Here is a 72089-nt window from a genome sequence, read left to right on the forward strand (position 1 = left end):
TTATTATAATTGATAGAATTATACACTTACACACAAGATGTAACTTGTAGGAACGCTGAATGTGGCGTTCTGATAAAAAAAAAGCAGTCGCTGCTTCGTTTACATATCTTAAGCGAGGTACTAGTGTGGCTGTTCTGCCAGTTTTCATCACTCATGAGGCGTGCTGTGTGCAGTCACCCAGGGGCCCATGCTGAGTCGCCATGTTGGGAGCCTGTTCAGGCCGGGATGGGGGTGGCCTCGAAGGCGAGACTCTCGATGCCGCACTCGTTGGTCCCCCTCAGGATCTTGAAGTAGCCGGCGTCTCCCCATTCGCCGCCCCAGCTGTTTTTGATGGTCCAGTACTTCTCACCCGAAGCCTCGTCCACTCCGTATCCCACCAGCAGCACCGCGTGGCTCACAGGCTGTGCGACAAAGTAAGCGTCCTCTCAAACACTGGCAAAAATCTGGTACGTGTCATCATAAGAAAATTCGCCTAATTACAAACGAAAGAGGAGCACTGATCTACAGGCCATAAACCGAATATCGTTCTGATGAAACAACGAGCTCTCACGTACATTTGCAGCCACAAACACAAATACTACAGCCAAGATCAACAGATAGAGGAAAACAGCAGACGCTGCAATATTTATTACAAACACTTGTCCTGAATTTGACAACGAAATCCTAGTGGCGACATCTTCAGAACAATTCTTCTCGATTTACTCGCCACGTTGAAATTGGATAAATCTCAACCTTTACACAGATCCTTCAAATGCCGTTCTGAGAAACAAGCGCAGCTCTCTGTGAGGATGATGCACCTATCTTCCAAGACACATCTGTCCGTTGTCAGACATGGCTAAATATTTTCGTTTCCCTATCGTTCAAATGGTTCAAATGGCTCTGAGCAATATGGGACTTAACTGCTGTGGTCATCAGTCCCCTAGAAATTAGAACTACTTAAACCTAACTAACCTAAGGACATCACACACATCCATGCCCGAGGCAGGATTCGAACCTGCGACCGTAGCGGTCACGCGGTTCCAGACTGTAGCGCCTAGAACCGCACGGCCACTCCGGCCGGCTTCCCTATCGTGCTCAGACGCTCACTAGCTACTAAAACCAGCGAAAACAGTACGGTGCCACACATGAATCTCCAACAGCTTTTGCTTGGTTTTCATTCCATTGTTTCTAGACCGCCCTAGCTGTACCACATAATACGTACTACTTAAATATTTCGATTGCAGACATGCCGTCGCAGAGAGACTCAGACAGTAACTATTAAGATGATTTAAGAGTGTAAGCTTCCACAACCAGTGTCGAGTTGAATGGAATCCTTTTGAGTGTGAGGCCGACCTATTATGAAATACTAAAAATATTACGTTGGTCCGTAAGTTCGTAGCGGTTTTGTTTACATATTGTATTTCGGTTGTTGTGGGTTTATTTATTGATTACCATTTTTAATTGCAGTTCACTGCTGCTATTTTCTTATTTTGTCATTAGAGATAGGGACTGGAGCTCTAGTACCAATAGGAGAAATAGGAATACATCTGACACGTCCTTCTGTTTGAGTTCAATGGTTGGGTGACAGCAGCGGAGGAGGCTAGAACATTTGCGCCATGTATGGGAACAATGCCTCTGGGCAGAGCACGTCTAGTAAACGCTTTTTCTCTTTTTAAGGGGGGTCGTTTCGACGTTAGTAACTCTCTACTTTCAGGAAGACCTTTGGGGTCTGATGAAGATGGTTTAAACGCATTAATTCTCAATTATCAACGTCAGTGTTCTCGAGAACTGGGAAATGTGATGAATTGTGGTCATTCCGCCATCGTGCGGCATTTGAATGCAATGGGGAAGGTTAAAAAACCCGCTGTATGGGTAATGCATCCTCAAAGTCAAAATCACAGAAATCAGCGGGTGTCCATACGTGCATCTCTGCTTGCTTGTCATCAGTTGACTCGTGGACAACACCAACCGTTCCTATCCTGTATAGTTCCTTGTGACGAAAAATGCTGTCTCTGTGCCGCGCGGATTTAGCCGAGCGGTTCTCTCGCGCTGCAGTCGTGGACTGTGAGGCTGGTCCCGGTGGAGGTTCGAGTGCTCCCTCGGGCATGGGTGTGCGTGTTTGTCCTTAGGATAATTTAGGTTAAGTAGTGTGTAAGCTTAGGGACTGATGACCTTAGCAGTTAAGTCCCATGAGATTTCTCACACTTCTTTTATTTTGTGTCTCTGTGCTAACACAAGGAAAAGAAAGGAATGGCTGAATCCAAACGAAGGAGCAATTCCCTGTACAAGGACCTGTGAGCATCCACAAAAGATAATGTTATGCATTTTGTGGAACATCGACGACGTGGTGTACGACGAATTGCTTCCCCGAAGTGAAACCATTACTGCTGACATTTATTATCAACAACAGAGAAGTCTTGCAGACGTAATCCAAGAACAATGACCAGGAAGACTGCTTGAAGTGATGCTACTCCACGATAATGCCCGCCTGCATTCTGCTAGATAGACAAAAAACGCTGTGCTGCACAGGAGTTGGTATAGGAAGTCATTCCGCACCCACCTCATTTACCTGATCCTGCGCCCTCTGTTTTCACCTTGTCCATCGAACAACTTTCAAGGACCTTCCGGATGGAAATGCGGTCCGACCATGGCTCGACGAGTTCTTCGCCTCAAAACCATGTAATTTCTACAGTGGCGGAATGCAAAAGTTATCGGAGTGTTGACAGACTGGTTGCACATAGTGAAAGAGAATATATTATTGATGACTAAAGTCTCGGTTATGTGTATCTGTTGTGTTTTTTAAACTTACGGAAAAACGCTACCAACTTATGCACCATCCTGATACTATAAAGACGTCGTTTCGACCGCCTTTGCAATGGTTTTCTTCAAAGCGACTGAACTTTTAATAGACCTGAAGAGGACCGCTGCTGACGACAGAGACGTTGACTTCATAGTTGATTTAACGTTTCATAATTACGTTGATTCCAATCGCAGTTGCGCGATAATTCTCGTGAATATCATTGATTCCTGTAGCGGCTATCTTTATACCTGCACGAATCGGTCGCAGATAAGTAAGTCATAAGCAGGTTTCGCTACCTTTCTTTTCCCTGGCCTTTATGTTGTGTCTTCAACGGCTCAGGCTGTTAATCTGGAGTTGATGATAGTGGTAGAGGATGGCCAAAAGCCCTTCCTGTCGCCAACCCGTATATCATTCCACTGATGAGAGCAAAAATCATGTAACTTATATTACTTGTTTCATTTGAAACCAACTTGTACCAGTCTACAGACGGTCTCTAGAAGGGTAGTTTTCGTCACAGTTACCTGTAATCAATTATTTACTGTAATTTTAAAGAAAATTATTGTTTTTAGTAAAAGTCATGTAATCTAGGCAGTCTATGGTCACTAATTTCGTGCAGCAGCCAACCACAAACTAAGCAGGTTTGCGCCGCAGCGTGCGGAAAAGAGGGACGCTACGTCGTTGGGCGAAACGCAATATACAGCGACAGCTACGGCTGCAACTAACGAGAGCTCAAATCGGTACCGCTGAACACAGCCACAGTTATCGTGAATAGTAATATAAACAACGGAACGGCGCTCCAAATCAAGACCTAAGTCCATAAGAAAGGTTACAGCTGTAATTGTATATTAACGTAACGAAGGTTTTAATGGCATGGTATCCTCTGGGTTGGGTACTTATTTATTGCATCAGACCAACAGCCATCCATAAGTGGCGTGTTTGCTGCGATCCTTGGAGCAGCAGCAGCCGAAAGCAGAACTACGCGCCACACAAATAACATTATTGCCATCCTCCGAGCCTGTGACTATATCGCCGAAATGGCGGGATAAATAGATGCAGCGTTGCGTTAACATCACAGCAGAAGCCCAAACAATGGAAAACTAACTGCAGCAATTATATTGACACTTACATGGGTAACACCTGGTTCAAAAGGTATAATACATTCATCACCGGTAGCAATGCACGATTTACATCTGTTTATTGTACGAAAGACGTTTTTATATCAACAAAATCAGCTTATTTAATAACACTTTATTCTTGTGAGCCTAAGTTCGACGCAGCATTAACATGTGCCAAACTCTATAGTTCAAAGTAGTATGAACCATCTACGAGGGGTGTGCAATAAATAATGTAACACATTTTTATTGGTTTTATTCAGGATTTCAATACACCATATTATCTCCCACACTTTTGGGCACAAAACCCTATTTTCCAACATAATATCCGTTCAATACGACGGCCTTACGCCACCTTACTGGAGAGCCTGTGTGCTCGCATGGTACTACTCTACTGGTCGACGTCGGAGTTAACGTCATGTTGCAGTCAATAACCTCCTCATCATACACGCACTACTTCCCGCCGAGTAGAGCCTTCATTGGGCCAAATGAGTGGAAGTCGGAAGTTCCGAGATCCGGGCTGTAGGATGGATGAAGAACAACGGTCTAATTAAATTTAGTGAGCTCCTCTCTGGTGCGTAGACTTTTGTGAGGTGTTGATTTGTCATGGAGAAGCTCGTCTGCTTTTTTTGTGGCGACGAACACTTTGCAGGAATCACGCGTGAGATCGACAAGTTTACGCGACCTTGTTGCTATAGGGACAGACACCTTTCCCAAAGACTCACCGCGCTTTTGTTCATTCCCAGGTCTCCCTAGACGTTTTGGGAGCACTATGAATATCTGCAGTGCTCCGGTTTTCCTCCAAAAGAAACTCAGTGACAGCTCTCTGTTTGGAAATCACCTCCGTTACAGACGCCATTTTGAAGGCTATTTATGGCGCCGCCACCTGCCGAAACTTCATGAAACTAAAGGGCCTGAAGTAGGAATTCTTTTTTTCAACTGAAATTGGCCGAAAAAAATTTGTTGCATTATATATTGTATGACACTCGTATTTTGTTTACATTGCAAAGGCTCGGTTATCTATCAGAGTTAGTGTAATTACACTGCCTTATAAAAAGAATGAAGCGCCCAGGAGTGGAGAAGGAAACGAAATGAAACTTTGTGTTGAGAGGGTATGTGGTATTATTTCAGTGATTACAAAATCGAGTCATATTTACAAATATCTTGTCAGTATAATCCCACTTATCGGTATAACGTTGCACCATCTCTGGCCTACATGCATTCACTAATTCAGTTGGGAAGGAAGTCATAAAGCCGTTGCATCCTTTCCTGAGGCAAGTTGGGCCACAGCTGTTGTAACTGGTCCCTGATATTCTGGATACTGGCACTGGGACGGAGATGACATTTGAGCTGGTCATACACATGCTCTGTCAAGGACAGATCTGGGGATCTTGCTGGCCATTGGGAGTACCTCAACATCATGCAGTCTGTTGAAAAATGACACCTCGATACTGTCGTATGGGAAGTAACGCATGAGGACGCAGGGAGTCCATGGCATACCGTTGTACCGTAAAAGTTTTCTCAGTCACTACTGGCTGTGACCTGAAGTCATTGCCATTAGCTCCCTATGTGCTAGTAGTAATACTGCTGTGTCTCTCTAAAACACTGTAAGAATGGGCTCTCTTCCCAGTCGCCGCCATACCCGCCGACGAAGGTTATCTTGGATGGTGAAATGGAAATGCCGTCTGGCTAGTGCCTCTTGGCGGGTAGACCGATCGCCTGGTGAAAGTCTTTGGAGTTGACGCCAGTTGCGAATTGCGTGCCGTTGGGGATGAAATGATGATGATAAGGACAAGACAACACCCAGTCCCAGAGCGGATAAAATGCCCGACCCGAGGGAATCGAACCCAGGCCGTTAGGTATGACATTCCGCTGCGCTGACCATTCAGTTACCAGGGGCGGAGATGTTGGGTGGTAAAAAAAAAAAACCTTGATTCATCGCTGAATACAATTCAACGCCATTCATCAGCAGCCCATGCTTCCGGGCCACGGCACAACTCCTTTGGCAGTCATTTGCCTTATGATGTTACCGGCAGCCTACACGTGTGGTAGTAATTCCCCAGTCTGTCAGCTGCTGGTTGTCGGCCAGTGGAGTGGGATAACACAGTATATTGCAGGGAGTCCACTACTTGTTCTCGGATGTCAGGCGCAGGTGTGAAGGTGTTATGATACACTTGCTGCACTATAGGACTACTCCCCTTCGTGGTGGTCAGATGTGGTCGACCACAGCGTGGACGACGAGTGCGTCTGCCCTCATGTTCCATTGTAGTCCCGTGTAAGGCCCCTGTCACATCTGAATGCTCTGGATACTGCACGATTCAGTCAGCCGGCCAAATAGAAGAGGCGTAGTGAGACCCCTTCTATATTTTGTCCACTACTCTCCACTAATCTGGATACTGTATTATTCAATCAGCTGGCCAAATGGAAGACCCACAGTGAGACCCCTTCTATATTTTGTCCACTATCCTCCACTAATCTGGATATTGTATTATTCAATCAGCTGGCCAAATGGAGGACCCACCGTGAGACCCCTTCTATATTTTGCCCACTATCCTCCACTAACCTGGATACTGTATTATTCAATCAGCTGGCCAAATGGAAGACCCACCGTGAGACCCCTTCTACATTTTGTCCACTACTCTCCACTAAACTGGATATTGTATTATTCAATCAGGTGGCCATATGGAAGACCCACAGTGAGACCCCTTCTATATTTTGTCCTCTACTCTCAATGCCTACTGCTTAACTGAGTAGTAACGCGCCTGCCTACCAAGCGGTGGGCCTGGGTCCGATTCACGGCCGGGTTATAGATTTTTCTCCACTAGTGGACTGGGTATTGTCATTCATAGTCACCGACACGCAAGTCACCCAATGTTGTGTCCCGTGAAATAAGACTTGCAACTCGGCGGCCGAAATTCCCCGGATGGGGCCTCCTGGCCAATAATGCCACACGATCATTTCATTTCACTTTCTCCACTAATCTAGCTATTGCATGATTCAGCGAGCAAGCCAAATGGAAGACCCACAGTGAGACCCGTTTTACGTTTTCTCAGGTGATGATAACGTTGTTTCACTGGAGTATACAGCATCTTCGGGATCCTTCACAGGCATTTCTCAACGTCTCACGCTGCCCGTACCCCTTATACTAGTATACTGTACTAAGCCCGGTAACAACACTAAACATTAACAGCATCACTGCATCCTCATGACTGTGCTTCCTATCATAGAGAACTTGAACTCTATTTACATGTCGTCGATCATGTGTACTTGTAGGAAGTCACATTGACATCCGAGCATGTCTTTCAGGTACTTAATATTTTTTGGCAACGCAGTGTATCTTGCACTTTATGAACGACCTTTGGCACCCTGGAAAAAAGATTCTCGAGTCTTTATTAATATTGTACTCTGTGATAATGTAGTCAGAATCTACTGTTCTAAAAATCGAACATACACCACCCCGATATTGTAAGCCAGTGGCTAACTTTGTTGAGCAGAGATGCAATGGTGCCACTGTGCTAATCACGAGACGTCCTGATGAAAAAATCTCGCACACTGTAACTGACTTGTCGAAATATGTTCGGAATGTGTGAAAGCGTTCCTCACTCTCACACCAGCTCATAACACTAAACGGAAAGTCCTCTGAGATAGCACATGAAAGATTCCTGGCAAATGAAATGAGTTGCTTGGACTTACGACCGCGCTGTTCAGTAAAGAAATGGTTCCGGTAGAAACTGGGTACCTGAAGCACTGACAACTTATGGAACAATATGTGCAAAAATAGAGCCCTCCATCTTGTTACCAGTTGGACAGTGGGCATCGATACACCAAGTCACGCAGCTTCATTCATGGCGTGGTCAAAGGCACGGTCAAACATGATGGCTCCTGTGTGCCATTCTGTCACATCTCCGTCGACTCATTTTACTGGGCTGACTCCATACCATTTCCCTGTCATTACTTACACAAGTATCCGGATACATATTAGTGTCCACCCTTCGTCTTTATGACGGCTTGAACTCTATTGGGAACACTTCCAATGATGTGTAGGAATCTCAGCCCATGCTTCCTCAGAAAGTGCAACCGTGTTGAACGCTGGGGTCTTGAGCGAAGTCGAAATTCTAGCTGTGTTCAGGTTGGTATTCTGAGCATTTAAGTCCGTTTCAGCTGTGTTACCTACCGCCAACACATTGTCTCAAAGCTGCTGCTTTACGACAGGATGCATTTTCATGATGATGCAGTCATCGACTCTGATTTGCGGGCCGGAGTGGCCGAGCGGTTCTAGGCGCTACAGCCCCTGGAACTGAGCGACCGCTACGATCGCAGGTTCGAATCCTGCCTCGGGCATGGATGTGTGTGGTGTCCTTAGGTTAGTTAGGTTTAAGTAGTTCTGAGTTCTAGGGGACTGATGACATCAGATGTTAAGTCCCACAGTGCTCAGAGCCCTTTTGACTCTGAACTGTTCCTCTACTGTACGCACTACACAGTGCTGTAAAAAGGGGTTCATATCCTCCCGCATTTAGCGGTTTGTTAAGCGCAGTAAGGACAGCACAACAACATCATCATACCGTGAAACCAGCTCCTCCGTACTTCACTGTTGGCGCTATACATGATGGCAGATAACTTTCTCCAGACATTTGCCAAACCAAAACCCTTCCTTCGGATTGCCACAGGGTAAAGCGTGAATGAGGAGTCTCCGCATAATCGGCGAGGAAAGGAATATGTGGAAAACACTGAAAAGATGAAGGGACAGGACGGTAGGACGTCTGTTAAGACAGCATCGAGCAGCATTCATGGTACTAGAGGAAGCTGTAGGGGGTAAAAACTCTAAAGGAAGATAAAGGTTAGAATACATGCAGCAAATAGTTGAGGATGTAGACTGCAACTGCTACTCTGAGATGAAGAGGTTAGCACAGGATGGGCATTCGTGGCGGGCCGTATAAAACCAATAACAAGACTGGCGACTCAGTTTCAAAAAAATATCCTGAATCATAGCACCAAATCACAGTCATAAACTGTCTCGTTGTGTTACTTTTTACAACACATCAAGCTTCGCTTACAGTTAACTACAGAAATGTGTGGCTTATGAGCAGCTGCTCGACCATTGTATCCCTTTTGTTTTTTACTCCCTACGCACAGTCATTGTGCTGTCTGGAGTGCTGGTAGCAATCTGGAACACAGGAATGATTCCTGCCACCCATGCCATACGATTTTTACAAGTGCCCTTCGCAATGTTCGACGGTCCCCGTTCGTTAGCACAACAGATCATCCTGGTCTCCGTTCAGCCGTGGTTGTTCCTTCGCGTTTCCATCTCACAATCAAACCACCGACAATCAATTTGGGTAGCTTTAGAAGGATTGAAGTGTCTATGATGTATTTATTTCTCAGGTGAGATCCTATGGCTAGTCCTGACCAACCAACCCATTCTGCTCTTGCAACTTCTCTACTGACAAATACTTCTCGCCTCCCTTTAAGCTGGTAGGCCAGCCTCTCGTGGCATGTAATGGTCAATTCCGCATTGCACTGGGGTGTCTGGATAATTTTGATCGGGTAATTTATGTTAGCAGTGAGGCGACAGGAAGGGCATCCGGCCACCCCTTAAAATTAACTCGCCACATCCGGTTCACCATCACAGCAGACCCCTCAAGTAGGGATTCATGCTTGGAAAGAGAGAGAATATATGTTAGCAGTGGAAGGTCACGTGACTGTCTGGTACCAGTACTACACCTACTACAAAACTCCAAAGTAACCAGTGTGCTCTTTTAATGGAGTTGACTAATATTTTGCTTGTGAGCTTCGTTTTCAGCCAGCGTCAGTACCACTAAATGTACTCGTAGTCCTTTATTTCTAGAGAAATACCCAGAAAATTGGAGGCACACATTAAAAATGGGAGGTACTCACCACAAGAGGGTTGAAGCTCGAGCGGGTGGTGGATTCGACGTGCTTATAGACGCCACTCTCGTAGGCGCGGAAGTCGTCGTACACCATGAAGCCGACAGCGAGTGGGCCGTTCTGCACCAGAGCCTCCTGCATCAGCACTTCGTTGCTGCCGCCGTAGTAGCCTGCAAGCGATCTCTCACTATGTTGTGTCGTGTCTCAAGTCGAGCAAAAGCTCCGCTTAGTAAATAAAACCATGTAAATCTATGTCGCTCTCAGTGTTAATTGTGATGGAAATGTGGGAACCTCGCACTTCTGCTGTTGATGCGATCGCTGTTCGTTTTATTGTGATTCAACAGTGTAACTGTTGGAATGAAAGTAACTAAAGTTGAGGGAGGAGAAATAAAAGCAATGAGGTTTGTTGATGGCGCTCTAATTCTGTCAGAGACAGCAAAGGACTTGGATGAGCAGCTGAACGGAATAGCTAGTATCTTGAAAATAGGTTGTAAGATGAGTATCAGCAAAACTAAAAACAACACAAGGAAATGTTGTCAGACAAAATCAGCCGATGCTGACAGAATTTTGATTAGGAAGCGACACACTGAAAGTAGTAGGTGAGTTCTGCTAGCTGGGTAGCAAACCACGCGATCGCAGAACCATAGAGGTTGCAAAATGTAGGGTGGCAGTTGCAAGAAAAGCGTTTCCGAAAAATAAATGTTTGCTAACATGGACTAAAAATTTAAATTGTTCGGAAGTCTTTTTTCAGAAGTGTTTACTGGAATGTAGCCTTGTACGGAAGTGAAACATGTACGACAGAAGGTACAGACGAGAAAAAAATAACTTTTTGAAATGTTATGTTACAGATAAGTACTGAAGATAAAATAGGTAGATCGGCTATCTGCATCGCATTTGCGAGGGAAGCAATAGATGTCGCAACTTCACTAAACGCAGAGATCAGTTGATAGGACACATCCTGGCAATAACACAAGTATTCCAATAAATAGTATGTCGAGTGTAGTTCTAGAAAGATCTGCTAATTATATTTTCATGGACATTAATAAATGGTTTAAAGCCAACTCACTGACATTAAACTTCGAAAAGACTCACTATATGCAATTCAGAACCTGTAAGAAGTTTCCACCCAGCATATGCATAAAATATGAAGAAGAGCAGATAGAAGAGGTTGACAGTCTTAAATTCCTGGGATTACAACTTGATAACAAATTCAGTTGGGAGGAGCACACCACAGAACTGCAGAAACGTCTAAACAAACCTCTATCTGCAATTCGAGTGTTAACAGACATAGGCGACATAAAAATGAAAAAGGTTGCATACTTTGCCTACTTTCATTCCATAATGCCATATGGAATAATGTTTTGGAGTAACTTCAAGTCAAACAAAAGTTTTCAGAGTCCAAAAGCGTGTAATACGTATTATTTATGGAGTAAATTCACGGACGTCCTGTAGAAACCTCTTCAAAGAACTGGGTATACTAACTACTGCCTCTCATTATATTTACTCCTTAGTGAAATTTGTCCTAAATAATATATCACTTTTTCCATCAAACAGCTCAGTTCATACATACAATATCAGGAACAAAAATGATCTGCACATGGACTTAAAAGCACTTACTTTAGTTCAAAAAGGGGCCCACTACTCAGGAAAACTCATCTTCAATAATTTGCCAGCAAACATAAAAAATTTAGTTACAAATAAAGATCAGTTTATAAGAAGCCTGAAAGACTTACTAGTGGCTAACTTCTTCTACTCCATTGACGAATTTCTTAATAGAAACAAATTATGTATTGTATATACTCATGCAATTAGTATTGTTATTTCAGCTTAAAAAATGATGTATTGTATATACTCATACTATTAGTATTGTTACTTCAGCTTAAAAAAGAAAGTGACATGTTCCACATCCACGAGGATATCTCTTCAGTACGAATCTATGGAACGAAAAACTAATCTAATCTAATGTAATCAATGAACAGATAATTTGGTGACAGGGGTAAGTGTGTGGGAAGGTGGAGGGGTAAAATTGTAGAGGGAGACAAAGATCTGACAGTAGTAAACAGGTTCAGATGGATGTAGGTTGCAAAAATTATGCAGAGAAATTCTAGCATCGAAAGCTGCGCCATACCAGTCTTCAGACTGAAAATCACAGCATCAACTATTGTATGACCAGCCTGCTGCAGTGGTTTAGTTTTTAACAGTGTTTAGTGTTTAATAGAGAAAAGAAGACTGTCGAAGTGTGCGCTACAGATTAATGGTAAAAATTATGTGCACTGATAAAAAACGAGTAGATTCTCCGTAGAATAAACGAGAAAAGAAATACGTAGAAAACAAGTGGGATAAGGGGCAAGGTCAGGACATCAGTGAACAGCATACTAGAGGATCTGTACGGGGCAAAGATTGTAGTCGAATACAGAGATAAAAACAGTCTTTTTTTTCAGTCATCGGCCTTCTGACTGGTTTGATGCGGCCCGCCACAGATTCCTCTCCTGTACCAACCTCTTCATCTCAGAGTTGCATTTGCTAGCAACATCCTCAATTATTTGATCGATGTATTCCAATCTGCATCTTCCTCTATAGTTTTTGCTCTCTACAACTCCCTCTAGCACAATAGAAGTCATTCCCTGATATCTTAAGAGATGTCCAATCATCCTGTCCCTTCTCCTTGTAAGCGTTTTCCACTTATTCCTGTCCTCTCCGATTCTGTGCAGAACCTCCTGATTCCTTTTCTTATCAATCCACCTAATTTTCAACATTCGTCTGTAGCACCACATCTCAAATGTTTCTATTCTCTTCTGTTCCGGTTTTCCCACAGTCCATGTTTCACTACTATACAATGTTGTACTCCAAACATACGTTCTCGGAAATTTCTTCCTCATGTTAAGGCCTGTGTTTTATACTAGTAGACTCCTCTTGCCCAAGAATGCCCTTTTTGCCAGTGCTACTCTGCTTTTGATGTCCTCCTTGCTCCATCCGCCATTGATTATTCTGTTGCCTAGGTAGCAGAATTCCTTAACATCGTCTACTTCGTGACTATCAACCCTGATATTGAGTTTCTCGCTGTTCTCATTTCTGCTAATTCTCATTACTTTCGCCTTTCTTCGATTTACTCTCAATCCACATTCTGCGCTCATTAGACTGTTCATTCCGTTCAGTAGATCATGCAATTCTTCTTGTACATATTGTATGTTACCCATCTCTCCATACAGCTTACCCATATTTATCTCAGAATTTCGAACATCTTCCACCATTTTACAATGTCGAACGCTTTGTTCAGATAGACAACTCCTATGAAGGTGTCTTGATTTTTCTTTAGTATTGCAACGTCAGAATTGCCTCTGCCAAATTGATTGTCATCCAAACACATCCTAGCCCGCATCTCGTGGTCGTGCGGTAGCGTTCTCGCTTCCCACCCCCGGGTTCCCGGGTTCGATTCCCAGCGGGGTCAGGGATTTTCCCTGTCTCGTGATGGCTGGGTGTTGTGTGCTGTCCTTAGGTTAGTTAGGTTTAAGTAGTTCTAAGTTCTAGGGGACTGATGACCATCGATGTTAAGTCCCATAGTGCTCAGAGCCATCTGAACCAAACACATCCTCAATTTTCTTTTCCATTCTTCTGTATATTCTTCTTGTCAACAAATTGAATACATGAGCTCCTACGCTGATTCTGCAATAATTTCTGCACTTGTCAGCACTTGCAGTCTCCGGAATTGTGTGGATGATATATTTCCGAAAGTCAGATGTTCTGTCAGCAGACTCATACATTCTACACACCAACGTCAATAGTCGTTTTGTTGCCACTTCCCCCAATGATTTTAGGAATTCTGATGGAATATCATCTATCCCTTGTGTCTTATTTGATCTTAAGTCTTCTAAAGCCCTCTTAAACTGTGATTCGGATACTGGATCCCCTACCTCTTCTAAAGCGACTCCTGTTTCTTCTTCTGTCACATTAGAGAAATCTTCCCCTCATAGAGGCGTTCAATCTGCTCTTTCCACCTGTCCGCCCTCTCGTCTGCATTTAACAATGGAATTCCCGTTCCACTCTTAATGTTACCACCGTTGCCTTTAACTTCACTGAAAGTTATTTTGACTTTCCTATATGTTGAGTCTTTCCTACATGCTGAATCAATAAATACAACATATAACTGAGAATGCTAGGTGTATGAAATGAAGAGAGAAGTACAGGAGTGCAAATCGTAGCGAGTTGCATCAGACCAGTCAGTAGACTGACAACTGATGACAAAAAATTCCACCGACGCCTTTTCACAGATTCATGTGAAATGTGGAATGAAATTTCAAGCGTCTGGGTGAAACTTTCTCTAAATGGACAAAGTCATCCAATGAACGGGAGTCACCATCAATAAAAAGTCCGCCTTAAGGTACATAAAAATGATTTAAATGCAAATAAAAATCTTTCACTGTTTCATACTTTACACGAAAACGACTTTGCGCAGTAATTAATTGTTTGTACTAGTTGCTAGTTTCCTGTTGTCATTTCCATCGACGATTCTTCACATTTATGGCTATAATGTGAAATGTGTCACTTGGTTGACGATACAACATATTTCTAAATGAAAATATTCCTACACAAAGACCATTTACATTATTCGCTTATACGTTATTTAACACTGAAACCTTTAGTAACATACACACAGGGATATCATATTCTTTTAACTGCAGTGAATTAGGTTTAACTCTCTGATCAAACACAGACTCACATACAGGCAATTATTTTGAGGAGTAACAGGAGGTACGAAGCAGATGTGATTTTATCACTGATTCAGTTCTCTACATGACTAATGGCCGAATACCGTTAAGACTGAAAACTATGGCTGCTACATTTCCCACCCTATTGCAATACATACTGGTTGAGCGATGCATAGAGTAATTTATTTCTTCTCTTAGTACCTAATATGTTTATAAATAGACATACACACACAGAGACAAACTCACACAGTTCTACAATGGTAGATTCAATTTTCCTTGATATCTCAGAATATTTCCTATCAAATCCATCCCTCCCTTTAGTCAAACGGTGCGGTGTGCCTCTCTTCCCTTGATTCGATTAAGTATCTATTTTTTAGTTGTTCTATCTTCACACAAATTCATGACTATTGTTCTGTAGCTCCTGTTTACAAAGTTTTGTCCTCCTCTTGTCGGCCCTGTTTATCGTCCATTCATCATTATCCTGTAAGTCTACACTCCATACAAATATCTTCAGAACAAACTTTCTAAAACTTAAATTTATTTGCAATGTAAAGACACTGGCATTTCCCTTCATTAGAAAATTGTTTGTTGTTACGTCTCTTTATTTCTGCCGTAATTTTATTGCACTAAATAGCAGAATTCATCTACTACTTTCAATGTCTAATTCCCTTAGCATCACATGATTTAATTTGCCTACATTGAATGCTCGTAGTTTTATTTTGTTGGTGTACCTCATATAACCTGAACGAAATAGCTGTATGCTGTTTTGAAACTTGTAGATTAAAGCCGTGGGCCAGACTGCGACTTGAACCCGTAAGCTACTGGACTCGAGTCCCAGTCCGACACATATTTCTTTATCTTTCAAGAATTTTGATCTAATAACCTGCCCTCTAGTCACTACACATTCCGCTCCACTGATGTTACAAGCCCTTTGTCGTCTCCAGCAGAATTACAGTGTTATCAGTAGACCTTCAAATTTTTATTTCTTCCACCGGAACTATAATTCCCTCTCCAAATATCTCTTAGTTGTGGTTTGTATAATACAGCCAACCGGTTTCAAGAAGATTTATCTTGATCTGACTTCGACATCGACTAAGGGGTCTTCATCAGAAAATCCAAAACAATCACATATAGTGACAGATGAACAGATGTTAGTTTAAATTGTTGCTTACTCAGTGCACAGATTAAATATTGGGGTGAGAGGGAGCATAACGATACTTCACTCCCTTTTACTCCATAACCATTTCTCACTCCCCCTATACTGCCTATATCTCATTTTCTTTCACTCTTAGAATTCCTGTCTGGTTTCAGTACAAGTTACAGACATGACAGATGAACCAAGGAGGACATAAAAAATAGACTAGTACAGCAAAGAGAGAATTCCTGGCCCAAATAAGTCCGTTAGTATCAAACATCGGCTTTAATTTGAGGAAGAAACTTCTGAGATTGTACGTTGGAGCCCGACATGGTATACAGGACATGGTATGTACAGTGGGAAAGAAGAGAACTGACACGTTTGAGATGTGTCAGTGCAAAATGGTGTTGAAAAATAAGTTAACAGGTGAGATAAGGAATGAGGAGGTTCTCCACCAATTAGTGGAGAAAGGAACATACCAGTACGGAAAATACTGACAAGAAGAAAGGGAAGGCTGATATGGTATATGTTAAGACATTGGGGCGTAACTAGCATAGTACTAGCAGTAGTCACACGTCAGAAGTCTGATGGCTAAAAAAGTTAAAAACTTTTTAAAAAATTCAAAGAATCTGTTCTCGTAAGCATTGTCAAAAGCTTTGTCTAGATTAATTTTAATTACCAACAGCCTCGGTTGCAATGTTTGCCTAGATTTCAGTCGGGATAACCCAACTTTCTTCAGAATAAAAGTAACTACCGTTTCTCTATAGTGGGCATCGTCAAGCTAAAACTACAAATCCACAAATTATCGTCAGACTGTAAAAACTTATCTGAAACTGCCTCGGCCCCACTTCGCGACCGATGCGCTGGTTATTAAAATTGAAATTAATATTTATACAGTTGCTGACAGGGCCGCGAAATGTTGAAAATGTCTTTGTCTAGATGTTTGAGCTGCCTCACCTCCAAGGTATCCGTACTCGGACGTGTAGTGTCGGTCGCACTCCCTCACCGTGGAGCACTCGGTGTCGTTGCCCACATACGGGTTGCACTCCTCCTCCACCAGTCCGTAGTCCTGCAAAAAATCAGTCACTGTTAACCAAAGCGTTACCTGGTTGTATGGAGCTCAATCTGCGCTTCTAAATTCCCCCCCAAGACAAACGACGGCTTCCCAAAAAGTGTTTTATCGAGCGATGCTTTGCATTGGCTCAGGCACCCGGCAATGCTTCGGATGGAGTGAAGTTCAAATGCCCGTCCCGTCACCCCAGTTTACGTTCCCATAGTATCCCTGCCTCACTTAAGATGAATGCCGAGGTATTTTCTTTGATAAGCCCCCAAATCCAGTTTCTCCTTTTTCCTTCCAATGACGAAATGGATTCACATTTTGCGAATCTGGATTGATGTCAGCTGTACGCAATAAATGCAGTTTTTTGCCGAACCGGGACTCGAACCCAGATTTCCCACATGGCGAGCGCTCTCCTAAGAAAGTAAATACGATCCCGCCTTCATACTCATATGAGTTATTCGCAAGTGTCCTGATCGTATGGAGTGGACTTACAACAGTTTAGCCGTTTCTGCTCTAATGAGACATCATCAGAACGATAAATACAGAAAAGACAAAACGCAAAGTTACTACTAAATACAAAAATTAAAAAGAGCAAAGCAAAGAAACAAAATTAAAACTTAAGTGACGAGCAAAAAGCTTCCATTTGAGGGCGTTTATGCAGAATACATGCAATGTAACCTGACTCCGGTACAGGTATATAAGCACCGACATCTAAGTAAGGGTTTAATTTGGTATTCGTGTCTTTCAGAAGTGCATGCGGTAATTGCGGAAACGTCAACTAAGGTGATGTTATAACCAAACGGAACCAATGTGCTCGTGTTCTTGTGGCGCCTGCCGAAAGACGGACGCCGTTAGACATCCCTCGGAGAGTGAAGAATGTGTATGGGGCAGCATTCCACCGTTGTGGAATAGTGCTCCAAGTTCCATGCTATAAGGGGTGCGGCTTCTTCATGATAAGGCGCGTCCTCACATCGCAGATGTCGTAACACGGATGTAACGCCAATTCAAGTGGAAGACACTCGATCAACCGCTCTATAGTCCTGATTTCTCCTCATGCGACTATGGCGTCTTCGGTCCCTTAACAAAGGCATTGAAGAGTCGGCGATTCCTGTCTGACGAGGACGTGCAGCAGGCAGTTGCTCATTACTTCGCGCAGCAGGACACGGTGTTTTACCAAACGTATCTTCAAGCAGGTGCGGCGGTAGAATTATTGCCTCAATGTTCACAGTGATTTTGCCTGACAGGTGCAGGTATTTTTTGATACGAACCTTTCCGTATCTGCCGGCCACGAGGTAAGCGAACCCTCCGGAGCAGCCCTGGTCGAGCGGGCTGCAGCTGACCACGTCCTGCGTCGAGAAGACGCGCTGCTGCGTGTTGTTGGTCTTGATGCGGATGCGCGCCTCCAGCATGCCGGCCGCGGCGAACGCGAAGCAGCTACCACACTGCAGCTGGTCCCTGCAAACATTAGCGCTCGCGTGATTTTAAGCTCTCGTGACTATTTCATTCTCGTGCATCTCTGCGAAGTTACTCCTCCAGAATCAATTAAGTCAGCGGACAGTCACATCGACAGCAAGTGCGAGGTCTCAAAAAAATGTGTGTGAAATCTTATGAGACTTAACTGCTAAGGTCATCAGTCCCTAAGCTTACACACTACTTAACATAAATTATCCTACGTACAAACACACACACCCATGCCCGAGGGAGGACTCGAACCTCCGCCGGGACCAGCCGCACAGTCCATGACTGCAGCGCCTGAGACCGCTCGGCTAATGCCACGCGGCAAGTGCGAGGTCTGACGACATCCCAGCCACACGACTCGTTGACCTGTCCCAGTCTACAAGGCGACAAGACGTGACTCTAATCCAGTTACTCGACAGTACAAGGAATGAAGCGGTACCGACAAAATTTGGAAAATTGTTCATGGATATTTTCTGACCTTTTTGGTATAAGGTGTCCTGTGGTAGCCGATGTTTCACAAGCGGATATCAGGATGTCATGTAAGGTTATACAGAGAGGTCTTAGAGATTGTAATACACACCATGTGTGTGTGTGTGTGTGTGTGTGTGTGTGTGTGTGTGTGTGTGTGTGTGTGTGTGTGTGATATGAAATGGAAAATCCAGGATGGAATTGAACAATATCATGAAAGGGATAGTTGCTACTCACCGTATATCGGAGATGCTGAGTCGCAGGTGGGGGCAACAAATAGACTGTCGGAAAAAAATTAGATAACATACTCAGGCACACTGACGCAAACGCAACTCACACATAATATGGCCAGAGTCTCTGTCAGCCGAAGCCAGACTGGTTTCAGCTGCCAGAGACTGGGGTCATATTGTGTGTGAGTTGCGTTTGCGTGAATGTGTGTGCGTACGTAGTCTAATTTCGAAGAAGGCCTTGAAGGTTGAAAGCTCACTTTGATTTGCGATTGGGAACAGTTACAATTTCCGTATAAGAGCAAACGTAGATGTTCGTGTCTACAAAATCTGTTAATCTCCTAAAGTTCTTCATGAATTGCTTTGAAATTTTGACACAATGTTACATTCGAATAATCAGGTGTTTTTACTTGGCTACTGCAACTCCTTCTGGTGTATATGTAATATGTATGTGATAAAATTTATACAAATGTAAATGTTAGTTTGTTCAAAGTCGTTAATTCCGAAAGTTCTTGGCCGATTACTTTGAAATTTTGAAGCAACGTGCTATTGGAATACGCGTTTGTTCTCATTTATCTGTTTTTAAAATATATGTAATACATAAATTTATATAAATTTAACAATAGGGAAACGTTGTAAAATATACAATAGTGAAACGTTGTCAGCAAACAGGAAATTTGTACTTATGGCTTATTGGTTTATGATTAGAATATTATTACAGAATCTGAATTTGCAATAGCAATAAACAAGCATAAAGGTCAAGAGAGAGGGGAGGAAGTGGGCATCGGGAACGGGAAGCAGGAGATGGACAGAAAGAGGGGCAAGGAGGAGATGGAGAGAGGGGGAGGAGGAAGATCGGCAGAGAAAGCGTGGACGAAGTGATGGATGAAAGAGGAGAGAGAGGGGGCAGGATGAGATGGAGAGAGAGTGGAGGGGAAAAAGAAGGTGGCCAGAGAGGGGGAAGGGGTGGTTGACAGAGAAAGGGTGGAGGGGAGAAAGATATGGATAAAGAAAGAGAGAGGAGGAGATGCCCAGAGACAGGGGAGAGAAGGAGACTGGGACATGTATCAAACCCTGGTACATATAAGAAACGTGTGCTTTTTCTTTTCCATTTAAGCGGACTGAGCCACAGCAAAGCGTGGCCGGGCACAGCTAGTTGCTGTACAAGCAAGACCCACGGACACTCACCTGACGGGCGACACGTAGTTGACGCCGTCGACGTCCCTCCAGTCCCACTGCTTGGGCAGGTAGGAGGCGCGCTGCCGCTGCTCCGCCGTCACTGGGGCAGGCTCCGGCCACTGGGCCAGCCACGTGCTGCAACCAAACGTCACACATCCTCCTCACTTCCCACTCTCCTTGTATAGCAACTCTGGAGTGTCACTTTCCTGCCCTAACCAAATGACGCCTATCAAGTTATGAGAGTCTGTACAGAAAGCGACGCCGAAAATTAAATTCTGCTTCTTTTGTGTAGTCCGCCTCAGTAACTCAGTGGTCAGCGCGTCTGTGCGAAGGACCTGGGTTCGATTGTCGGTGCTGTCAGGGAGTTTTTCTTGGTGGAAGGATTGGAAAACGAAGCAAAAAATGTTCAAACATGTGTGAGTTCCTAAGGAGCCAAACTGCTGAGGTCATCGGTCCCTACGCACTACTTAAACTAACTCAACCTAATTTACGCTAAGGACAACACATACATCCATGCCTTCGTACCTCCGGCGGGAGGGGCCGCGCAATCCATGACACGGCGCCTCAAACTGCGCGGCCACTCCGCGCGCCCGAAAAGGGTGCACTCAACCTCATCAAGCCAACTGAGGAGCAACTTGATTGAGAAGTAGCGGCTAATGCCATGCCCCTTCATATTGCATCCAAATTACGCCGTTGGAAGAGAATGAAACGGTAACTGATCGTTTCCGATTGGTCCATTTGAGCCAAAATGTGGAGCTTTGCTATTTCCCTTTCTTTTCTGTAATTGATTTACTGCGTGAACCATAAGTAAAGAGAATATGAGCGCCGTAGTCACGATTTGAATGTGCCGTGCTATCTGACGTCTGCTTTTAGTAAAGCAGTCATCAATCTCTTCCCTTATATATTTCCACAAGGCAGCCATCAAATCATCGCCCGCCAAGGTTCCTCAATACCTGCTGAATCTTCTGACGTTCTGGAGCCGAGGATCGTCGCAGACATCAGCTGCGTCCCTTTACCTCTTACAAAATAGTATTTTCTTTAGGCCGGCCAGAGTGGCCGAGCGGTTCTAGGCGCTTCAGTCTAGAACCGCGCGACCGCTACGGTCGCAGGTTTGAACCCTGCCTCGGACATGGAGTGTGTGATGTCCTTGGGTTAGTTAGGTTTACGTAGTTCTAAGTTCTAGGGGACTGATGACCTCAGTTGTTAAGTCCCATAGAGCTCAGAGCCATTTGAACCATTTTCTTTAGTCTTAAGTCTCACTCTTATTTTGTGATCATGATTATCGGTTTCAGTTCCAAGTACCGCCATAAAGCCATCCCTTGACGTGTAGTCGTTGAGTGTCATACACTGTCCTCTTCCATCTTACTTGACGTGTGGTGTGCAATTGAAGACTGGGCCGCTGTTTCAACGGTTATATGTTCCCTGCAGTGATTGCTTACCTGACTAGCACCAGACGCATCCCTCTTCGACACTTAGAGAAAATACATGACATATCCGAACATATGGAAAACGTATCACCTGTCACTCTTTTACAAAAAAGTGAAATGCAATGAACTCTACGGGCAAAATAGAAATGCCAATAAACTGGAAGAATGTAAGAGGTTTTAGCGTGACAGCTTTCATCATTTGCAGAAGAGTGCGTTAATTATCAGTAGCATAGACTGGAGGAGAGCTCGTGTCACAAAAGACATAGAAGAGGGAAACTAATATTCACATATATTGTTCTACTGATACTGCCGGTCACTTCTCTCTTTCTCCACAGCCAATATTACTTCTTAGTCGATGGGTGCAACAGCACGTATTAGAAACGTGCATCTGCTCTTCAGTACTTCAACACATGAAGAAATGAATGCTCCTACTACAGTCCTCTAGCAGCAGACTTGAGGAGAAGCATACTCATAATACGGTCCTTTAGTGGAGGACCTGAAGAGATGCATTCTTCTACTACACTACTCGAGTAGAAGACCTGAGTATAAGCACATTTCTACTACATTTCTCTAGTAGGAGATTTGCATGCTGCTACTACACTCCTCTAGTAGGAGACCTGAGGAAATACACATCCCTACTACAATCATTTAGTCGCCGTGCGGGATTAGCCGATCGGTCTCAGGCGCTGCAGTCATGGATTGTGCGGCTGGTCCCGGCGGAGGTTCGAGTCCTCCCTCGGGCATGGATGTGTGTGTTTGTCCTTAGGATGATTTAGGTTAAGTAGTTTGTAAGCTTAGGGACTGATGACCTTAGAAGTTAAGTCCCATAAGATTTCACACACGTTTGAACGTTTGAATCATTTAGTAGAAGATCTGAGGAGGTGCAAATCGTCTAGTAGGAGCCCTCAGCTATGCACACTCCTACTACAGTACTCTAATAGGAGAACTAAGGAACGCATAGTCACACAATAGTCCTCAAGGAGGAAACCTGATGCACAGCCCTATTATAATCCCCTAGAAGGAGAACTGTGTAGGTGCACTTAAGTCCATTAGTAGGTGACCTGTGGAATTCACCCTGCTGTTATGACTCACTAGTCAGAGAGATGCATAAAGATGCACAATTTTTCTATAATCCTACAGGAGACTTAAGCAGATGCATACGTACTACAGTCCTCTAATAGGAAGCTTGTGGAGATGCATGCTCCTACTACAGTCCACAAATATGACACTTGAGCAGATCCACACTCCTACAACAGTCCGCTGGTAGGCACCTGGGGAGATGCACTCTTCTATTACAGACCTCTATATGAGGTCTGAGAAGATGCACACTCCTGCTACAGTGTACACTCCTACTATAGACCTTAAGTAGGGGACCTGAGAAAATACACAGACCTCTAGTAGGACAACTGGAGATACACACTCCTACCACAGTCCCCTACTAGAGGGCCTGAGGGATGCACACTAGTGCTACTATAGTAGGAGACCTGGGGAGATGCATGCTCCTAGTATAGGGGAAAGCCTGGTGAGATGCACACTTCTATTACAGTCCTCTAGTAGGAGGCATGTGGAGATACACACTCCTACTACAATGTGGAGGAGATGTACACTCCTACTATAGTCCTCTAGTAGGACACCTGAGGATGTGTGTGTTCCTACTACAGCTCTTTAGCAGGAGACCTAATGAGATGCAAGCTGCTGCTAAAATCCTCCTTGTCGATGGCTGAGGAGATTCATGCTCCTACTATGTTCCTTAAGTAGGAGACCAGAGGAGAAGCAAACTCCTACTATCGTCCTCTATTCGGAAATCTGGGAAGATACCTACACATAATGTCCTCTAGTATGAGATGTAACAAGGTGCATGCCCTTGCTACAGTTCTCCAATACCAGGTTCCCGGGTTCGATTCCCGGCGGGGTCAGGGATTTTCTCTGCCTCGTGATGACTGGGTGTTGTGTGATGTCCTTACGTTAGTTAGGTTTAAGTAGTTCTAAGTTCTAGGGGACTGATGACCATAGATGTTAAGTCCCATAGTGCTCAGAGCCATTTGAACCATTTCTGAGTTCTCCAATAGGAAGCCTGAGAAGGTGCGCACTCCTGCTATGGTTCTCTAGTAGGAGAACATAGGATATGCGCACTACCACAATAGTCCTCTAGTAAGAGATCTGAGGGGATCAATGCTCCCACTATACTCCTCTGGTAGGACATTTGGGGAGATTCACACTCATATTACAGTCCTGTAGTAGGAGAACTGACGAGATGCAAGCTCCCACCACAGTCATCTAGCAGCAGAGCTGGGGAGATTTACCAGTACTATCCTTCTAAATTCCTGTAACAGGAAACCTCAGGATATGTTCACTCCTACTACAATCGTCTAGTACAGAACCTGGGCAGCTGCACACTGCCACTGCAGTCCTGAAGCAGGAGATCTGAGGAGATGCACACTCCTATTCTAGTCCTCTTGTAGGAGACCTGGGAGGTATACATTCCTACTACAGTCCCCTAGTAAAAAAACTGAATCGATGCTTGCTCCTACTACAGTTCTATAGTAGAAGATCTGAGGAGATACACAGTCCTGTTTTATGCATATAGGTGGAGACGTGAGGAGATACACACTTCTACTGTAGGCCTCTAATGGGAGGTCTGAGGCAATGCATGTCCTACAACAGTCATGTAGTAGGACACCTGGGGAGATTCGCTGTTTTTCTACAGTCCTCGAGTAGCTCACCTGAGGAGATGTCCACTCCTACTACATACTGACTCATCAACCAGCTATGAAATAATATGGGCTACTTAGGAAGACATTAGTGTGGAGACTGGTTTATCCATAATACAATATATTTGCGCGAGCACTGTCTGTTTACCTCTCTAGCTAATGTAGTTTGCTCAAGAATCCTCTACGGCAAAAACGTGCCAAATGTGACCGTAGAAGAAAGAAAACTAAATAATCAAACAAGAGTTCACGCACAGGAAATCAGTGATCTCTATTTTGTCTGTCGCTGCTGATATTTTGATCATTTTAGGATGTCGACACGCATCTTTATACAGTGACGGTCCTTCGTTGGCTCTTATGGATCTGAGACACCAAGCAGCCAGTTCACAACTGGTTAACGGATGTGCTGATGTCGTCGAGTGGACAACGCAACGTACCACATCCACCATCCACTGTGTATTCATTAGTCGTTCTGGAACAATTATTGTCCAATAAATCTTCACCTTAGGCCAAATATGGTGAGTCATAATGATCAATTGATTCATTTCCTGCTATAACTGTAAACAGAAATTAATAATGCATTTCTTTGATGCACCCTGTTCCCTACTAGACGCTATACCTTCGTGATAGTTGTTCCCAACTCTACAACATTTAACTGCTGGTGGAAGGAAGAAATATTAGCGCTCAGGTCCCGTCGAAGTCACAAGAGACGGAGCACAAGCTGAAAAAGTTTCAAGGTTGTGGAAGGAAATCAATCGTCCCATTGCAATGGAATCTTCCCGGCATTTGCGTGGAGCGATTTAGAGAAATCGCGGAAAACCTAAATCTGTATGGCAAGACGCGCATTTCAACTGTCGTTCTCCCGAATGCGTGTTCAGTGTGCTAACCTCTGCGCTTCACCCTTTGCTTCAGTGGGCAGCAGTTAACAATCTTTAAAATGTCTTATAGCACATGAAGATCACAATAAGCTACAAACACAAGTCATTTTCCCGATGTCCTATAATAAGAACTAAATTTAACAAGATCAAATTACGTGAAGAAATCCTGCAGAAGCCGAGAGAAAGGAGAGGCAGTATTTCACAACCGATGGAATTTAAAACGGACATAAATGTTGCTCGTTGCCATGATCCGTCAATATTCCCTTTAGAATATCAAACTTCATAAATGTTGCACGTTTCCATGATCCGTCAATATTCCCTTTAAAATCTCAAACTTTTGTTGTGAGTGTCCCTATGTGTATTTCTGCAGTTCTTATACGCTCGTAATCAACGATGAGATGTATTTTCGTGCAAATTGTGCTGGTAGCTGCAAATGAGGACAATGATGTGTCGTGCCCAATAAAATGTTAATGAGCATTTGCCCAAGTTGAGTGCAAAAGTATTTGAAGTTGTATACGCTGTGCACATAATACAGGGTGTTTCGAAATGGTTGGTCCGATTTCACATGAGTATTTATTCTTTACGAATTAAAATGGAAGCCTATAGAAAACTTTGAAAGCTGGGTTATAGTCGGGAGCAACAACAATAATACAGGAAGTTTCTTTTAATTCCAGTCTGTGTAAAAAAAATGCTGCCAGATTATCGATTTCAGCCTGTAGTCACCGTCTTCAAATCATTTTATAACATATCCTAATATGCCACTTTGTCTTTGTTACATTAGGAAATATTTTAAACAACTCTGAAGATTGTTACTACAGACCAAAATCGACAGTCCAACGACAACTTTCGTGACCACATACTAGAATTGAAGAAACGAATTCTAAATTTTAATTTACGGATCGAAACGAAAAATGTACTTTGTCGCCAGTTGTAAGTCACCTGTTCAAGGTACAGAAACAGTGTTGGACAAAAATATGGAAACACCGCTGTAGGAGAGCCGTTGACGTTCAAAACAGCTTTCGGTCGCCTTGGAATGAACACATACGGCTCTTGAATGGTTCCTAAGGGGAATTTATGCCATCATTCCTGCAAAATAGTGGCAAGTTCGGGTAACGATGATGGAGGTGGATACCGATCATGCTCCCGTCTCTCCGAAGTAATATTGAGATCTCCACTAAATAATACTGACATCTGGTGACTGTTGTAGCCAGGGGAGATGCGACAATTCATCCTGTATGATGCGAACTGTATGAAGAGGAGGCCTGTCGTCTTGAAACGAGGCATCACCGCTGGGGAAAAATATTTTACCATAAAATGGAGCTCATCAGCTAAAATGGTCACATAGTCCTTGATCACTGATAAGTGGTTTTGGAATTCCAGTTCGCCTTCAAATTCCCTGTTTATGCAGCTTCCTTCTTGTTCTTTTGGTGCTGACATGGTTCGTGAGTGCGACATTCAGTTCAGCAGTGACTTCTACAGCTGTCATCGCCTTATTTTTCGCCACAATACTCTTCAATGACGGCCCATCACGATCATTCAACACACCTTTTCGTCCACGCTGTGACTCAGCAGATGACATTTTTCCGTTTTCCCTGTATGTTGTATAAATCTTCGATAAGGCGCTACCTCAAACACCAAACACTTTGTCTGTTTTCGTTAGGGAAGCACCCACCCACCATAAGAGCACCAACAACTGCCCTCGTTCGAATTCACTTAGCTCGACACAGTGCACTCCCAATCACACAGAACATTGTTCTGAACACGACGGATACTTTGAACGTATTGACGGCATTGCACAGGCACCGTTCGTGGTCAAATAGGACAGTGCAACCTGCAGGCTTAGCTATCACATATATTTACGATCAATAATGCATTTCTCGTTGTGTTTCCGTATTTTTGTCTAACCCCTATGCCTCACTTTTGCTCTCGCTATTTATTAAGCAAAACGCGCCCAGTCGAGATGGCGATCACACAAAAGACGCTTCAACAGGTGCTATTCAGTGGGGCGTCTGATCTCACGGCCTGGGGTTTTCTGACAGACTCCCCTTCCAATAACTGCTTGAAATTTGACGTCGCGTTGGACGGAAGTGAACGCAACAACTCCAGATACGGTCGCAAAACAATGGAACGTGTTTGGATATCCGCTGTGCGTCCGATGGTGGGCATATAGAACGTTTGTGAAAGTGAAACGAAAAATTTTTATCCTAAAAGTAACTGCAAAAAGAACTGAAAACTAGTGTGTCCATACATGTAAACGATGTACCCCTCTGTAAACGGATGGCGCTCTTCACAATAAAAGATATTTTAGTCCCATTCTTAAAGTTAAAATTTACATCAAGTTTGTATCTTTTTTCGTGCAGAACATATAATTATGTGAAATCGGATGAATGTTTTTGGTTGCTGTATGTAGACTAAAAAACTGCTTCTGTATTTAAAATTCTGTGATAACCCAGCTGCACTGAACCAGCTGAAGCTGAGTGAAAGCCTTAAATACATCTTGTCTTAGACGAAATTGAAAAAGTTACTTCTTCTTGTGTTTTTTCAAGTAATTTAATCTAAAACTACAGAGATCAACTATCATTATCTTGGATAAAATAACATTAACATACCTTTGTCAAACTTACCGGGGAGAACGATTTCTGCAATCATTGCTCGTGTTCTCCATGCTTTGTTGCTTAAAAGAGGCATATGACACGTACTAACAATAAACTTAATCATAGAGATAGCTTTCATGACAGCGAGATGAGCTAAAGTTGATCGAATCGACAATTCGGACCGAAGACCGTTGGTCTGGTGCGCAAACCAGTCAGGGTGCGGCTTCTAGAAGAGGCCTCGAAACTGCTCTGGAGAATGTATTACCGCTTTTCCTTCCGTTCTTTACTATATAACGCACAAGCAACGTCCCGACAGATTACGGATGTGTGCTTGACAGGACGCCCAAGCTAGGTCCCTGACTTTCACGTGTCATGTTCTTGCCTGATGAGCTACACACTCACTCACATATATCTTCAAAGCTTCTACACCGCCAACAACTCTTCCAGCTTTCAATACTTCACGGAAACCATTTACACGATTCACAGACAGATAGCGGAGGAGACGGTCTCTCCTCTAGATTAAGATGGCGTTGCACCATTATCATGGACATAAAGCCACATAAATACCGGACCTATGATGAGCAACGAACCAACAGATGTGAAAACCGGAAAACGGGAGTACATGTTGATAGCAACAAATTTCTGGGCCATTCCCACTGTTTTCAAAAATTGTATCAAATGACTGTGTACAATAACGTATATTGAATAATTTACTGTCAGCTTTGATGACAGACACAGTTGAACCTAAAACATTCTAATTGAAACGAAATGTGCTATAATGAAAATTATTTGTAAGTATTTAATTCCTGCAGCAGGACAGAAGCCACGGTTTTTCAGCTGCTGAGGGTGTAATATATCAGGCAATATAATTAAAGATTCCCTCTTTGTCTCATACACTAAATTTGGAAACATGCTAACGACGAGGAATATGTGATGTGATACAAGGACGCGGAGCAAATGATCTTCATTCATCTACATTGTGAAAGTATGAATCTGGTTTAAGAGCAATATGCCTAGTTAGGCAGTAGAAACCTAAAGCGCGGCGTTAATACCGCCATAAAATACGCAAGGCACGCTTAGCAGGCCAGTACTGGAAGTGGTTGGTTCAAATGGCTCTGAGCACTATGCGACTTAACTTCTGAGGTCATCAGTCGCCTAGAACTTAGAACTAAATAAACCTAACTAACCTAAGGACACCACACACATCCATGCCCGAGGCAGGATTCGAACCTGCGACCGTAGCGGTCGCTCGGCTCCAGACTGTAGCGCCTAGAACCGCATAGCCACTCCGGCCGGCAGTACTGGAAGTAACCCAATATTCGCAACACAAGAACTGTGTCTTTTAAACCTTTTGGCCAGTCATTAAACCACCATTTTAATGAATTTCTCATTTTGTACCTTGTGATCATCGATGCTTACGTTATTTTCTTTTATTTCTTCGCGAATTCTACAGTAAAAAAAGGAAGTATTATCTCTTTTTCCTACTCTTCGATTTTTTCTCTGCTGTTGTTTGCTTTCCGGAATTTGTTATTCACTCACCTCTTGCCGCCAGCCATGTTAATGAGCTCCTCATTGGTCAGTCCCAGGTATTCCTCGTAGACTTTCGCTTTCCACAGCTTCTGTGCACTGTTTATCTCATTTACCAGACGCGTCTGCTGTACGAAGCTGACTTCCTGCTCCATCTGCAACAAAATATCACAGTACAAGTGCTCCTTACCGTACCGATAATAAGTTCTTAGAATTGTTGCAGTGAAACTGATATCATCACAATGCTATTCTAGAACTTTCTTGTGGCGATTCGTTGTAATAAAGTTCTTCCATACTCACGTAAATGTACACTCAACATATCACTATTAACTGAGGAGAACAATTTATTACATAGAAGACTTTTTCCGCTGTCTGCTACTACCACCAAATACAAATAATATTTGTAAAATATTTTAAGAGATTGGTGCCACACAGCCCGTATATCATATTTGTAATCGTTAGAAATGCAATTTCTCCCCAGTACCTTGTGCTGCACGATAATCTGACCATAGGTGATGAGTCAGAGAGCCAAGTCCCACATACGGTGTAACCTGCTACCAGCCGATAGTTGTCAATGCATGTGTTATGGGTTGGCCCTCAGAAATGGAAGACCAGCTCCTGCCGTGTCTCCGACGCAAGAATGTCCGCTTTTCCATTTCTCTAAAGCCCCAGCGTCCGCTTCCTCGTCTTCATCCAGATTATCCATAAAATTCTATCTTCCTCTATGCTCCGCACAAAAAGCGTTCAAAAGAATACGAGTACTCCACCAATCAGATGGACACACTAAATATTGGCCAGTGAGATATTTGTTTAAAACAGAGGACTAATGTTCCACTTGGCAAATGTTTTAGAAGTTATATATGACAGTAGTACCTGTTCTCGAAAGAACAATTATTGTTGATGACCATGCAGCTTTGCTATAAATGAAATGATAATTAAATGGACACCCTAGCTGCAAGCAGGTGTTGATGTACTTCATTGGGGACATGTTGAAAATGTGTGCTCCGACCGGGATTCGAACCCGGGATCTCCTGCTTCCATGGCAGACGCTCTAACCATCTGGGCCACCGAGGGCACAGAGAATAGTGCGCCTGCAGGGATTTATCCCTTGCACGCTCCCCGGCTTCGAGTCCCGGTTGGGGCACACATTTTCAACATGTCCCCAATGAAGTACAACGCCTGTTTGCAGCTAGGGTGTCCATTTAATTATCATTTCAGTTTTAGAAGTTGCCCAAAGAATCACCTTCCTGTGCATACAATTCTGAGAAAGCTGAGCTCCAAACTTCCACTTCTTAGATCTTTTTATGTCACCCAATGGGCTGTTTTACCACATCTCAGATATCTAGAAAACGGTGTCCTGATCTACCATTTACAGATTTTCTTTTTACGTCACCTAGTGAGCTACATTTTCGCCCTGCAAGAGAAAAGTTCTCACTCCACGTGTATTGCCGTCTGGCTGTCGCTCTTCTGCCTCCACAGGGGAAGAAGCAAAATCTTTTAACAATAAACAGCCGCCGGGCTTCCCATGAGAAAGCAGAGATGAACATCTCCTGACCAGTCAGGCACCCACGGAAAATGATAACATTCCAGCAACCTGTTCTTTGAGCAGAGAGACCGATTTATAAAAATAATTTATTCGGCACTGGCTGAGTGTCCAACACAGTTCATCATACTTGTTGTTTCTAAGCAGAATCCGGGACTGCACCGTGCCTGCCCACAAACTGTAGTGTTGACCACTCGCACCCTGCCGGCGCCGAACACGGCAGTACAGGGCCCCACGAACGACCACCTAGCTGTCAACGTCTAGGTCACTGTCGCTCTCCAAGCAGCCTAGTCCTCCTTAGAAGCCGGCTGTTGTCCCTAGGGAGACCTGGTCCTAGTAGCTAGTGACCCGCGTTTCCTCCTACCACGTGGCCCATCCAGCACTCCATCAGATTCATACGGCACAACAAGTATAGGACACAGAGTTAACTACAGAAAAGAGGGAAATTAGGACATGCGCTAGCGGCTCGATCTTCACAATCACAGATATACCCTTATTATCACCAACAAATATGCACAAATCGATAGAAACACCATATAGATTACACTAAAGTGAATCATCAGCAATAACATATTAAGCGTATCATACCAACATTTACTGACGCGTTTCAGTACACGTTTTGATATCTAAAAAGATAAATGAATCACAGGATCTATTGCTTCCACAGCACTGGTAATTGGAAACTTCGAGTGTGAAACATTTTATTGCGGGAAACAAAGGCTATTTTACTACCATTTTCTTCAGCTCAGCTGTCATTAGTATTTTAAATTATTTGCATATGATATTGAAGCAACAACAACGCCTGACGATGAAGCTGCAGGTGCTTTTAAATCGACTACAAAAAAAAACAATTAAGTCACTTGAGTGGAAGAAAAGTAGTAAGAGAAGTCTCTGTTCTTTACAACAAAGAGGACCTTAGGAGGTGAAGTGAGTTCTTGGCTGCATCAGACGAGAAAAGACTGGTGATGTGCTCATATGTATCTGATCATTTAGGGTGAGGAGGAGGTTCTGTGTCCAGTGTTGATAGACCTCATGTGGTTTGCTACAGGTCATGGCCTTTCCCTTTGTAACACGTCGGACCTTCCCAGGATCGCCGTGTGGCAGGACACGCATGTCGGCGGCCACAGAAGGCTGCAAACAAGCAACGAGTCAACTAGGGATTAACAAGCAACCAATCAGGTAACACGTTCAGGGCCCTTTGCTAACGAACAACCCACTAGTGCATCTATAATTAAATTGTTAATTTTATTTAAGGGTCCTTGAAAATTCAGTCGCGTCTTAAACCGTTAACGAAATTTCCGAAAGGAAAGAAACAGCATGTTAATAACCCGCAACATACTGAGCAACCTAAATCGGGAAACATATTTCGGCTGACATCATTTCGAGACGAGCTGAAATTTACTCAAAATAGTGCAACAGTTAAAAAGTGCTCAAGTTTTAAAGGTTTTTTTTTTTCGTCGTGGTGGTGTAGAGACACAGTAACAACAACCTTTCCGATGACTGGAACTGAGTCAGACTAGGAAACCTGTCTTGGCAAAACGATGTGTTCAGCCCGTACGTCCCAGCAGGGAGGCGTTGGCCCCTACCCTCCCAGGAGGTTGGCAACAACTCTAGTTTCTGAGTTCAGAACTTTGCAGTGTGCGAGGACAGCGAAGCCATAAAAGGTCTGGTTGTCGCCACGTCCTACCCACTCAGTTTCCGCTTCGAGACGGACCAGCTTCATCACCAGCACGGACGCGTCTTGCTATAATCATTTACCGCCTTGCAGTTAGTGGCCGTATAACTGTTCATCATCTTGAACAGGGAATAGCAATGTTGCGCGAATACGCTACCCGTTTCGTTCGCTCGGCCAGCGCAAGTTTCTAGCGCTAAGAGCACAAATCAACGGTACTCGCCGTGTGGTAAGATTCACCTGAACATCCCCCGTTGTCCTTTGACCTGCTCTCTTCGTTCAGTACTCTATGGCTTGATCATACGTATGCGTATCTATCTATGATTTCAATACATGTGCTGTGTGTCGTTTACCATTGTGCAACGTCAGTGAAGGCTGCTCTGAACTCAATATTGCAGTTTGCTTGATTCTAATTTTAGAATATATTAATATTTTTGCTACTCCTTGTGACTTTCTTATTAGCCTTCTACCTCTACATCTACATACATGCACCGAAAGCCACCGTACGGTGCGTGGCGGAGGGTACCCCGTACTACTACTAGTAATTTCTTTACCTGTTCCAAAAACGAACGAGGGAGAAACGACCATCTGTATGGCTCCGTATGAGGACTAATTTCTCGTATCTTATCTTCGCGAAATGTATGTTGGAGGCAACAGAATGTTTCTCAGCCGCGCGGAGTGGCCGCGCGCTTCGAGGCGTCATGTCACGGATTGCGCGGCCCCTCCCGCTGGAGGTTCGAGTTCTCCCTCGGGCATGGGTGTGTGTGTTGTTCTTAGCATAAATTAGTTTAAGTAGTGTGTAAGTCTATGGATCGATGACCTCAGCAGTTTGGTCCCTTAGGAATTCACACACAATCGTTCTGAAGTCAGCTTCAAATGTCGGTCTCTAAATTTTCTCAAGAGTTTTCCGCGATAAGAACGTTGCCTTCCAACCAGGGATTCCCATTTGAGTTCCCGAGGCTTCTCCGTAACACTTGCAAGACGTTCGAACCTACCGCTAACAAGTCTAGCAGCCCGCCTCTGAAATGCTGCGATGTCTCTCTTTAATCCGAGCTAGTACGGACCCCATACACTCAAGTAGTATTCAATAATAGGTCGCACTAGCGTCCTATACGCGGTTTCTTTAACAGATGAACCACGCTATCCTAAAATTCGCTCGATAAACCGAAACCGATCATTCTCCTACCCTACCCAAGTCGTTATATGATCCTTCCATTTCACATCGCTTTGCAACGTTACGCCCAGATATTTAAACAATTTGACTCTATCAAGCAGGACTCTGCTAATGCTGTATCCGAACATTACAAGTTTGCTTTTCCTATTCATCCGTACTAACTTAAATTTTTCTAGCTTAACCTACATTTAGTACATTTAGAGCTAGCTGCCATTCATCGTAGCAACTATATATTTGGTCAAAGTCATTTTTTATCCTCCTACAGTCAGCTACGACACCTTCCCGTACACCACAGCGTCATCAGCAAAAAATCGCAAATTGCTACCCATCCTGTCCGCCAGATCATTACGTGTATCAAAAATAATAGCGGTCCTATCACATTTCCCTGGGACTCTCTTGACAAACCCCTTGTCTCTAATGAACATTTACCTTCGAGGATAACATACTGGGTTCTATTAGTTAAGAAGTCTTCGAGCCATTCACATATCTGCGAACCCATTCCATACGCTCGTATCTTCGTTAATAGACTGCTATGTGGCATCGTGTTAAATGCTTTTAGGAAATCTAGAAATATGGAATCTGCATGTTGCCCGTCATTCATAGTCCTCAGCATATCACGAACAAAAAGGGCAAACTGAGCTGCGACATCTACCCAACTTTCACAGTATCCAGCAAATCATTGACCCTTACAAGTAAGAGCATTGTCCTACATGGTCAAATTAATCAATCGATCATGTTATCAATTTAAGAACCCTGAGGCCGGGTAACATATACAGCGCTCGCAAACGGTCTATCCGATAACATATGCAGTTGGATAGAAAGTTTTCTAACAGACAGAGAGCAATATGTCACCCTGAATGGGGTGACTTCAACAGAAACAAGAGTAACTTCAGGTGTGCCTCAGGGCAGGTCCGTTGCTTTTTACGATTTGCATAAACGATCTGGTTGATGGTATTGACAGCGGCATTAGACTGTTTGCCGATGATGCTGTAGTCTACAGGAAAGTAGTATCACACGAAAGTTGTGAACAAATCAATGAGGATTTGCAGAAAGTAAGTACGTGGTGTAATGACTGGCAGTTATCTCTCAGTATTAGTAAGCGTAACCTACTGCTGCGTATAACAAGGCGAAAATCCCCATTAATGTACGAGTACAAAATAAATGCCCAGTCTTTGGAAGCCGTAACATCCGTCAAGTATCTGGGTGTGACTATTCGAAATGATCTCAAATGGATTGATCAGATTACACAAGTAACGGGCAAGGCGAGCTCTAGATTGCGGTTTATTGGTAGAATCCTGAAGAGATGCAGTCCTTCAACAAAGGAAATAGCTTACAATACGTTAGTTCGTCCAGTCGTAGAGTATTGTTCGTCTGTATGGGACCCTTACCAGTTGGGTCTGATTCAAGAGATTGAGGAGGTCCAAAGAAGAGCGAAAAGACTCGTGACTGGAACATTTAGCCACCGCGAGAGCGTTACAAGTCTCACAGAAAGTTTGAAGTGGGACACAGTTACAGATAGACCACGCGCTAAACGGAAGGGGCTGCTCACTAAATTCCGAAATCCGATCTTCGCCAAGGATGTAGAGCATATATTATTACCACCAAAAATCACGCAATGATCACCATTCAAAGATAAGGGAAAGAAGAGCTCGTACTGAGGCGTTCAGACAGTCGTTTTTCCCTTGCGCGATCCGCGAGTGAACAGAGGGGGGAGGGGGGGATATGACTTTGGCGCGAATTGTGCCCTCCGCCACACACCGCTTGGTGGCTAGCGGAGTATGTATGTAGATATGTAGAAACTGAGATAAGCTCCTGTGATTTTCACCTTCTGGGGTTGCGAGAGCTGTGGAAGTCAGTGCGCTGAGAAAGTCGCACTCTGAAGAACAAAGCTTCTCTAATCCATGACAGCAATTATTGTTGATGACTTAACAATCTGAAACTCAGTTCGTAAAAGAATTAGTTAAATAAGGGTAGAACAGTCGCAATTAGTATATTTTTTTTCAATCGTAAACTTGAAATTGTTTTAGCATGAGCCTGCGGCTGAATCCAGCAACGCGAGAAAAAGTTGCATTGAAACTTAGCTCTATCTTGTACATACGTGGAAGCTGTCTGTACGCTATAAAGCCAAGAAAGCCATATGTGCCCACTCACCAGCTGCTTCTTTGCGGTGAAAGGATCCTCGTGGACCTTTCTGGCCACCGGCGAGTTCTTGACGCCGTAGTAGCAGGACCAGTGTCTCAGCGTGACGTCATGCGACCAGCCGTTGAACGTGCGGTCGCAAATGCTGGTCACGGTGCCGTTGTCCTAGAGACATCAAAAGCACCAGTCAGTGTACACCGCCGCCGCTGTAGCCAACTCCATGAGGTAAACGAGTGAACGCAAGCCACGCTTACCGATATGTAGTAGGAGAATGCGAAGTAGCTCCTGCCGTTGACGGTCACTTCAAAGCCCTGGTTGTATATCAACGTCCAGGTGCCCACGTTGCCGTACTGGTCCGTGGCCACGTTAGGGTACGACAGCTCCACTGTCACAGTCTGCACAGGTTCTTCACGCCAGACCGAAAGAGAAATACACAAATAAAACAGCTTTCCGAAACCACTGATAGTACAGCAACACAGGCGCTAATACGCAAGTTACAACGGCCGACGTCAGTCTCAGTAAATCTCATTAAAATCTTTCGGGATGCACTACCGCGTCATTTTATGAAATAAAAATGCTAGAAACATTAAAATAACTGACGTTTTGGGAGTCCATGCGCGGAGGAAGGCCGCCGCCACGAGTCAGAACTTCGGTTTACTGTAATGTTTATAGCATTTGAACTAGTCTCTAAGATAGAAATTCTCAAAAGAATGGATATTGATCAGGAATACTTTCGCTGTACAGAGAATTTGTATTGGAATCAGACAGTGCAGGTATCTTTGATAACAGTCACCGACTTGGTTAACATCTGTAGAGAGGTCCTACAAAGATGCATACTGTCACCTCTGTTATTCAATTTGCATCAGAGAGTATATTTCAGGAAGCCCTTGGTGGTATTAGAAAAAGGCATAAATGTTTAGGCAGTTTTCACCAACAACGTTCGCCATCCTAATGATACAGTACTGAAAGCTGATAATTTAGATGACATTCAGCATCTCATCAACATAGTCGGATATTACGACAATAATCTAGGCCTGAATACCTGAATATCAACACCAAAAAGATGGATTTTGTGATTGTCACAAGACATCCCGACTCCTTTACTAAAGCAAATCTGCGTTTCAGTGGTTCTGTAATACGAAGAGTAGACGAATTTGAGTACCTTCGAATGTGGCTCTGTAAAGACTGGAGATGTGACATGGAGATAAAACGTAGCATAGAGAACGTCCGTAATACTTTCATAAAATTAAAAAAAATCTTACAGGTACAAATTTAGGCTTACACTATAGAGTTCGGATTGTAAATGCTACATCTGGCCTATACGTCTACACGGGTCTGAAGGATGGACACTAAACATGCCAACACGAAAGAACATCGGAGCCTTTGAAATGTAGATTTACCGCAGGATGTTTAAAACACCGCAGACAGCTAGAACAACTGGCACCGAGGTATTACGACGAGAGAGAAATGTTACCAACTTTAAAAGAAGAAAGTCTGTATATTTAGGACCTACCTACGAAACTCCAAATGTTTAGGCCTACTTCTACTAGTGATCATAGAAGGGAAGATCGAGAGCAAAAGAAGAAAATGACGAAGAAAAATATATTGATTAGTTAACACGAAGCAGTGTATACGACTACCAAGTGCAGATCAGTTGATACATACTGCAATTCATAGAATAAAGACGCATCGTGTGCTCGTCTGTATCCATTAAGGGATATCCAGAAGAAGGAGATGACGCGACAGTATTCCCAGAAAGATTTGAATACAGTAATACTTGTTCCTTAAGGTTGAAAAGCAACATTCTCTTCGCGTAATATTCCAAAAGACCTTGAAATTTGTGAAAGGAGTAGGGGACCATCTAATATTTAATTTCCTGAGATGTGTTTCATGAGCTAATAGTCTGCTCATCAAAATTTATTCTAGTCATAGGCCAAGATGGTTCCTAGAAAATTATTATTTATTCAATGCTGGCAAAGTCTTTGCCAAACAATGCAAACATGAACAAATTTTGAGGTGTTGCTAAGCTACTCGTGATGTATTTCTTGAAACGATTCTCTGACTATAAAGTAGTTTATGCTATTCAGCAATGAAGTTAAGGACTTTCAGGCTGAAGATCATGAGATGTAGGGCAACTGGTCTTTTACGTGACGGCTAATTTTTAAACTCGGGTGAGCTTGTGATCTGCTTTCCGATGCAAATGTGTCAGATTCCATGTGTTCTTTACGTTAACTTCAGATTCAGTGCTCCAAGCGCACCAGAACTTGAGCCACTACAAGTAATATAAGCAATATCCATTCTTTCAGTTCTTGGTGCCTAGTTCTCGTCCTTGGGTCTCGAAATCTTGAGATGTGGAAGAAGTTGATGATTTGGTTACAACGAGGCTCGATCTTAGACACGCATGCTTCAACAGGAAATACCACTTTTACAGTAATTCCGCTGTTATTCACTTAAATCGATGACTGCTAGTGATCAGTCAAATAAACAGTAGGGAGCGAAAACACATCTTACTACATTTTTATTAAAAATAATTCTGTTTTTAAGCTTTATGTAATAGGCATTTTTCTACTTGAGATCAGAGGTGGACCTATTGTAAACAGAATTTTGAGAAAATGGAATACTTTTCGTGTTTTCCTTAGTCTTACAAAATTTTTCATAAAAGCAGACTTGACAGCCATTATCAGCGATTTCGATAATTTCCATCTACTAATTTTTAGGTGAGATATATTATCCTTTTGCATTATGGTCTCCTTAGTACATGGTGTATATCTTCACAGTGACTGTACGCGCATAGAAACAAGCAAGTCTTTCGACAACTGCTGCAATTGCAAGTTTCTTCCTGATTATTCGAACAATACGGTTGCACATAGCAACATTAAATATCTTTTTGAAAAGGAGACAGTTGGTGATTACACAGAAGACTTTAACTATTGTCCATAAATTACATATTTTTCAGAAATGAATATAGAAGCTGTCAACATTTCTGAAATTTTGTGATCCTCAGTAAAACAGATCTATTTGTTTCTGCATTTACATTTTTTGGCTTTCCTTGATATTGTGACAAACGTGTTACTCGTTACTGTATAAAGTGGTCCACTAAAGAACAAAATCTTTCTTTAAAGTTAGGAACTGTAACTGACACCATGCTGCTGACATTAATTTATGTGTAAGCCAGGAGTCCCTGTTTGAATAAGTTACTCACCGAACGAGTCGCAAGTGGCGCTGTTGTCGAGGTTTCTTTCACCTTCGTGGAACGTCCAGCTACCCTGCACGTCGCTGTATAGACAGTTGGCAGGTGTGTCAGCCGTGGCGCTCGCCAACAGCACAGCTGTCACTACCAGCGAAGTTCTCAGGTACCCTAACATGGCTGCCGTCTCTCCTGTCAAGAAATTAATACCATCAACATCCATACAATTTCGCACGATTAGGCGCAGAAGTCCTACTCCCATACAGCCCCGGATCTACGATATTTCCGAAATGGGACAAAAACTTGATAGTGGCGCCCTCCCCCCCCCCCCCCTCAAGGGTTTGAGAAAAAGGGTATCAAAAATTTGTTTAAAAAATCGATTTTTCAGAATATGTCCATTTTGTAGCGCACATCTTTCTGAAGAGTTTGAGAGTTTGGTATATAAAACATATATGTTCGAGTAAATGTACGGCATGTTATTCAGTCTTAAGTGTGCCGAAGTGCAGCACCACACTCTTCACACAGCATTTTTCTGTCGCACGTCACTGTATTTTGCTCTGTGCAATTCAAACGTTTATATTTTATAGTGGAAGCCATCAATCCTATATTCAGGACACTCGAAATTAAAATATTCTGTGATGCCCCTCCTGCTCCCAGTCGGCCGGTTTGACATCCCACCCCGCTTAAAGAATACTCACAATTAATAGAGGGTGGTATTAATTCATCCATACCAGTTACGCCTTGTGTAGCTGCAGAAACTGATTATCTTTCTACAATAATACTTAACTCCTCTTTCAGTGTCAGCAGTCATCTAATCTGATATGAATGCTAGATAATAGCATAATCTGTCTAGTATTTCAAGGAAAAATGTCGAGATGTCTGAGCGGAAGAAATAACATATACATAGAGGGACATAGGAAGGTTTGGTGGGCAAGGGGGGGGGGGGGGAGGAATAGTGATTCTTAAGGAGATCGGGTTGGGGGGGGGGGGGGGGAGAAGAAAATACAAAGGGGACATTGACTAGTGCAGCAGTGAATAGGATATGATTTGAATTTATTTGATTCGCCTATCACGAAAAGCTTACTGTACTGTACCACATTAGTTTCCGTAACTGGCGGTCGTTTCAGTAAATGTTGCGGCTACAGTGATAATAGGAATTTGTTACATTTGTCCAGTGAAATAGATGAGGAATAAAACAATTTCGAATCATTCACAGTAAAGTAACACTTGGCTTACATTGACACACCAAATGTTTATACAAGAAAATCTTTTGTGTAACTGCTGTAGAGGATCGTGGTCTGAGCACCGACCTTTGATTGCTACATTAGATGGCGCTACCGAAGATGTATATAGGCAGTACAACGGCTGCCTAGTAGTTAATATTGCCTTACGAAATCAAAGATAACATTTCCTGCAGATAGATCCTTTGTTTTCAGGTTGAAAGAACGCTGTCCGTCTCTGTTACATTAGAAATCGATCCCAGATCCTCCATGTTGACGTCGATCACCGCGATCACTGGGTTACAGAAGTAACTTTCATTTTCACATACTTGTATTTTATTGCAAACTTTCTTAATCCTTTAAGACCCATTGGCTACAGTTATGTTCATTAACTTTCACTGTTTCAGCTGCAACAGAAATACACTGATAAGCCAAAAATTATGACCACCTGTTTAGTTTATTTGTCTGTCTTTTAAATGAAATACATAACTGTTTCTGCGTGTCAGGCATACCACAGTTTTTTGGTAGGTTCTGGAGGTATGTGACATTAGATGTCCACGCAAAGGTCATGTAATTCGCGTAAATAACGAGACACTGATTTGCGTACGCGGTGATGGCTCCCGATAGCGTTCCAGATGAGTTCCATAGGATTTGCATCAGACGAATTTGGTGGTCGAGACATCAACGTGAGTTCACTATAATGCTCCTCAATCCACTGTAGCATGGTGCTGACTCCGAGACACGGGCAATTATACTGCTGAAAGATGACATCAATCAAGCGTGAACGCACCTGTCAGCTACCACAGATCCCACGCAAGCGCAGGAGAATGTTCCCATAGCATAATACTGTACTCGCCAGCCTGTGTCCGTGCCGCGCTGCACGTTTCGAGCCGCCGTTCGTCTCGTTCAAATGGTTCAAATGGCTCTGAGCACTATGGGACGTAACTGCTGAGGTCATCAGTCCCCTAGAACTTAGAACTACTTAAACCTAACTAACCTAAGGACATCACACACATCCATGTCCGAGGCAGGATTCGAACGTGCGACCGTAACGATCGCGCGGTTCCAGACAGTAGCGCCTAGAACCGCTCGGCCACACCAGCCGGCCGTTCGTCTCGATGACGGCGTTTGCGGAGACGACCATCGACATAGTGTAGCAAAAATTTGATTCACACAAAGAGCCGACACATTGATCGATTGTCGAATCCCAACGGTCCCGTGCACACTGCAATCGTAACTGACGATGTCGTTGGGTCTCAAGGTGAACACATAGGTGTGATCTGCTGCCAAGCTCCATGTTCAAGAATGTATGATGAACGGTGTGAACTGAAACACTTGAGTGTGCACAAGAGGCACAGATGCCACAGATCACCATCTATCCTACTCAGCAGAGCGGACATGCTTCCGAATCCTACGTTCTGTGAATGATCGTGGACGTCCAACCATTTAGCACCCACTGGTTGTTTCAATAACTTTCTACCTCTTTCTGTAGATATTCGCGATAGTAGCACGTAAACATTCGATCAACCTTCACCGTTTTCGAAATACTCGTTCACAGGCTCAGAATAATAATAATAATAATAATAATAAGCCCCTTGTCAAAATCGCGTAGCTCAACCAATTTCCCCATTTGCAACCCATATCTTCTTTAGGGTGATCCCCCATCCGTGTCTGCTCCGCTTACACTCTTTTGTTGCCCCGTCACTTGCCCACAGCGCTACCAGGTGACTTCCAACGCCACTGTGGGCAGTGGGCAATGGTCATAATGATTTGGCTCATCAGTGTATTTTTCCCCAATGGGAACCTGAGGTGCACATTTGTGAATGTTCAACCTTTTTACCATGTGCAGGTGCTGCCAGCTGTTTGGCATGACTCTGAAAATATCAGAAAGTCATTGTAACAGTGAGCAATAGCCCATGACCACCAGAATATACGGTTGTAGTTGGCTGACTGTATTCCACCGTATAACTGAATAGTGATATTGTTAATTTGCATGGTAATTATTGAATGATAATTTTGTTTATTAGAATAGGGAATATTTCACAATTAGTTATTTTAGTCCACAAAATGAAGCCAAGTGTACAAAGTATATTTCGAAAACAGATACATATTTCTGTATAAATCTTACGTTTAAAATCGTTTAAAAAATCGCCTAAGAGCCTCACCACATAAAGAAAAAATTTTATTCCTCCATAAAAATTCGGGTCTGAAAGTATTAACTAACAGTTTGAAAATAATTCGTAATACATAACCCCAAAAAGTTCGTTTCATACATTAAATTATTGTTCAGCTACAATAAGCCACAAGGGGGACCTTCAGAGGTGAAAAAAACTGTCCTTTCAGGAAATCAAATAGTTAAAATGATAAATGAGAGGGGAATGAAAAGACGTAGAACAATTTCTCCGGAGCCGGGGGCAGAGTGTTAAGGCGCTCAGCTTTTACAAAGTAGCAAATACAGAAAAAACTGTGAAATGTTACTTAATACGCAACTAAAAAATATTCGATATAAATTAAAATAATGCAGATGTTTAACTAGCTTGTCATTAAAATGCATGGAAACTCCAAAATAATTTATTCATAAAAAGACTCGCGCTTCGCCTCAACAGTTGTCTAGGAAAGTAAAATATTTGACACGGATCCATAATCAGGAAATCTGACGTCTTACTGTGTGGTGAACTCAAATGACAATTAAGAACCTAATCTCATTGCCAATATGATGGATGAACGTTTAGCAGACGAACACAGTGCTCAATAAGAAACTGAAACAACGATTTTTTTACAAGTATATTGTGCTTGGCTTCAAACAATTACGCAAGATTTCTCGGTACAAATATATACTCCAATAAATTAGGCACATTCTCTTCAATTTTGAATGAGGTGGCACGTGAAAATCCAAGATAATTCCGATAGCCGTATTTCCGGATTAGCGTAACATATATTATAAAAATTACAATATCAAAATTGTTCTTCCCTGTTCCTAATGTACTGTTGACAGTGAAAAATTATGGTGTGTATTTCGTTAGAAGCTCTACGTACTATTTGAAGGCGTTTTCATAGACAGAAGATAATTTATCAGTCTATGTCCAGGAAGACAAGAGGGGGATAGTTTCCTGATAACTGTAGCCTTTGAGACTTGTCTGTAATGTCTTATAGTAGGAAGACACCTGTTTACTGCAGCCAGGCAGTCTACTGGAGACGTTAGAGGGAATCTATATTCATCATAATGATCAAACATTAAGAACTTGCTTATTAGCTTCTTCTGCTGAAAACTGTCACAGGAGCATTACACCATGTCGCTAAAGAGATAATGTGTATCAATGAGAGACAGATTAAACAAAGAGCCTGCCTACAGATTTCTCAAGAGACAATACATACGAAATTGTTTAACCATTTATGGCTATATGTAATATTTTCAAACGGTGCTACAGTATTTATGTTTCTAATTATGATTTTACCAAAGCCTCAAGTTCGGTCACAGTCGATTAATAGATTTTCACAGTTGGGCTAGAATTAGTGTTTACGAGACTACGAGCGAAAGTAATTGACTATGATAATGAATGTAAACTAGACCAGGACGTGCATGAGGATGTACTGAATAACTTACCGCACAGAAATTATCGGTGACCAACAAACCAGAGTCCACAAAGCCTTTTATATCTGATGGCGGGCGACCTCTGCACCCAATTGACTGCTATCTTCCACACAGTGCCGTTTCAGATATGAAGCGCAATTTGGCTGATACTGCGTCTGTTGTACAACGAACTGATTAATCGTTATATATAATTTATTACGAGACATTATATGTGACCTTCAGCCATAGGAATACTCATTACTCGTACGTTCGTACGACATTATCTGGTTTACAACTCTTTACATTATTCATACACAAAAGATTTTGACAATAGTGACAGAGAATTTATTCATTGTCTACAGATATGACACTATTTCTTAGGATTTGTAATATCACGTGTAACTAATTTACAGCTTACGTCTCTAAAACAGTGCAATTTGTTGTTTTCCTATCTTCTATCGCACTAGTACTACACTGGTTTCCTTGAAGAAAATCAGCAACTTGAAACAACTTGAAGCAAAATAAACGCCTTGAAACAAAATGAAAAAAAAAAGGCATGGACGATAAATGTGTTCCTATGATATCCTTTTTTTTAAGTCGTCAGTCATTTGACTGATTTGATACTATCTTTGTCTTCCTATTGTTTTCCATTCGTCTCTGCATAAATACTGCACTCAGTATCATGTATGATCTGTTTTCCCTGGCTACTTTTCTCCTCCACTCCTCCACCTTAACCATTTCTGGTAAGATTATTCCATAAAAATCCTTTCCTTGCGAATTATTTTTAATGCTTCACTTCGTGCCTTATCTGGCCATCTATTTTTTACATTCATGGACAGCATCACGTTTTACATGCGTACAGTTTCTACTTCATTAGATTTCCTATGGTCCACAGTCCACTTCCACACAATTCTGCGTTTCAGATGTTCATTTGTACTGCAAGGGTGCAGGTGAGTTTTTGACATATCTCTCTGGAAGTCAGAATGATGCCCATCGGTTGGACTGGCCGACAGTCAGATCACACTCCACGGGCTCACATGCTTTAATGAAAGGTATCATGCAGCTGGTGGCCCTAGCTAGTGTCAGGCATGGGTGTTGTATCTCGCAAAAGACAACAAACAGATGCATCATCTAACTATGAAATGAAACAATGGTCCACATTAACCCCAGTGCTAGCATATATACAAATAAGAAGTTATTACAAGATCTATTCTGTCTAAAGGAAGGCAGAGAACACAGCAACTGACAATTTTTAACAAGGGAGACATCTAATCTAACACTTAACTGTCATGACAAAAACCACATACTTTAGGCGAATGGGATAAAACCGTATTCGACGAATGACGTATAGAAAGACAAATCTGGGATGGACACACAGCGATTGCCTGATTCCGCCAGAATAGTGACAGATTAGCGTATGCAAGTAACATCACTGTTCGAGTCGTGAATTGGCTTCTGTCACTCCAGAAAAACATACACTACTGGCCATTAAAATTGCTACACCAAGAAGAAATGCAGATGATAAACGGGTATTCATTGGACAAATATATTATACTAGAAGTGACATGTGATTACATTTTCACGCAATTTGGGTGCATAGATCCTGAGAAATTAATACCAAGAACAACCACCTCTGGCCATAATAACGGTCTTGATACGCCTGGGCATTGAGTCAAACGGAGCTTGGATGGCGTGTGCAGGTACAGCTGCCCATGCAACTTCAATACGATACCATAGCTCATCAAGAGTAGTGACTGGCGTATTGTGACGAGCTAGTTGCTCGTCCACCTTTGATCAGACGTTTTGAATTGGTAGTTATCTGGATAATGTGCTGGCCAGGGCAGCAATCGAATATTTTCTGTATCCAGAAAGGCCCGTACAGGACCTGCAACTTGCGGTCGTACATTGTCTTGCTGAAATGTAGGGTTTCGTAGGGATCGAATGAAGGGTAGAGCCACGGGTCGTAACACATCTGAAATGTAACGTCCACTGTTCGAAGTGCCGTCAATGCGAACAAGAGGTGACCGAGATGTGTAACCAATGGCACCCCATACCATCACGCCGGGTGATATGTCTGTATGGCGATGACGAATACACGCTTCCAATGTGCGTTCACCGCGATGTCGCCAAACACGGATGCGACCATCATGATGCTGTAAACAGAACTTGGATTCATCCGAAAAAAATGACGTTTTGCCATTCGTGCACCCAGGTTCATAGTTGAGTACACCATCGCAGGTGCTCCTGTCTGTGATGCAGCGTCAAGGGTAACCGCAGCCATGGTCTCCGAGCTGATACTCCATGCTGCTGCAAACGTCGTCGAACTGTTCGTGTAGACGGTTGTTGTCTTGCAAACGTCCCCATCTGTTGACTCAGGGATCGAGACGTGGCTGCACGATCCATTACAGCCATGCGGATAAGATGCCTGTCATCTCGACTGCTAGTGATACGAGGCCGTTGGGATCTAGCACGGCGTTCCGTATTACCCTCCTGAACCCACCGAATCAATATTCTGCTAACAGTCATTGGATCTCGACCAACGCGAGCAGCAATGTCGCGATACGATAAACCGCAATCGCGATCGGCTACAATCCGACCTTTATCAAAGTCGGAAACGTGATGGGACGCATTTCTCCTCCTTACACGAGGCATCACAATAACGTTTCACGAGACAACGCCGGTCAACTGCTGTTTGTGTATGAGAAATTGGTCGGAAACTTTCCTCATGTCAGCACGTTGTAGGTGTCGCCACCGGCGCCAATCTTGTGTGAATGCTCTGAAAAGCTAATCATTTATACATCACAACATCTTCTTCTTGTCGGTTAAATTGCGCGTCTGAAGCACGTCATCTTCGTGGTGTAGCAATTTTAATGGCCAGTAGTGTAAAATTAACGGAATGTACTTGATTCTAACAGAGCGCCTACAAATGCTTGGTAATTCTCATACTCTGTTCACCTAAGTCGCAATTTGTCATCATATTCTGCTCTCAGTAGTGGAAAGTAGTGGGCGACGTGAAGCGCTGTAGACTGCAATACATCAGCCACCGATTGCTAGCAAAGAATTTCTCGACATCTGCAGAGGTCGTGCCCTCTTCTGTCCCTCCAGACCAAGTACTTTCCTCTGGATCCCCAGACGGGGTGTCCTCCTCACGGTCCCCAGATGAAGTATTATCTACCTACACAGACTTCCTTCTCCCTCTCTGCAAGTCTGCACAGGTCCCGTGAACCAACTCAAAAGGCTCTGAAAAATGCTGAGCACTGACATTTTTGTTATCCAAACAAATATCTTTCCTCCTAGCAAAAGTTTTAATAGCGTTAACCAATAGTTTCATTTCCACTTGTGCAGTTCTTTAACAATTCTGAGTTACACTCCCGTACTTCTTGCTAGGTTTTCCAAAACACTAGTCTCTACCACCGTATTTCTCGGAAATTGTGTCCTGACAGGGCCTTCGCTGCTATATTTTCATATTAACAAATGAGAAGCCCTCCTACAACTTTTAAGACAATAGCTTGTTCACCCTGTGTAAAGCGGCACCCGAAAGTCGGTCCATCACTTTCCAAAGAGAAAAGAACTGGAACACAATGCAATTCCGTTGCTCATCATAGAATACAGAGATCTCTGTCTGTTACTGTCCAGCCCCTGCAAGGCATTCCCGGAAGGTACCTGTCAGCAGAAAACAAAGTTCATTTTAAATGTGCTATGACTGGATCGCAGTGCTTCTGAAAACCAAGATTCTGCATGAATTCAGGCGCTCGTCATGCCACGTTATACCACATCTGTGGATGAAGGTCTGAATTTCCTATTGTGCAGGGCGCATTATACGAAAAACTGCCAGAATGTGACGCTCAGGTGCCTGAACCATTGCATGGACAGGGGCGTACATCCTACACGAACGGATGCTTTGCCCAATCCTACTCACTCCCCTCTCTGAAAGCCGGCCGAAGCCCGTAGGATCGGACACCAAGTCACTGTCCTGGGCTTCTGCTGACCCTGGCTCACCGTGGACCCTGCCAAGCTACAGAAAATATCACACACAAAACAGCCTGTAGGAAAGGGAATTAATTTATATGAAAGTACTTGGTTTAATCCTGGCAATCAGTGAAGTTGCTCATTACAAGCGTTGAATATGTTATTAAATGCTAGAATGGAACCCAGGTTTTAATGAATTTAAAAGAATTTTTAATTACGCATGGTATGTGCCAGTCCAGCAATAGACATTTCCGTACCGGTATCCGATAGCAGTAGAGCTCTTCTGTTGACGAAATATTTCTTCTCCTGATATCTTCCGTGCTTCGACCTGGGCAATTTTGCTTTCCAGAGAGAATGCTTTCACTTACTTGTCTACTCCTTCCCAATTTCAATGCCAGGCAAGTCGTTATTCCCCTTTGAGCTGTGCTGCGGCTCGCGTTGGTGCTTTTTGCAGGTTTCTGCCCTCTGTTGCAGGGCAGACGGTATCCTTTAGTTGGCATCGTTGCGGTTGTTTGTCGTATTCTCGTGTTGACTGGCGCCACTCGGTTTCGCAAGCGTTGCCTGTCCACTAGTGGCAGCAGCGGCGGTTATCGATATGTAGTAACTGTTGCCCTATGCTTGGTGCGACATCGTTGTTTTTCCGGGTCGTGTGAGTGTGCCGGTTCGGTTGTGGACTAAGGAGGAGCCAGCAGGACCGCTGGCGGCATGCATGGACTGCCGGACGGAAGGGCTGTGGACACGAGGGTGCACGACCTCGTAGTAAACCGGATCCAGCAAGCTTAAGATATGCATTTCAATCCAAGTAGAGAAACCTACACCATTGTGATATCTCGTGATTCTCCAGTGACTTGGGTTCGTGTAGGTGCTCGTAGTGTCGCCGAGGCGAAGAGCATCGAGTGGAGTGCTTTCTACTCTGCTGGCAGTGGTTCCTTTCTCGTTCCGGGCGCTCTTAGCACAGTATTCTGGGGACGTAGTGCAGACCGCCGGTTCCGGCTTTGGCGTATTGTTCCATCGAAGCATTTGGTTTATCGTACGTCAGGTAGCTTCACCAAGATTATCTTTCGTTACACTGCCACTAGTCTGAGTTAGCATCTCGTGAAGTGAATGTAACTCTTGGCTGCCTGTCTCATCGCTCCCGAAAGCGTCTGGTGCTGGACCATTTCAGAGGTCGATTCCTGGAGCACTGTCTGTGGCCCTTTGTGTTACATAGTTTACCATCATCTTATTTCACCCGTTTGGTGGTCAGTTGCTTCTTTCTTTTAATTAACCTTTTTGCTTGAATTTGCTGTTTTACTGCAAGTTTCTAAATTTTTTATATAATTGCCATTCCTTGCTTGTAAGGCCTTCAGCTGTGAGTGTGGTCATTTGCTTTAAAAAAATAATTCGATATTTGTATTTTAGCAGTAACCCTTAAAACCTTATTTACTGTCATTCCTGGCGTCCGGTACCTTCTCCTGTGTTTGTGGCCACATACCTTTTAATATTTCATTGCCTGTAAGTTGTAATTGCAGCGAATTCTTAAACATTCTTAATTTATTGCGATTCTTGGCGTGTAAGGCCTTCAGCCGTGGTCACAGTGGCTTGCTTTTTTTTCAGTGTCTGTATTTTATGGTGATTTGTTAAACTGTAACGCACTGAAAATACTATTATTAACACAGTTGTTTATTCCTTCAAAAATGGTTCAAATGGCTCTGAGCACTATGGGACTTAACATCTGAGGTCATCAGTTCCCTAGAACTTAGAACTACTTAAACCTAACTAACCTAAGGACATCACACACATCCATGCCCGAGGCAGGATTCGAACCTGCGACCGTAGCGGTCACGCGGTTCCAGACTGAAGCGCCTATAAACGCACGGCCACACCGTTTTATTCCTTCATTAATGACGTGTGGTATTTTTTATTTATTGTTGAGTCTGGAATGTGTGTAACTGTAAAAGGCAACCAATAGTAACTGATTACGGCCCCGTCCACAATCGTATCCGAATTCTGTCTTCCCTTGACTACCACGTGCCGGCCGGTGTGGCCGTGCGGTTCTAAGCGCTTCAGTTTGGAACCGCGTGACCGCTACGGTCGCAGGTTCGAATCCTGCCTCGGGCATGGATGTGTGTGATGTCCTTAGGTTAGTTAGGTTTAAGTAGTTCTAAGTTCTAGGGGACTGATGACCTGAGAAGTTAAGTCCCATAGTGCTCAGAGCCATTTGAACCATTTTTTTGACTATCACGTCTCAACTGGTAGCAGAGCGTAGTTACGATTGTAATATCGCCATTTCAGTTACTGTTGGTTTGATTTGTTGAATTCTGTTAGTGTTGTACGATTCTTGCCCTTGGTATTGTGTTCTGTTTTAGGTGATCAACTCTGTAACGGCGGTTAGGCAGTGCCCCGGGATCGGCCTATTGAGGAAGGACCACCTCACTTATGAGCTGGCGATAAGAAGTTTTACCACTTTTGTCTTTGCTTTATGTACCGTGCCTTGTTAATACCGTGAAATCAGGTAAAACTCTCAATATTAACCAGAGCAGCGTAATGCTTCAGCGTTATGTATATGTAGAAGGCAACAGTATTTTTAAGAGTAGGAAGACGCTCGGTGTATTGGAAATGTAACAGTCCTGTCCAAAAGGTATCGAGGTATTATTCTGCAGAAGCCCTGTAATAGGTAATCGCCGCCAGATTTGAAGAACACCAAACTCAAGCTGAAACGCTCATGGTGTTAACTGTCTTCCTTCCGTCCTTCGTAGACCGAGGACACCGTTTCTAACAACAGCTCCGGCATATGTTAGGCTCAGCCAGGAGTGGTAATATGCTACGAACCGAATCTCGGTCAATAAGTCATCCATCACGTTCTTCTATTAAATGTCTTAGCGTAAGAATTCAGAATGCTACGTCTCACATAACTGCCCTCAACGCAAAACTGTAAGCAGCAATGCACTTTCGGAAAATATCTCAAATACGTACTATGCGACTCAAACGGAATATTGAATTGTCCATTAAATACCCCGAAATAAATACCTGGACAGTGAGTGCCTTTATATCAATTTCCATCCAGAAAATGCAAACGCCTTATTTTGTTACTCGTGTTATGAAAGGAACTTTATAATTACGTCACGATTTTTTATATCTTATAGGTATCTACTACTTTCATAGTAAATTACATACATGTACACTTAAGATATTGTACTATGCCCTTCATGGAAACCTGACTTTATATTGATTTCCACTATTGTAGGACCATGCTCGGCTAGCTAGGTGGAAGTGAGTTCCTGGCAGCGGTGGCCAGTTGGTGGTCGGCGTTTACCAAGGACGTGTGAACGCTCTTTCGGACCGAACGTAGCTTAAAGGCGACGGCCTAGCGTGTGGAGTGTTAAGCCGTCGGCACATGGACCGTGCTGTCGAACGTTAACGTCGAGCGTGCCAAGTTAACCTGCTGCTGAACGCTCAGGAACGATGCGACTGGTGTATACGGTACGTGGGCCTCAAAGTGGCATACGCGATCGCAACGCACTCCAGCGACAGTTGAGGTATGTTTCTAGTTCGTATATCACACTGTTTAATCAACGGGCACGCGTAAAATTCCGACGTTAGCTCTATGTAAACTCACATTTCCTCCATCGTCCACGAAAAGGAAAGTACCATGTCCAATCAATAAGGACACAGGCTTATAAAAGCCCCATTACAAACAGTGCATTACAAATTTATAATACTTCACCGCATAAGATAAACATTGTTTCATCATTCCCACATTTTAGTAAAACCCCAAGGTCAGTCTTACTTGATCACTGTTACTACCCAGCAGCAGAATCTTTGCAACATGTGAATTACAAAGCGTAAACGAAAAAGGAGCAAAATATCTTTATACAAGTGGCGCAAGCTGTCCTGTAGATTGCCGCGCGGGATTAGCCGAGTGGTCAAAGGCGCTGCAGTCATGGACTGTGCGGCGGAGGTTCGAGTCCTCCCTCGGGCATGGGTGTATGTGTTTGTCCTTAGGATAATTTAGGTTAAATAGTGTGTAAGCTTAGGGACTGATGACCTTAGCAGTCATAAGATTTCACACACATTTTTGATTTGTCCTGTAAATTAAGTCATCCCTCAAAAAAAGGTGAAATATTTACATAACATAAAATATTATAGTATATACTTATATTAAACTAATAACAAAGTATCAGAACCTAATAAAAACGCGAATGTTAGGAAAAAAAATTTGGAAGCGTGAACACGCGAACCATCGCCCCAACTAACATCAACACATAACAGTGACGCTACTAATTTATTTTTTTAAAAAAAATCTCATTTTGTTTGCTTTTGTTCGTTGCATCTGCTCGGGGCGGACGTCGTAAGACAACAGTTTAAGTTCGTTGTTGATCGATTAACTCAGTTTTTTTTTAATTACAGAGGGCACGTATCCTTCTGACCGAACACACTTTTTTTTACCTTTTTTTTCCTTTATTAAAACAACCATATATGCACATAATCACAAAAACAAAATATTGAAGTGCTGGAACTGATTCAACACGAATTGTATCCTACAATAGACTGGTTGGTTGGTTTTTGGGGGGAAGAGACCAAACAGCGAGGTCATCGGTCTCATCGGATTAGGGAAGGACAGGGAAGGAAGTCGGCCGTGCCCTTTCAGAGGAACCATCCCAGCATTTGCCTGGAGCGATTTAGGGAAATCACGGAAAACCTAAATCAGGATGGCCGGACGCGGGATTGAACCGTCGTCCTCCCGAATGCGAGTCCAGTGTGCTAACCACTGCGCTACAATAGACTGAAGAACAAATTTCAATATAGTGCCATTTGTAAGCTTACAAAATAGAACATAAATAGTAAACTGACAATAGCCTCTTCAGTCCAGACAGAGACATAGATCCGAAACGCAAACATATGTATAATTGATTGTCTCAACTGGAATGACAGTTCTGTCATTTGATTCATAACCGTCCAAACTCAAAGTCATTTGGAGCACACAAACGGATAACAAGAGATGCACAGGAACATAAATTAATGAAAACGTCATAATGAAGTTAATAGCACCATTGAGAAGTCGGGAGTAGTCCTAGGAACTGGTATAACCCCTTATTCGTTGTGTATTTTGTTCGCTACATAGTCTTGCATGTGATTTGTGTCCTTACCGGCACCGAGAATTACCCTACGCCTTGTTTTTCAAAAATTATGTCTAACATGTTAGCAAACATCTTTCTGAAATTTGGGTAACGTTTCATCTTCCAGCGTGCCGTTCTCATGTAAGCCTCGAAACTAATGAGATTATCTTCACTATTGTGGATGATGATATATGTCACAAACTGTCCTAACATCCACATCACGGTGTTGTTCTTGGTAGCGGGAAAATGTTTCGCGTCCGGCCAGAGCAGGATGTCGGTGCAGTGGCTGGCTGGGCTGCTGCGGGTAATCAGGCCCAGCCTCTGCTGCACCCATTTCCAGTTAATGAGCTGGCCACCACAAGTGAAGCGATGGAGTAAGGTGTCGACCAGACCACAGCGGACGCATTCATCACTGTCACTTAAACCGATTCTATGCAACCTTTCATTAGTGGGTATAGCATCGTTTACCACTTTATACCATGTGGACGCCACTTCAGCAGTGTGGACGGTTAAACTTATGTTGTCCCAAACTGCCTTCCAATGAACACTCGGATATTTAAGTTCAATGGGATTCCGGATTATTGGAGATGTCCATCTTTTTAATAACAGGTGCGTCGTCGGTAAATCCTGCGTGAAATAATGTCCATCAATATAGCTTACTTCAAGAAAAAACTGATTGACATGTCGTAGTTTGTAATGTATTTTTCCTACATCAATGGGTGGATGCGTATCGGTGGGTTGTAAGGTTCGGAAGAGCCAACTGGTTACGCTGAGAGGTTCCTTGTCCAACAAATGGGTGAATCGTTTAATATATAACGCAGTACACTTTCGGTTAATGTCAGGCATGTTTAGTCCGCCGACCTGTCTGGAAGACGTCAGCGTGGTGTATTTCACTTTGAACAGATGCCCTTGCAAGATAAATCTATTAGAGAGTTTCATCACGTGTTTGGCCTGCATCCTGGGTTGGTTCAAATGGCTCTGAGCACTATGGGACTCAACTGCTGAGGTCATTAGTCCCCTAGAACTTAGAACTAGTTAAACCTAACTAACCTAAGGACATCACACACATCCATGCCACAGGCAGGATTCGAACCTGCGACCGTAGCGGTCTCGCGGTTCCAGACTGCAGCGCCAGAACCGCGCGGCCACTTCGGCCGGCCCTGCATCCTGGGGACTGGAAATAGTTGGGCCATATAGTACGCTTTACTGAATATATAACTGCTGAGGAGTCGTATGCGTTGGATAATGTTAACGGACCGCCAATTGTTTTCATAGATGGCACCTTGCGTTTTATTGGTGACCTGCTTCCAATTTTTTGCATTCATTTCTAGCGGGCATTTGTCGATAATCATCCCAAGAGTGGTGTGGATTTCGACACGCTTCACCCAAGGTATAATAACTGCGTCGAATCCTCGAATGTTGACAAAGGTGCATTTACCGGCGTTGATTTTAGCACCGGAAGCACTACAGTAATCGTCTACCGCAGTCTTGAGGGTTGATACGTCTCCGTCGTTGCGCAATAACACTCCGGCGTCGTCGGCGTAAGCACGAACCACGAAGGACGTCCCGGCGATCGACAGGCCTCAAGTTTGTCATGAATAGAGCGTAAGAGTGGCTCGAGCGATAAAACAAATAACATCATGGAGAGAGGGCTCCCCTGCGGCACTCCTCTTTGGACCTCGATGGGTTGAGTAAGCTGTCCATTTACGCTGATTCTGGTTGTAATGCCCGTGACGAAATGTTGCACGACATTTATAACCCGTTGCTCAAAACCACAACGCTGCAGTAGCTGTAGGAGGTACTCGTGGCGGACGCGATCAAAAGCCTTGCAAAAGTCGATAAACAGCAATGCGAGATTCACGTTAGTGACTGACGCTATGGCTATTACATCTCTTTATTCAGAAAGGGGCGTCATAATAGTGCGACCAGGGATGCATGATTGATGGTTGTGAATCACTTGCTTCATTAACGGAGACAATCTGTTGTTGAGTGCTCTGGAGAAGGTTTTGTAATCAAAATTGAGTAAAGTAATAGGTCGGAAGTTATCTAAGGTTTTTCGGTGTTTGCTTTTTGGTATCAATACAGTTCGGCCTTCCTTCATTTCGGCCGGCACGTCACTCCCTCGCATCACTTCATTGAGAACATCTGTAAATGCGTGTCCGATTATGGCCCAGAAGCGCACATAAAATTCCCGTGGCAAACCATCAGGGCCAGGGGATTTATTCAATGGCGAACCAGAAATCAGTTCAAGGACTTCGTCTGGAGCAAACTCGTGTACGACTGCCGAGTTGTCCACAGGCGTGACTACGGTGGGCAGAGCACTCACGATATCGCCGCCGTCATCACCATATGTATCGCATTGCGAATACAGATCCGTGAAGTACTGGTAAAATGCAGTAAGAATATCACTATGTCGGGTCGAACGGAGTCCATCATCTGTGTCCAGCTCCCCGATAAAAGCTCGCTTGCGATGGGCACGATGTTTTATGAGGTGATACAGCGATGCAAGTTCGTCCTCTTGAAGCGATTTTGCTTTAGATCTGATCCTTCAAGCTGCGTTCGCTTTATGCCTATAAGCTTCGCCTTTATTTGTTTGACGGTCATCAGCTGTGTGTTGGTTGGTGTCGTAGTCGCATACAACTCTCGCAGAACTGTTTGGTAAAAATCAATCGTGCGTTTGACATCTTGCGCCCGTTGCCAACTGTAGTTTCTTAAAGATAATCGCATTTTCCGTTTGACCACAGCATTCCACCAGGCTATCTTGCTCGGATATCTGCAGCATTGCTTGAGACTATCCGCCCATGTCGTGGAGATGACATCTTGTAGCAAGGCATCGGCGAGAATAGAAACATTTAGGCTCCACGGAATCCTATGCCATTTAGTATGTTGTTTGGCCAGATTTATCGTGACAGAGGGTGCAGTGGTCGGAGAAGCTAGCCGGAATGACATCGGCGTCCAGAACATGTTGGCAAATGTTCTCAGAGATGTACAAACGGTCTAGACGGCTACATGCGGTGGTGGTCAGGTACGTGCACTTTACCAGGGTAGGAAATTTTAGTTCCCACGTATCCTTCAGCTGCAGGTGACGCACCAGATCATGTAGTTCCCTACAGTAATTAAAGTTTGGCGATTGGTCTTTCCTGTGGATCACACAGTTGAAATCACCACTAATTATCAACTGGGTTGGGTTGCGGCGTAGCAAGTATATAATGTCTTGTTTAAGTTAGCTCTTTCTGATTTTAAGGTCGTTCCAGATGGAGCATAGATATTGACGAGGGTGACGTCAAAAATTTGGCAAGCTATGCCTCTACCGGAGTCCAACATTCCGATATTGCTCACTGGGATTACGTCTCGTGATAGAATGGCCGTACGTGTACACCCGTCCGCCACGGTGTTTACGATTGTTGCAAATCCTGATACATGAAAACTTAAGATAGACACTTCCTGTAACAGAACTATATCAGCTTCGGACTCATAGATAAACTTCCTAGCATTGCTAATTTTAAATCTGTCCTAACTCTATTAATGTTCAGGGACAAAAACTTATAAGCTTGACTCATGATCGTCCGAGACTTGTGGGTGATGGGAAGCGTAGGAAGCCCAGTCCATCTCACCGTCGGACTTCGAACCTACATCCGCAGGTTTTGTACAAGTTTTTCCGCTGACTTTACTTTTTGAGTTACTTACAGCCACGGAGTCCTTTGGTTTAACTTTATTTTGCCGTCGCAAAGGCGTCCGAAGTGTCATTGAAGATTTTTAAAAAAATCTCATTTTGTTTGCTTTTGCTCGTTGCATCTGCTCGGGGCGGACGTCGTAAGACAACAGTTTAAGTTCGTTGTTGATCGATTAACTCAGTTTTTTTTTTTTAATTACAGAGGGCACGTATCCCTCTGACCGAACACACTGCCGGCTACTGATTGAGATAATCCTACAACACAGCACTTGCATCTAATCATATTAAGTTATCCCTTGCTGAAAACCTTAATTGTAGATATGTTACTAATTGAAATTTAATTATAACAGATTGCACCAAGAACAATGCGTTTTGGGTGGATCTTCAGTGTGTCGCTGCCTTCAAATAGCCTACTCTCATAATACGCAAGTTACAATAATTCTTTTGCCACCAATATGCTGTTTCTCATTCTTTTATTGGAACGAATCACACAGTTAACAACGGGTTTTCCAGTGATTCTCAATTTGCTGGTGCTCAGAAACGCCATATATACATATAGGCTTGAAATGAATGCCAATATGGCGCCTCATAACTCTGCACAGAAGGGAGACGGGTGCTTGTGACGTAGGTGGCGTTGTGCCATCTCATTGGTCAACGCTCAGAATACTGACATGCCAGATATTGCTCTGCACGTTCTGAAAGACTCCAGAGCGTGCTATTCCACGCTATGACGTCAGAAACTCGGCACGCTCATCGCTCAACGTTCGGAGGCACGGTCCGTGTGCACCGACATGCCAGCTGCAGTAAAGTGTCAGCTACTCGACTGCTGAAGGAAGCGAACCTGCTCCGGGAACTGTTGCTGCCCATATTGCGGATCTTATGGTGAGGTCTTTTTGTAATGGGCAGTAATTTTGCTCCCGTCCTTTGTATGCACCTCTGCATCCTGGTTTCTTTCGGGTGTACTTGATATTTGTACCGTTCCTTCGGTCCGATGTTGGGAGCCAGAGGCACTCGTTCGTGTCTATGCCTAGGCGATTTTCTGGACGTGTATTCGTGATTTGTGGCGAACGTGTATAAAATTTCAAATTTTTACTCGCCACGTTACTGAGCAGCATGGCTGGCTTGTTCTGTGCACAAGAGAAGCTTCCTACCATATTATTATTTAGGTTACCTGGCACTATCGTGCATCATGGACCAGTCTGTGCCTGTGAGATTCTGGGAGTGATGTGTCACTGGTGAATTGGCAATGGTACAGCGAGGTGTTCCTATTTATAAGTTACCAGGTATACACTGTGAATGGGAGGCCATTACTAGTGGTCGAAAAGGTGTGACAAGAATTTGGAATCCAGAGGCTTTCTTGATCTATTGAACTTACTGTTATTGAAAAAATGAGCACTCACGTACTCCTATGATATGATTTCCTCAAGTACACCGGGTGTACGTGAAATTACGTGGAAAAGATCATCATATTCCAATTTAGATCAGGAGAGAATTATTTTTTGAGCAGGCACTGGCTTTGTTCTGCAGTGGAAGACCAGTGTCCGTCTGATATACCCCAATTGAGTAAAGAGCAGAGACATGCCTTGGTGGAGGTCTTGGGGCTGTACCGTGAAGTACTTACCGACAACCTTTGGGTCCTCGACAAAATCCAGTATAAGATCTTACTGGTTGGTTAGATGCTGATCCAGCGACCACCCTACCAGTTGTCACCATCAAAGGTGAGAGAGAAATAAGAAAAATTGCATATCATATTTTGGCCAATGGCGTAATATAACTGAAAGAGAAGCGCACGTCCGTTGTGGATTATAGTGCACTGAATCAGAAGATGATTCAGGAATCCGTATCACTGCCCAACCTTCACAACTGTTTTACTGGGTGCTCAGTGTTTAACCGTTCTTCTCAGAATCAGGCTTACCACCAGGTATCTCTCATGGAGCAGTCCAAGCCTCCTACTGCTTTCTGCATGGACTGGAACCTCTTTCAATATAACAAAATTCCGTTCAGTTTGGTTACTGGAGCAGCCATTCTGTTGTGCTTACTGGTTTCTGTGCTGGTTGACATAAAATTTAAGTGTGTCTACAACTTACTAGACAATGTGGTGATTTACAGCAAAATCCTCAGTGAATTCGAATCATGCAGGTCAAGTTCTTCACTATCTCCAGTAAGCTTGGTTGACGGTAAAACATGGTCATCTGATGTCGAGTGAAAGTGCGAGGATGAACCATGATCTAACTAAAGCTATTCATCTGTCCCCAGGTCCAATTATCAAAAGGATATAGCTAGGTTTATAGGGATGGTGAATTTTTCCTGCAAATTCGTTCTCACCTTTGCTCAGCTGTCTGACCCCTTTAAGCAACTATGAAGGAAGTGCGAGAATGTTCAGTTGGGTGTTGTTCAACATGTGAGTGTGTGTGTTTTATTTTGTCAAGTTGCGCAATGGATTGATCCAACAAGTACCCTTGGCTCCTGTAAGAAATATTTTCCACTTTACACTACTACAGAAGTCAGACAGACGCTCCTACAGTACCAACAAGAACTGCTTGAAAAGCATTCAGCAACAAATATCTTCTGGAGTCGTCCGCTGTAAGGAAAAGATACTTGGGTACTGGAGTATTGCTAGTAACTGTAAGAAAAACATTAAACGAACTAAAAATATTAGTTATTGCAAAAAAATTCTGAGAAATCAAGCGAAACTTTTTCTTATAAATTAATAAATTTCTGAGTTCTTTTTGGAACAGTAGATTGCCTCTTATGGATAGGAATGCTATTAATTTGCAAAGTATGGAAAGGTTCTTTTCTCCCTTTTCTCTAAGAATGTTATTTACTCGGCAGAATGGCTGACAGCCGCGCCTACACAACTTAAATAACTTTTATAGGTATTGTTAAGGCTGTCGCGTGAGAAATGTAATGTGAGAAATGTCATGGAGGACAGATGGGGCTCGTATATGCTGTAGCGCACAATACCGTGAGCTGCGACGACTGCTGCCTGCGTCGCTCGCAACTAACAAATAACACGACTATCTCTTTCTATCTGGATTGACCTTCGCCAGTCAAACTCTCCCTAGGCCTTGATGAAGTCAAGGACTCCTATCCGCCCCTGGTCTAACTATTGGCGTAGTACACCGGTCAGATAACTAGTCCACTGCGATGCCACTCAATATTCACTCACAGGCGTTTAACTAGTACTCTGTCCATGTTCACACCGTACAATAAGTGTGGTGGCCAACACAGTGAACAATGCTTAATTGCGAGTGACTCATTATAGAACATCACTCTGACTCGCTAACGACAGAGGTGCTCCCCCAGTGAAGTGCTGATGAGAGACTTTGTTCCTCACTCTTTGCATACACGTACGAGCGCACTCACTCTCGTTACGTATTCGCACTCCAAGAGTGACAACGGAACAGCCCCTTTTTTCTGGAAACGTTGCAATGATATATCATTCACTGTCTTCCCTCACTCCTCTAGCTCTTTGTATCAGAAATATTCCGCCAATCAGCATTGCTCTTTTAAACGGGAGAATGACGTTTTGTTTAAGTCAACCAATGCGAAGATATATAGCATCTCCGATAGGCGGATACTGTCCTCCTGTGAGAACTCCGTAACTGCGCAGTTGGTCCATCAAAAAATGCGTCTTCTGGGTACTCCCACACAATGTAGCGGAATTTGCTTTTAAGTCGAACACGGGGGTCGTTATCCCTTCGCTCTGGCAAAAGCTGTCCTCTCTCTGGGCGGTCGTTATGGCTGAAGTTGGTGTACACCGACCCATCCCTCTGAAGGGACGGGCCTCCCAGCAGAATGAAAGTTCCTGTGGCCATCATGTTGTGTACGCCAGCCTCGACTTTTTCAACCTTGGTGCGCACTTGAGAATTACTTATTGGATTTGCATATCGCTCTCATGAATTCATACAAAATTGACTCTACCTTATCGAGTTTGGGTTCGAATGAAGCATCTTGATGCGCAGAATATGATTGTGAGGACGGGATATGTAAGAAATGAAGGTCAGGAGACCATACCACCTTACTTACCCCCCCCCCCCCCTTGTGAAAAAATTTTTGGCTGGGCTTTGTCAATGCCGAGGAAAACATTGACAAAGTCAGGCAAAAATTGTTCTTTTAGATTTTCCAATAAACTTTCTCAACCACTCTTAACAATTTTGTAATTATTTCTTTATAGCTATTGTTTCTAGTTTTTGATTATAAAATTTGTGTTTTGTTGTTAGGAAAACATAGACTTTACAAAGGTTGATTTTTCTTTGTCATTGCCATTACATGTCTTTATTTTTCATTTCCAAAAGTTACTTTTACAATATTATTTTTTCTAAGCTCGTTAGTGTACAGTGTATCATGTCTTAGTATGGTTATTTCTCTTCTTTAGTTAAGCTTTGCGCGCATTTTAGCAAATGCTCTGTTGTGTCACTTTGTTTCATTTATTTAATTCTTTTATGTGTCACTGTTTTTCTTTTTAAAGAATAAAGAAGCTTTTCTCTTAATTGTATCCTCGTTACTAATGTTGTGATTGCAACAAAAACGTATTGATGAACATTCTTTGCAGAAAGAAAATATTACATAATTCTTTTTCTAGTTCTACACATAAAGGAAATAAGACATTGTATGACTATTCTAATTCAATTTCTTTCTCAAAAATTTTGAGGTATATATAAATACTTCACATATTTAATAAAATAATTATTTTTGCAAATGGAAAGAAGGTAAGTATTATTCGTATATATCTAATTTTTATAATCTATGCTGGTTGCCTTTATTCTGTCTGTTTCTTTGTTCGATGACCCTCATGGAAGTGCTGGAAGGTGTTGACTCATTTATATGGGTGTCACAAATCATGTGAGAAGCACTCTAGCATGCGATGCCGGGTCTTATTTGTTGATGTTGTCATCATGAAGTGGTGTTTTTAGCCGATGATGATGACGGGTTTATTGAGTATACGGTGATGTCTTGGTACTCCTCTGCTGTCACACCTGGGGTGGTATGGCAGTTCGATGATTGTAGTAAGTTGGTGATTACCGACGATCGTCACCTAATATATGTGCCGTGACGTCTTGGTACTCCACACCTAGTTGGGTATGGCAATTTGGTGATGTGGTAGGGAGAATAATGTTCATTTTGCTGAATCCATTTCTGGATAATGTTTGTTGGTACCACTTTATATTTCGTTTGCTGTTCGTTTGTATTTGTTGGACTATTCAAGGTTTATTTTTGGAGAGGTGGTTGTAGTAGTTACCATGCCTCAAAATTCATGGAAAGACGTTTGTAACAATTTTCTTTGTAGGATAGGAGAGAAAGGTATCTTGCTGTCTTCTGCCCTTCTTCGTCTTGCATCTTCTGTTCTTCTCTTCTTTCTTGCATTCTTCTGTTCTTCTTGGGCTATGAATATGTGAATTTTAATGTAGGAGAGATATAGGATTTGTAGGATCTGACTGCTTTTCCAAATATAAGTTGATGAGTTTATTCCTTGTACCTTCTTTGTAGTCTTGTCGTATCATGATTCTCCCCACAATTGTCCATGAAGTAGCAGTATCGTGGCATATGACATGTCCATGCTGCGCGTTGTTTTTTGGAAGTCCAACCTGGTTGCAACCTGCATTTCCAGTGTGGTGTTGGTCTTCATGTTGTTGTCGTTGCCCTAAGTTCAAATGGCTCTGAGCACTATGGGGCTCAACTGCTGAGGTCATTAGTCCCCTAGAACTTAGAACTAGTTAAACCTAACTAACCTAAAGACATCACAAACATCCATGCCCGAGGCAGGATTCGAACCTGCGACCGTAGCGGTGGTGCGGTTCCAGACTGCAGCGCCTTTAACCGCGCGGCCACTTCGGCCGGCGGTGCCCTAAGTGCTTTCTCAAAATGTCTGTACCCTCGCTATCTCGAAGCATCTGGTGTTGAGGGAGCTGGCGATTGCTGTTGGTGGCAATGTCCCTCTGGTGCATACAAATATTTACTAATTTTGTTTTACATATATTTGTTATTGTTACTTAGAAAAAAACTCTGATTTTATATAATGCAATAATTTTCTGATAGTGTCAAACAGTATTAGATCGATATGATTTATTTTCTTTATTCTAATTATGTCCTACCACTTCTTCATCCTTTTATGGGTTGTGGGTCATTTCTTGCTTGTGTGCATGTTGCAGGATACTCAATACTACAAGAGATTGTTAGTCTGTTTTGTGTCCGTTTTTTCTTTTAATAATGTTGTTCTGTTGATCTATTAATTTAACTTTTATTTAGTGGTTAGCGTAAAATAGGGTGGACGTTGGTTTGCCTAACCTCTTCCGCATTTTTCACGTCAATTTTTACGTTTTGCAGTATTCGGTGGTCTAACTTCTACTTCTGGTTTGCCTTTGCTGTGTTGTTCTTGTCTCTGTGGACCACAATTTCCTCTGTAATTATTCGCGCCCTGGCCTCGCCAGTTGCTGTTTCTGACATCGTGACCTCTTTCAAAGTACCCTTGACCGTTGGCATTTTCATTCCTAAACCCATATCCACCACTGTATGAGTGTCCATTACCGTTCCTATTTCGGTACCAATTATTCTGGTTATCGTTTCTATACCAATTACCTTCATTGTGCCACTGTCCTGGTCTGTTAAATTGCCTGAAATTATTGGTATTAGGATTACGATTATTATTATTATTGCAATATTCGTTCCTAGTCCTCTCCTTTTGCTGTTCCCTCTCCTTTCTTTTTTCTTTCACCTCGTCTTCTTTAAACATGAATTCAAGTTCCCTTAAGACATCTTTGAATTCTTCGGTATTTTCATTTTCTCCTACTGTCGCCTGTTGATATTTTACCGGTAACTTCATTCTACATAGAAGTATCAGCTCTCCGTTATTGTATGGTTTGCCTAGACATTGATACTTTTTGTCCATTGTGTCAAAGAATTTTACCACGTTTTTCTCTCCCTGAGTTTTAATATGGTGTCATCTGAAGTAACTCGTATTTAATTTTGTTTTGCGCCTCCTTAGACCAATATCTTTCGACATATGCTGTTCTGAACTGTAGGCAAGACGTACAGGTAGCAGCGATCTTTTGCATCACCTCCGCTACTGTTCCTGACATGTGTGCACAAATGAAGTCAAGTTTGTGAGCCACGCTCCAATGGTTTGGCAAGCCTCCTTGGAACTGATCGATTAATGTGCGTGCATGCAAGCTACCGCCTTCTTCCTTGAAATGTTGAAATTTTCTAACTATTAGGAAGTGGTCTGTATCGTATCTACTCATAAATCCGGTTTGTGGTTGATTCATGGACTCAAATAATCTACCACTGCTTGTGCCATCTTGCCTATTCTCTGGTAACCTACTGCCTGTCTGCATATTCTCAGTTTCCTGCCCCATAATTGCATCATATCGTGACATTGGTTAACAAAAGTGTTGTTCGTTTGTCTCTACTCTCGTCATTCGCGGTACTGTTCCTGTGCTACTGTTATATTGTGTCACTGGATTTAGTGGATCAGTCGCCTGTCTTTCTGTTAGTATCGGCTGACTGTATGTGTCCTGTTTTCCTAGATACTGTGCCTGGTTCTGTGGTATGTCATGTATTACTTTAATCGGGGTTTTCTGTTTCGATTTCTGCGCGAGTGTTACGTCTGGCCTTGGTTCTACTTGAACTTTCTTAGACGGTGCGTGTTCGTGTACTGAATTAATGCATGACGTATCAGTTGCTTCGCTACAGGTGTAATCGGTCTCGATCTTTTCTTCGATAGTTTGTATGAACTCTGTTCGAAGCTTTTCAAATTGTTCTTTGTTTTTAAGTTCTATCTTATTGATCCGCTGATCATATTTTTTCAGTGCAACTTTTGCGACCTTGCTTTGAATTGCTTGATCTTCCGAAATTCGTATTGCTGTTCGATTGACTTTCTTCGTAAAACGTTCCACCATTTTGTCAACGTTTACGATATCCAATAGGACCTTGCCCACCCCAGTGCGTAATTGCTGCTGATTTTGTGTTAGTACCAAAATTCTTTCTCTAGATTCTTTCGCGTCTTTGTTTACCTGTGTGACCTGACTATCAATTCTAGCGACCACTTGTTCCATCTGGATTTTAACCTGTTGAATCTGTCTCTTTATCTCTTGTCTCAAGTTCTGATTATCCTGTTTCAGATGCTGTTTCGTCATCTGTGTATTAATATCCTGATTCTGTTTCGTCATACTATCGTTCATTTATTGTAACATCTCCATGATCGCGTCCTGTCCTGTAACACTGCCTTCTGCTGAACTGTGTGTTCTCGTTCTATTGTTTTCTACTCGGTCAGTTACGTCGTTTACTGGGCTATGCTGTGCCTTTTCTAAGTTTGATAACTGCAATAATCCGTGCTGTCTTCCCTTCTCCCTGTGTTGTTCTTTGTGTTGAGGATTAGTTGCGCATGTCATAGAACCATTACGTGACGCAAACAACGCCGCCCATTGCGGAGGGACACAAAACAGACTAACAATCTCTTGTAGTATTGAGTATGTCTTGTGCCTGTAGGTACAGTTGTGTCTGTTACGGTGCCCTTTCGCAGCGCTCGCAACTCCACAAAATTCTGTGCCTGTTGCTGAGGCATATTTAAAATGTGTACAAGAGGTTCGACGTATTCTAAATGTTCCCCCTCTTCCTCACTGTCTATTTCTCTTTCGACGTCAGCTGACTGCCGATTCATTGACTGTATTGACGCGTATTCTGTCTCGGAATATGCGCCAAACAAACGCGTTTCTTTACCTCGTTTCGCTGCTAATCTTTGCCATTTCCTGCGTGGGCTGTTTCTGGCTCAGAGTGTGCCCTACACGGAATTTCGTATTCTGGAAATTCGATGTTCTCGTCCCTTCGATTCCCATCTGTCTGATCTGTCTCAATTCTATCCCAATCTAACTGAGCCTGCTGATTCTGCAGCTCATCGACTGACCTATCCTCTGGTTCACAGTCTGTCCTATTTTCCATTAGTTCGTTTACTTGCTGTTTATCTGGTTGATTTTCCCCCATCTTGTCTACCTGCTGTCTATCACGCAAACTTTTGGCTTGTGCTCTTGTTAACATGGAAGTTCTTTCAACACACCACAACCCTATCTATAAAACTGTATGACTAATTACCAGTTGGTTGAACCAACAACAACAACGTCGTGAATGCTGTGCTTCTGTGTGCTCTACTACAGTCTCCAATCTCCACCTGTGCCCTGGCAAAGGGAGAAAAATGTTATTTCTTAATTCTAACTCATTTGATACTGCATCAGTCTGGGTCTCTGCGTCACTCAGCGTCTGTGCCTATCACCTGAAACTCCTATGCCCCAACAGCTACTCAAAAATCGTTAAAATCCAAAATTTTCCAACACAATAACACGAAACCATGTCCCTACAATTTCACTTTCCTCGCTACTGGTATCTATTCTAACCATAAATCTTTCCAAACAACTCTTTACCACATTAAAGAAAATTTCTTCAACGTGATAATGCTACGAGCTGCCGTACCTAACTATCATATATCACCTATTGCGACACTTTTCTATCTTGGTAACTTACCTATTTTACCTATCTTGGCAGTTTTACCTATCCTGGCAGGGTCGCCATGTTCTGTGAGTGTGTGGGTTTTATTTTGTCAAGTTGTGCAATGGATGAATCCAACAAGTACCATTTGGCTCCTGTAAGAAATAATTTCCACCTCACACTAAAACAGAAGTCAGACAGACGCCCCTACAGTACCAACAAGAACTGCTTGAAAAACATTCAGCAACAAATATCTTCTGGAGTCGTCTGCTGTAAGGAAAAGACACAAAAATATTCTATATTCTTACATAACTAGTGGATTACTTGGGTACTGGATTATTGCTAGTTACTGTAAGAAAAACATTAAACGAACGAAAAACGTTATTTATTGCAAAAAAATTCTGAGAAATCAAGTGAAACGTTTTCTTATGAATTAACAAATTTCTGGGTTCTTATCGGAACAGTAGATTGCCTCTGATGGATAGGAATGCTATTAATTTACAAAGTATGGAAAGGTTCTTTTCTCCCTTTTCTTTAAGAATGTTAGTTATTCGGTAGAATGGCTGAAAGCCGCGCCTACACAACTTGAATAACTTTTCTAGGTACGGTCAAGTCTGTCGCGTGAGAAATGTAATGGAGTGTACTGTTATGGAGGACAGATGGGGCTCGCGTACGCTGTAGCACACAATAATGCGCTTACTAAATATTAAATGCTAATCATTTTTAATAGCTTGTCTCCTAGATCAGTTGGTGGCGATTTGCGCAGCCGCTGATGTGACCATTTCATTTAGAAAATTATCATTTATATTTATTACATAGAACTTACATGTTTTATATTAACGAAGTATCGTCTATCAGCGCGAATAGAAATTGACGTGCTTATAATTTTGAAGATCCACAGTCATAAAATTTTCAGCCAAGTCAGTTACTTGGAAAAGAAATACTTCGTGTCATATATTCAAGGACAGTAATATTATGGAAAACGGCCCTGAGATCTTTCTCGATGGCGTAAAGGACGTTTTTGTGTGACCTGAAACCACGATTCGCTACTGAATCAGTCCCACACTGGACATCTTTTAAGCTAAAAGATTTTTCATAATTCCTTCTTTGCTCAGACAGCATATAACGACGTTACATGGTGTAATTCTGTCCACATAAGTTTGCTTTGTGGTACCTGTAAACTGGCCTTGTGGCCGAGGAATCGTTTTCCTTAACGAAAATGGCATCTAAATTTGTATTAGTTGAATTGACTTCGCCATGGAAGGCACTTATCATTGTGTCTTAAGCCGTCTGTGCCATTGCTAAGAATAATTCTGATTGGTCTTGACCTGTAACTCGTACTGCAGCTACATAAAACTTTAAATTTTTGGCTTAGTCGTGAAAGACACTTGCCATTCGATAAATTTTCATTTGTGGGGCATCACAACTGAGGACTGTGGGACGTCTTCAGCATGTTCATGGTAAACGAAAACATCACAGTTGTAAAACACTTTTATCGACCGAAATCTTACAGAACAGAAGTCGCTATACACAATCACTGTCTCGAGATCTTAACCCCATCATCAGGTGCATCTGAAATCTAACAGTAGTAGGTGTCATTACCATGCCCAAACAACTGGCATACAAACGTCATAAGATCCCAAATTGTGGCTGCAAAGATTCCCCACTTTCAAGCCCGGGAATGCGATTAACAGTTTTGTTGAATATGCTTAAGAACTAAATCCTGGATCATCTACTCTCTTTTCGCGATAGTAACATGATTTGATTGCATTGCATCTAATGATGCAGCTAAGATGCTGCGAAACCAGTCGGGCTTATAAACAAAGGACTTACAGCTAAAGCGGTCATATCTTTTCAAACTGACATATCTAGGCTGTTGGTTCCTTGACTACAAAGTCTGCTGAATACAACTGCATGGTGCTTGAATCATTTGATAATTTCATTTGATCCTCCAACGTGGGGCGATCTTTGTTGTTTTTAATTATGATCTTACTCGCAAGCATTTCAAAGGTTATATTTCACTGTGTATTTTCTCACTGCAAAAGGTTTAATTTTTTTTGTTAAGAGATCACTGTTCTAGTACACTTAATTTTGTGGTGCCAGTATCTTTCATTCCCCCACCAACTCCCTATCGCTTCACTGGGGATACACAGTTTCTATCTCCATTGCAGTGGTTTCCATTGCCTCTGCATCCTCATGCCGCTGGTCATCGCTGAGTATTCCGCTTTGTAGGGGCAGTTTCCACCCAAATGACAAGAGGGTGCCATGGCCGCTCCTTCGCCCTCTCTGACAAGACCGTTGGCAGAGAGTGGCTCCTTATACTGGAGGTCTAGGGTCATCAATACTGAAGATATTCAAAATTTAAGCAATTCCTGGATTCGAATCCTGGACCCAGGAAGACTTGAGTACTACTCAAAAAAGGCTCTCTCACACCACGGTGGAAAGATCAGGTGGCACTAAGCATATGCGAATTGCGCGTAACTAGGCGAAAAAGATCTGGTATTGTTTGATTACGGGATCGAAGTTCATCGCTGGAATAAGTTCAAATACTCAAGTATCTAGGAGTTTCTGTCCAGAACGATTTGACATACAACGGCAATGTAAATCTAGGCATGCGGAAGGCAGATGGCAGACTCAGATTAATTGGAAGAATCCAAAGGAATCGTAAACCATGCACGGAAGAGATCGCATACACAACCTTCTTTCACCAGTTCTTGAGTATTGTTTGTTTGAAACCGTTACCAAGTTGCTTTAATGTAATAGATAAGATTCAAAGAAGATCTGGGCGATTAGTTTCTTTCATTTCAGCGTAAGACTGTACACAGGTACAAGATCGCTCCACTCACAAAACTGTGAGTGTCCACGTTCCAAACGAGTTAAGAAACATACTCTTGATTAATCTGCTCGGGTTATCAACCTAGTAGCGTCGTTGTGTTGGTACAACGTTTCGACGAGTTTTCTACTCGTGATCAAGTTTCACCACATCGTCTGAAAATGACGAGTAGGAAATTATCGAGACGTTGAGACAACAATACGCCACGACTAGACTGAGTTCATCGATGAAATTCTCCGAGAAAGACTGCATAGTATAAAGAAACACACAGCTTCCTCCAATATACATCCCGCGTTATAAGCATGATCCAGAATTGGATAATTTCGGTCTCCCGCAGAGAGATACCAACCAACTTCCTTCTCCTGTAACATATGAGAAGGGAAGGGAGAAGGGAAGCAATGCTAGAACATTACGTACTGTGAAGGTAGAGCTGAGCTTCCGAGGGTTGGGGGTTGGGGAAGGAGACCAGACAGCGAGGTCATCGGTCTCATCGGATTAGGGAAGGATGGGGAAGCAAGTCGGCCGTGCCCTTTCAGAGGATGAGCTTCCGACATTTTCCTATGGATATCAGAATGATCTATCTCGTTTGGACTGCCCGATGCTCATATCGCTCCACTTGGGTTCATATGCGTTTAACACAAGATGTCGTGAAATGGATAACCAACAGGACAGGGCTGGTCCTAGGAAACATGTGACATGGATGTTGTACCTCACAAAAAATAACAAACATGATAAACATCTAACTATGAAATGAATTAATTGCTGTTTATTATAGAGTTCCTAAGTTTTCTACTTCGGCCAATACACTAATCTTCACTTCCTTATTTCTCGGAAACTGGCGTCCTGACTGACTTCCGCTTCTCTGCAATTTTTTTTAAGATTAACCAATGAGGACAAGAGGTTGTTCATTCACGTACCGCGGCGCCAGAATCCAGGTCCATTACTGAACAAACTCCTGTCCACAATGCATCACGTTTGATTCTCAGAGAACATTCTAGGAGAGTGGCCAATCAGTACAAAACAAAGTTCCTTTGAAATCAATTTTGGCTGGATGGCACTGCTTGTAAAAACTAAGATTCTGCATGAGTGAAGATGTTCGTCACGCTACATTATACGACTTCTATGGATGTAGGCCTGAGCCCCTTATCGTGCAGGGTGCGTTATGCAAGGAACTGCCAGAATGCAGAACCCCGATGCCTGCTCCAGACAGTGCTTGGGTTGTGGTGTATATCTGCGACTAGCAGACGCTGCATACCATCCCACTCTCTTTCGCCTCTGAAAGCGAAGCCAAATCCCCCAGGGGGTTCCGACCAGACACCAAGTCACTGCCTTTACCTCTCTCTCAACCCTAGCTCCTTATGGGCCCAGCTAAAGTACAGAAAGTATCACACATAAAACGGCCATTAGTAAAGAGAAGGAATTAACATAAAAGTACATGGCTCACTCCTTACAGTCACTGACGTAAATATTTTATCAATTGATAAGAATAGACTTTAAATCAATTATGAAATATGCAAGAGATTTGCCAGTCCAGAAATGGACTGAAACACATAAGTGCCCTGGGCCACCCACCGAATGGCGGCTTTGCGAAGTACAGATGTAGATGGAAGACATGGAGAACTACGCTCCACGCCACACAACCAGCGTCTCGTCTGAAAGCGTCCCTATTAAATGAATATTAGGTCAAGAATGAAGGTTTCCAGTTTTACACCAAATCACAAGACGTTTGCTTTCAGAAACCAAACGACCCAAAGCATAAGACACAGCATGCATTACAGAGAGTTGACCCGCATCTAGACTGAATACACACGGAAGGATAACGACTGTGGGCCGGTACACAAGCCAGACTGAGTGTGATTTTTAGACGGTTTCCCACCCTCGATTAGGTAAATGCTGGGCTGGTCTTCAGATATTACGATACACAAACAATTAAAATGCGGTAACATAATGAACAAGGTTTACACAATTTACACACATATGGCACAACTGACTCCCTCTCTTAGTTTACCATGGCGACAGTGGCTTCACGTTAGGCATCCGACCACGATGTTAAAAAATAAAATGAAATTTTCCAAATCATGGGAAAGCACACTCCGTAATGAACGTGGTAAAAAGAAAAAGAAGAATGTCCACTTACGGTTGAATTAGAAGAAGAGTTATAACAACGTGGATGAAAAAAACCGGTCATGTAGGGAATAACAAAGTAATTTTAAGGAGTAGAACTTACAACGATTAACACCAGGGATCTGTGTCTTGGTTATAACAGACAGGGGCCGAGTACTTGATTGTTTTTTCAGTTATCTCGTGAGGCCTCCATATCGGCTCAGCCAGATGTTCACGTGAGCGCCGGTACTTTCCTAGGGGTCTGAAAGCCGGACATCTCACAGCGCATGTCTCTCTAGTCCGTACTCACTCCACGTGTCAGCAAAAAAACTGGATCTTGTGCCTGAATGTCCTGATAGATTTTTCTGACAGGTGACTGATAGCCAGAACCGTATATCTGATTCCTTGGGTTTGCCTGGTAGAGTTAACCTTAAGCTGCATGATTACCCCGTGCCAATAACCAAATTGTTAGGCCAAGCATACAGCCTTCTTGGTTGTGTTACCAGGGCTGTTAAATGAAAACGTGCTGTACGGGGGTTGAGTGAAAAGTAATGCATCCTCCTTCGTTAACTGGGTTTGGATGGGAATATTTTAATAAATCAAACGCAGAAATAATCCTTAGATTGTGATCTTTAATTACCAATATTCACTTTTCCACATAATAAGCAGCCAACTGGATACATTTCTGCCAACGATGAACAAGTTTTCTGAAGCCGTCACGGAAGAAGTCGACACACTGTTTCCGCAACCACAGTCTCACAGTCCTCTCAACGTCTTCATCAGAAGCACCACGTTTCATCTCCTGTCACAATTGAATGGAGAAAGGCGTCACCTTCGTTCTCGTAACGTGAGAGGAGTTCCTGGCAAGTTTCAAGTCTGCGCGCTTTCATTTCAGGAGTCAGCATCAGGGGTGCCCATCGTGCGCAGATCGTCCGATAGCCAAGCAAAGCAATAATGTGACCCACACGTTCTTGTGAAATGCCGATTGTGCTTGCAATTTCTCTCTGAATGATACTACGATCGTCCTGAATCACTCTGTCAACATTTTGCTTGTGAAGCTCGGTGGTTGCTGTCACAGGAGGTCCAACTCATTGTTTGTCAGCCAGGTCAGATGTTCTCGCCTCAACATCTTTAAACTTACTCGCCCAACGACGCACAGTACTCACAGCAACACAATCACTATAAACTGCTTTCATTCTCTGATGAATCTCCTTTGGGGTGACACCTTCTGCTGTCAACAATTCAATGACTGCACGTTGCTTAAATCGCATTGACCGACCGTCTG

The 72089-nt window shown here is 43.0% G+C and overlaps 1 protein-coding gene and 1 non-coding gene across 2 annotated transcripts; both read right to left on the bottom strand.

Moving 5' to 3' along the window:
* Nucleotides 1-215: 215 nt before the first annotated feature.
* LOC126417038 (dipeptidyl peptidase 1-like) lies at nt 216-39037 on the bottom strand. Its single transcript, XM_050084965.1, has 9 exons — nt 38875-39037; nt 35927-36078; nt 35685-35837; nt 29157-29299; nt 20020-20145; nt 17947-18133; nt 16576-16687; nt 9787-9947; nt 216-401 (listed from the first exon to the last, which is right to left on the bottom strand). The coding sequence occupies exons 1-9, from the start codon at nt 39035-39037 to the stop codon at nt 216-218; spliced, it is 1383 nt and encodes a 460-aa protein (XP_049940922.1).
* Nucleotides 30145-30219, bottom strand: Trnap-ugg (transfer RNA proline (anticodon UGG)). The gene has a single exon. It is a non-coding gene; the product is annotated as a tRNA-Pro (tRNA).
* Nucleotides 39038-72089: the final 33052 nt, after the last annotated feature.

Source organism: Schistocerca serialis, chromosome 1 (assembly GCF_023864345.2).
Source record: "Schistocerca serialis cubense isolate TAMUIC-IGC-003099 chromosome 1, iqSchSeri2.2, whole genome shotgun sequence".
Lineage (NCBI taxonomy): Eukaryota > Metazoa > Arthropoda > Insecta > Orthoptera > Acrididae > Schistocerca > Schistocerca serialis.

Excerpts from the sequence above, each read along its gene's own strand:
- LOC126417038 (XM_050084965.1), bottom strand. The coding sequence starts at position 39,037 with ATGTTAGGGTACCTGAGAACTTCGCTGGTAGTGACAGCTGTGCTGTTG. Across the intron at positions 29,300-35,684 it reads TCACCGCAAAGAAGCAGCTG|ATGGAGCAGGAAGTCAGCTT; the intron begins GTGAGTGGGCAC and ends ATTTTGTTGCAG. Across the intron at positions 402-9,786 it reads CGAGCTTCAACCCTCTTGTG|CCTGTGAGCCACGCGGTGCT; the intron begins GTGAGTACCTCC and ends TTTGTCGCACAG.